Source organism: Myotis myotis, unplaced genomic scaffold (genome assembly GCF_014108235.1).
Source record: "Myotis myotis isolate mMyoMyo1 unplaced genomic scaffold, mMyoMyo1.p scaffold_m19_p_13, whole genome shotgun sequence".
Classification (NCBI taxonomy): Eukaryota; Metazoa; Chordata; class Mammalia; order Chiroptera; family Vespertilionidae; genus Myotis; species Myotis myotis.
The window spans coordinates 1,256,245-1,327,961 of record NW_023416317.1 but is presented as its reverse complement, the minus strand read 5'-3'; the positions used below and the strand labels follow the sequence as shown (position 1 = coordinate 1,327,961).

The window sequence follows — 71,717 nt, the reverse complement described above, 5'->3', positions numbered from 1 at the left end:
CTACTTCCCACTCTGTCGCTAATGAGTCGCTCTGTTTATAAAGTAAGGGCTAGATTAGATGGTTTTTGAAAATCCTCCCCTCTCTGAAGGGACTATAATTCTGTGAACATGAACATCAGTAGTTTTTGGAAACTCAGTAACTTATTTGAACAGGCTCTTATATATGGAGTTATGAGGGTGGGCTTAAGGGCCAGACGTCTGCCTCGCAATCCCGTCTCTCGTTTACTTGCGGTGAAGCCTGAACAAAGTACTCCACTACCTGCCTCACCTGCAGAGTGGAGAACACGACCACGGCCCTGACGACACTTAAATGAAGTAACACGCGAGGACCCAGCACAGTGCAGCACACAGGAAGTGCTCAGGGACGGAGAGCACCATTAGCCGCATCAGAGCGGAAAGGAACGGAGTCGGCGTTTGTGTGTGGGTATCAGAAGGCATCCCTTCATTTGGACAGAAGCACCCTGAGTGCTAAGGTGGGGGGATCGCAGGCTTGTGGCTGAGTCTCGCTTTTGTGGCAGCCACTCTCCGTGAGTGTTACGATGCAGGGCGTTAGAGGCTCAGAGGGCTGCTTGGAGGCAGGCACACTTATGCTCTCTCCTTCCTCTTCCTCATTTCTGCCTGGAATGCAGAAACAATGGCTGAGGTGCCAGCCACCTACGGATCATGTGGAAGGGCTAACGACTTTCACAGACTCAGTTCTTGACCCAATAGTTTAATGCCAGCAATCAGTGATCTCCAGACTTTTTTCATGAGAAAAAGTAAACTTAAACATTAATAAACATTTTTAGCTACTATTATCAAAATGCAATCCTATCCAAAATACCCTCCAAAATTGATTTCTCTTTTCTGTCAATAAATATTTGCAGACCTGCCCAGTCGGCCACTTGCCCCTAGCCACTTAGAGGTGCTCAGTGAGACTGCTATTGGCTGTCACTTATATTTTTGCAAAATGTCCACACTGTCCTCCAGGTCCTTGCTACTCAAAGCGTGGCCTGCGGGCCCGCGGCACTGATGTCCGAGGAGCGGGTTAGAAAGGCAGGTCTCTGCTCTGTCACAGGCCGGAGTCCGCATCTGCCTTGCAGAGTCCCCCTGCGCTCTGGGCACTGGGAAGCCTGGGGCTCAGCCACACTTCCCAGGCTCTGCTGTCATTCCTAGGGCAGCACTGCCAAGACCATCTTCCTGAGCAAAGTGCAGTCCCATAGGGGCCCCGTCCTGCCGCGGCTGAAGGTTAGGCTCTGTAAGCCTGAGCTCCAGGCCTGCAATAATAAAGTTCTATTCCTTAAGTCTGGCTTCACCGTGTCAAGCATTTGGGCTACAGTGCAAGAAACACACATGGTCCCTTGCCTTCATGGAGCTTGGAGACTAGCTGAAAGGTAAGATTTTTAAAATAAACTAAAATAAGTAATGATAAATTATAAGTGCTATGAAGGAAATGAACGGGCAGTGATACAGATTAAGACAGACTGGTCACAAGGATGGCTCGGCCCTGGCCGGTGGCTCAGTGGTTAGAAACTCGCCCACCGGCCTGGACTAGCGAGGTCAGACCCAGTGAGACTCCAACCCCAGCGCCTCGCTCGCGGGCTCCCCACTCCCTTGACCTGCAGGCTCCTGCCCGCCGAGGCGCGCAGCGGGGTGAGGCTGGAAGCAGCTGCGCCGTCCCTGGTCCCTGGGAGCATCACTGTGCACGCAGCGAGCCGCCTGTGAGCCCCGAGTCTGCCGCCCCCTCGGCGGCGCCTGGGAGCTGGCGCTTGCGTGACCGTGATGATCACAGCCCTTAATTATCATTCGCTTTCGGCAGAAGCTCATCCCAGATACTCCTGCCCCGCGCGGCCTCCCGACCCAGGCAGCCGCCCCCACCCAGCCCACCTCACCCCCGCGCACGGCCACCGTGACCCCCGCGCGGGCACCGGACGCCACCGCCGGACCCCCGTTACCTGGGGCCAAACACGGCTTGCCACCACCTCGCGTCCTGCGCGCTGCCTCCCTCCCAGCAGCTACCGGCCCCGCGGCGGCGGCGGCGGCGCCCCAGCCACCCGGCCCGGGCGGCGGCCACGCTGCGCGCACCGGCGGAGGGGAGGGGGCTCCGCGGCGGCGGCGGCGGGGGGCAGAGCCAGGAGGCGCGGCGGCGGCGGCGGCGGCGGCGGCGGAGGCGGCTGCGGGGAGCGGCGGGCGGCGGGCGGCCTGTCCGCAGTGGAGCCCGCGGCGCCCTAGGCGCAGGGAGTGGCCGTCGCCTCCCGCGCGCAGCGCTCCCGAGATGGCGGCGGCGGCGGGGCGGCGGCGCGGGGAGCCCGGGAGGCGCCAGCCCGGCGCAGGCTGAGCCCACCGGCCCGGCAGCTCGCGCAGGGCCCGCGCCGCGGCGGAAACGGGGCCGGCGGCCGGCGGAGAGGCGAGGCCGGGGCGGCCCCGGAGCGGAGCGTCGGCGGGAGGCCGCGATGGCGAACGCCAGCGAGCCGGGCGGCGGGGGCGGCGAGGCGGCCGCCCTGGGCATCAAGCTGGCCGCGCTGAGCCTGCTGCTGTGCGTGAGCCTGGCGGGCAACGTGCTGTTCGCGCTGCTCATCGTGCGGGAGCGCAGCCTGCACCGCGCCCCGTACTACCTGCTGCTCGACCTGTGCCTGGCGGACGGGCTGCGCGCGCTCGCCTGCCTCCCGGCCGTGATGCTGGCGGCGCGGCGCGCGGCGGCCGCGGGGGCCCCGCCGGGCGCGCTGGGCTGCAAGCTGCTCGCCTTCCTGGCCGCGCTCTTCTGCTTCCACGCCGCCTTCCTGCTGCTCGGCGTGGGCGTCACCCGCTACCTGGCCATCGCGCACCACCGCTTCTACGCCGAGCGCCTGGCCGGCTGGCCATGCGCCGCCATGCTGGTGTGCGCCGCCTGGGCGCTGGCGCTGGCCGCCGCCTTTCCGCCCGTGCTGGACGGCGGGCCCGAGGACGAGGACGCGCCCTGCGCCCTGGAGCAGCGGCCCGACGGCGCCCCCGGCGCGCTCGGCTTCCTGCTGCTGCTGGCCGCGGTGGTGGGCGCCACGCACCTCGTCTACCTCCGCCTGCTCTTCTTCATCCACGACCGCCGCAAGATGCGGCCCGCGCGCCTGGTGCCCGCCGTCAGCCACGACTGGACCTTCCACGGCCCCGGCGCCACCGGCCAGGCGGCCGCCAACTGGACGGCTGGCTTCGGCCGCGGCCCCACGCCGCCCGCGCTCGTGGGCATCCGGCCCGCGGGGCCCGGCCGTGGCGCGCGCCGCCTCCTCGTGCTCGAGGAGTTCAAGACGGAGAAGCGGCTGTGCAAGATGTTCTACGCCGTCACGCTGCTCTTCCTGCTGCTCTGGGGGCCCTACGTCGTGGCCAGCTACCTGCGGGTCTTGGTGCGGCCGGGCGCCGTGCCGCAGGCCTACCTGACGGCCTCCGTGTGGCTGACGTTCGCGCAGGCCGGCATCAACCCCGTCGTGTGCTTCCTCTTCAACCGGGAGCTCCGGGACTGCTTCCGGGCCCAGTTCCCCTGCTGCCAGGGCCCCCGGGCCGCCCAGGCCGCCCTCCCCTGCGACTGGAAAGGCGTCGGGTTGTAAGGGCTCTCCCGCCTCCCGCCCCGCCTTGCCCTTCGGCTTGGACGCTGACGCCGTTCTTCCTCTCTGCTCCCCTTTAATTGTCCAAACTGCCTTCGAAATGACTCCAAGTGCGTTAGCGCGTGGCCTGTACAGACTCCTTTTAGGGGGAAAGGGGTTTCCATTTCCAGCCCCACCCCTGCTCAGCTCGTTGTTCTCCTAAATATATATTTTCATCCTGAAAATAGGCCCCGCGGTCTTTGTATTGGTACTGATGTCTTCTATTCCATGTTATTACTTTTGAAAATAAAGGCTAAACTAATTTTCTTCATGCAACGTTTCCTACAGACCATGGCCAGTTTTCTACAGAAGCTATTTTTGACAACCTCAATGGCATTACACTTTGCAGTGGAGTAAAGGAGCCCGCAGGACTTTGCAAGTTCCATTTCTTGAGGGTCTTCTGTTGGAAGCCGGAGGAGGGGCGGGTGGGGTGGGGTGAGGGGGCGGGGGGTTGTCCAGTTCCCTCTGAATTGCCAGCTGTGGAGTGGGTCAGCTGTGCTGCTCTGGTTCTTGGAAAGTGTTGAAAACTGTTCGGTATTGAAAATGAATTTAAAGAGCAGCAGCGGGAGTGAGAGCCAGGCAGCTGCATGTCAGGCAGGGAGGAGGGGTGGTTTCCGGGTGCTGTCTACTGGAAAATGCAGGCCCGTGGCAGCTGCTCTCTGCATGGTACCAATCTTGACTGGAAATATTTCTGTGAAACTGTAGCTTTCAAAAGTTAAAAGGTGTTTTGGTTAGTGATGGTGGAGAAAATACAGTATTGCATGTTTCTGAATGTACTGCTGTGGTTCACTGATGGGGGCAGGGGCTCCAAGAAGCAGAGTACAAAATCAAAATTGTTTAGCTATTTTTTTGCCAATAAAAATTAAAACAATTTTATGGAAACAGCTTGTGCTTTGAGGAGTCCAGTTTTATTCTGGCTTATGAATTTCCACTTTGAAAATTGTTCTTTTGTTCATGGTATAAATGAATGGCATATAATGATACTCTACTTCTAGGAGACAAATGTTTCCTTAAAATGTTTGCTGGGTTAAGCTGTGCTGTTCTACTGACAGTTATTTTAAAGTACTAATGAGAACTATAATTTTAAATAGTATTTCTTTGTTAGACACATTGTAATCTTACATTGAAAGACTAAATTCTGCAAGTACTACATAATTTTGCTTATAATGCTACCTTTTTTTAATGTTCCTTCTGTGTTGAGGATTTATATCTGTATTTCTCTTTGCATTATACAAATATATGAGTATTTTCACTCTGGAGTATTTTGTTGTTGTGTGAGGCTGTAACTGGTACTAATAGACATCTAAGAATGGTACTCATGTTTGATGAGCCTTTTAGTGAGTGTCCTAGTTGACCATCACCATCTATGGCATCTGGAGGCTTGTCACTTAAAATGCATGATAATCTGCAGATCTCTCTAAGGGGAAGAAGCAGTAGACATACTTATAAAACATGAGCAAAGTAATAGTTTAAAACTGCATGTAGTAAATATGTTGAAATTTATTTTAGTTGAGCATCATATAAACTATTAAATATTCCAAAAGGGATATCATAAAAGGGTATAGCCACTTTAATTTATCTCTGGTAAATGGTCAGCATTGTGTTATTTTGTAAAAGTCAATTAGTCTGTGCAGACAGTCTCATATTTGGAAAATATGGAAAACTGTTACCCTATTCCTCCCCAGGCCCTGAGACCAGGTGATGTTAACTACGCAAGGCAGCCATCAGAAATCTCGCTCACCTAAAGACAGTGGCAGGGGAAGCCACTCTCCCCGCCTCTACCCCACCCACCCACGTGATCCAAGTTCAAACACTGGAAGTCAGTGAGCCCGCATGATATTTGGAATATCGAGACCAGGCATGGCACAGGGCACAGGCCTGCCTTGGCAGCAGCCGATGGCAGCAGCCTGCTGGCTCTCTGTGGCCTCAAGCTCATGGGTATTTTTATAGGAGAGTCTGTATGATGGTGATTCTCACATTTGAACAATGAGCATCAGCGCTCGTGCTTGTGGGCTGAGAGGTTCTGTTAGGAAGGATTGGGGTGGAACCAGGAGAGCATTTCTGTCAAGTTCCCCGGAGGTTGGAGGCATCCCTCCAGCCCTCGTTCAGACATAACTTACCTTAGACAGCCTGTGGACACGCCTGGTTGTCTGGTTTGGTTTTATTCGGATTAGATGGGCAATATCTAGTGAGAGGTGAGGGGAAGAGAGACACAGCAGCCGACTGCAGGGCACGAGAGAACAGGAGGCCGAGGGGATGCGCTCTCCAGGGCAAGGGCCTCGCACCTCAGCAGCTTCTTGGGTCAATGAATCTGTTCACACGACCTCGATTGTTAATCATAATAAGAATCATCAGGAAGAGGTCAGTGTGTTAGAATACTCCTCATTGCACCAGAGCAGGTATGGCATACTTGGAAAGGCCTCCCTTAAAACAGTTTCTGTGATTTGGGAAGTCGATGTAGCGCCCCCACCGCCCGCCAGGTGAGGAGTGGTCACTGCACTTGAGGCGATGAAAATAGATGTCTTATACATCAATCCAGGCATGTCCTGGAATGGAATTATTGAGTCAAAAATGATCATTTTGGGTCTTTTGATCACTTAAACATCTTTTCAAAAAGATCATGTCTATTTACATTTCCACCTATGTTCATTTTTCTTTTAGAAAATGAAATATCTCAAGCAAAATGGGGAATCATACAACAAATCAGTAACCATGGTGACGAGTAGGATCTCTGAAGCCACTCTCCAGCCTTTCCCAGTCTGTCACCACATTTGTTTTTAATTTTCTCCTGCTCATTTTTTCTTTCCTTTATATTTTTCTTTCCTCCCTTTCTTATTCCCCCTCGCCTTCCTTCCCTTCTTCCTTTCTTTATTTCCTCTCTCATTTATTTTTTTTCTCTTTTTAAAAAATTAAATAAAACACCAACAGTTACTTCTGCCAGGTCTTTGGTCTCACCATCAGGCTTCTACATTCTCAGTGTCCTGCCCTTAAGAAGTGCCTGGGTCTGTGCGAGGGCTGAACAGGGGTTTAGTTTTGCAGGTGCATCTCTGAGTGGAGGGGTTGGCTCCTCCCTTTGTGGCCTGCAGGATGACTGTAAACACCTTGCCTGCCGCAAAAGGCCCGTCATGCTCTAGCCTCATCCCCACTTGTGTTTCCATCTCTCTCTTCTCTGGTGGCCTTTGTATTACCTCTCCCTGGAAAGCCCATGTGCCTTCTTTGCCAGGGAATCCGTCTAGAGCAGAGGCAACATTCACAGTATTCCATGACAGAGATGGCATGGGCATAACTCGCCTGCACAACCCTGTCCCTGGGCCCTGGCTGAACACCAGGTCTGTGCTGGACTCAGATCGAAGACTTCAGAAGCCCTTCTCGGCCTGTCACCCTCCTCTGGGCTCTCATGGCACATTGTGTTTACCCCTATCAATCTTGGTGCATGCCATTGGCCCCTGGATCCCTCTCAGGCTTACGTTCTCCCACTCCCTCCTCAGGCCTGTACTCCAGCCCCTGCAGGTCACTGCGATGCCCTGAACAGATTATACTGTGTTGCACCAACATACCTTTGCATATTGTTTCTTGTGATCAGTCTTCACTCCCTTTTTCCCAGCCCACCTGCTGTTCAGCTTCCAAGGGTTGAACTTCTAGCCAAGAGAGTGAGCTGGCCCCACAGACAGGGGAGATATTCCCATGCAGACCCTGCAAACATCCCAAGGCTTCAAATCTAGTCATTAGAGGCAAGTGCATGGAGGATGGGTCGCACACTGTTGTTCGGGTGGCTTTTTAAGTGTTTGTACACTGAAGCGGCTGGTGTTACCAAACGCAGTGGATGCAGAATAGTGTTCTAGCTTGACACAACACTACGGGGCCTGTCTCAGCGTGAGTGACCTGCAGGACTCCCGCTGTGAGGGGGAGGCACACACCGCATTTTAGAGCAGTGATGGAGAACCTTTTGAGCTCGGCGTGTCAGCATTTTGAAAAACCCCAACTTAACTCTGCTGCCGTGTCACATAGAGAAATTTTTTGATATTTGCAACCATAGTAAAACAAAGACATATTTTTGATATTTATTTTATATATTTGCCACTTAACAAAGAAAAATCAACCCAAAAAAATGAGTTCACGTGTCACCTCTGACACGCATGTCATAGGTTTGCCATCACTGTTTTAGACCCAAAGCAGCAGCCTTTGTATGGTTTATTAGCCGCTTCTGGAGTAAATCGAAGGAAAAACAAACTTGATCTGAGTTCAAGGGGTTCTTTATGCTTTTTCTCCAACTTGGGCAAGACTTTTGGGGTCTAATCCAGACCATGAAGAGAGCTCTTTTGTCCTCCCTCTTCTTTCCTTTTCGGATGTTTTTGGTGAGGATGTGGTGCGGGTCCACAGTAGCTGTCCTGCAACTATGAGAAGAGGTACTGTCAACGCAGTAAAGATAACAGACCAGAACGACAAGAGAGCAGGCACCTGCTTTAACACTGCTGAGTTGCTTAACAACTCATATCCTAGACTGTTGGTTTTGTTTGTTTGTTTTGTTCTGTTTTAAATATTTTATTGATTTTTTTACAGAGAGGAAGGGAGAGGGATAGAGAGTTAGAAACATCGATGAGAGAGAAACATCCATCAGCTGCCTCCTGCACAGCCCCCCACTGGGGATGTGCCCGCAACCAGGGTACATGCCCTTGACTGGAATCGAACCCGGGACCCTTCAGTCCGCAGGCCGACGCTCTATCCACTGAGCCACACCGGTCAGGGCTACACTGTTGGTTTTGAAATAATATCTACTATTGCTTCCAAAGCTGACACTCAGGGGACCTGCCATTTAAAGCAACAATTAGCCACAGCTTTACTTAAAACTACTTCATCCCTTCCACTCTTTGATAGGCATGCTTGATACTCTGGAACTGGATTCACAAATTTTTATGTTTTATTTATTTATTTTTTAATCTTTATTGTTCAGATTATTACAGCTGTTCCTCTTCCCCCTCCCCTCCGTAGCTCCCCTCCACTCAGTTCCCACCCCACTCCAGGCCTCCCCCCGCCCAACTCATCCATAGGTGTAAGCTCTTTGTCCAGTCTCCTTCCACACCCCCACAACCCTTTCCCCCCAAGAATTGTCAGTCTGCTCCCTTTCTGTGCCCCTGATTCTATTACATTCACCAGTCTGTTCTGCTCATCAGGTTTTTATTCATTTGATTTTTAGGTTCACTTGTGGATAGATATATATTTGTTGGCACTTTGTTGTTCATAATTTGTATCTTTACCTTTTTCTTCTTCTCCTTCTTCTTAGAAAATACCCTTCAGCATTTCATGTAATACTGGTTTGGTGGTGATGGACTCCTTTAGCTTTTCCTTATCTGTGAAGCTCTTTGTCTGACCTTCAATTCTGAATGATAGCTTTGCTGGTAGAGTAACCTTGGTTGTAGGTTCTTGCTATTTATCACTTTGAATATTTCTTGCCACTCCCTTCTGGCCTGCATAGTTTCTGTTGAGAAATCAGCTGACAGTCATATGGGAATTCCCTTATAGGTAACTGACTGTTTTTCTCTTGCTGCTTTTAAGATTCTCTCTTTGTCTTTTGCCCTTGGCATTTTAATTATGATGTGTCTTGGTGTGGTCCTCTTTGGATTCCTTTTGTTTGGGGTTCTCTGTGCTTCCTAGACTTGTAAGTCTATTTCTTTCATCAGGTAGGGGAAGTTTTCTGTCATTATTTCTTCACTAGAGGCCAGGTGCACAAAAATATGTGCACTGGCGGGGGAGGGTAGGCTGGAGGGGGTGTCCCTCAGCCCAACTTGTGCCCTCTTACAGTCTGGAACCCCTCGGGAGATAACCACCTGCTGGCTTAGGCCTGCTCCCCGAGTGGCAGATGGCAGGCCCGATCCCTCGGTGTCTGCCCTGCCTCCCTGGGTCACGCACACAGCAGGGCTGATCTTGGGGTTGGGGCGCTGCCCTGGGTCGGGTCGCACACAGGACTCCTGGGAGGGCTGGTTAATCACTGCTGCCCCGCCCGGCCGCCCTGGGTCGGGTCGCACATGGAATGCCCGGATGGAGGCCAGGCGAGCTGGCCCATCACTGCTGCACTGCCCAGCCGCCCCAGGTCAGGTCGCACATGGACGCCCGCCACCCCAGGTCACAGATAGCAGGCCCGGGTGGCGGCAGGGCAGGTGGGATGGCGCTGTCCCGCCCCACCACCCTGGGTCACAAATAGCAGGCCCAGATGGCAGTGGGGAAGGCAGGATGGCACTTTCCTGCCCTACCTTCAGCATGCAAATTAGCCACCATATTTGTTGGCGGGTAATTTGCATATTGCGCTGATTAGCCACTGGGAAGCGTAGCAAAGGTACGGTCAATTACCATGTTTGTCTATTATTAGATAGGATAATAGGTTTTCAATATCTTGCTCTCTCTCTTCTTCTGGCACCCCCATAATTCGGATGTTGGTATGCTTGAAGTTGTCCCAGAGGCTTCTTATACTATCTTTATATTTTTGGATTCTTTTTCTTTTTCGGTTGGGTGTATTTTGCTTCTTCATATTTCAGATCGTTGACTTGATTCTTGGGATCCTCTAGTCTGCTGTTGAATCTCTGGATATTATTCTTTATTTCAGTCAGTGTATGCTTAATTTCTTATTGGTCCTTTTTCATATCCTTGAGGGTCTCACTAAATTTCTTGGAGGTTTCTAGAAGATTCTTGAGTAACCTTATAACTGTGGTTTTTAACTCTATATCCAGTATTTTGCTTTCATCCATTTCTTTCATTTGTGACTTGTTTCTTTGTCTCCACGTTTTGGCTGCTTAACTGTGTTTGTTTCTATGTACTGGGTAGCTGCTAGCTAATTCTCCTTGAGTTAATAGAGTGGCCTTGTGTCATAGGTGTCCTATAGGGCCCAGTGGCTCAGCCTCCCCAGTCACCTGAGGTGGACGCTCTTGGTGCACCTCTTTGTGGGCTGTTTGCACAGTGTTGTAGTTAAGCCTTGATTGCTATTGGTATCAGAAGGAGGAATTGACCTCCAGGCCAATTGGCTGTGATACCAGCTGTGTCTACACTGGGAGATCTGTTGTGCAGGAGACACCCTTATGGGGCAGGACTTGCTTCAGTGGGGCTTTGGTGCTCACTGAATCTGCCCCTTGAGTGTGTCTCTTATGTGAAGAGTTGTAATCCGGTATGGTCTCACTCTGACCACTGGGTACACTGGCTCTTGGATCTCCAAGGAGGTGCAAGGTCAGCCACTGTCTGGGGCCACCCAGCAGGAGCTAAGGAGACATCTGCCGATTCCTCCTCTTTGTTTGGGGTTTGGAAGTGCCCAGACAAGGCCCAACTGTGAAGCAAGGCAGGCTGCTGCTGCCGGCCTTGGGCCTTCTTTTGGAAACTCTGGGGCTCTCTGACCCAGTGGCAGTTTGACAGGTTTATGGCGGAGAAAGGACAGGCCATTTATTTGCAAAAGCTGATGCACACAGCTTGGGTGGGGTTGTAAATTGGGTGGGACAGGATCTCTGGGAATCACCAGGGTGGAGTAAACAGCAGTGGCTGCCAGTCAGCCCTGCAATGGAGGAGTCCCCGGGTCTCTGCATCCTGCGCACACGCGCAGAAACAGTGATCGCTGCGAGCACCTCTGAGAGAAAGCTGCCTTCGCGTTCCTGTCCCGATGCCAGACAGTCCAGTTTCTCCCCATATGTGTCTGGGTCCCCCAGAGTCTCGCCCGGAACTGGAGTTTAGAGCAAGCGGAGCTTCTGTCTCCCTCCCAATGAAAAGAGCAGCACATCCAGGTGCCAGCACTTTCTGCGCCTCCACACCTCTTACCAGTCGCAATGCACTTTCTTCACCTCTGGTTGTGGAACTTCCACTCAGCCAGCCTTCCCGCGGTTCTGGGTGGTCATTGTCCTGCATTTTAGCTGTTATTTTGATGTGGTTGTGAGAGGCAGCAAGTATAGGTGTTTACCTGTGCTGCCATCTTGGTTCCCTCCTCCTGTATTCACAAATTTTTAAAAATTAGACTTACTTCATTTACTTTCTCCAGCTCTCAGGTCATTCAGTCTGCTATTAACCATTGCATTAACCTGACTCTGGAAGCATCAGACAGCTATGACTTGATTTCTAGATTGAACTAAATCTGAATGATTAAAAATTGCACTTTGTAAACTTTTTGATATCATAAATCCAGTTACACTGATTTGGAAAGCTATCTGAATGGATCCATGTGATCAATAGGCAGTACAAGCCCGGAAGCAGCCAGCATCTCTGTGGGCAGTGCAGGGGCGCAGGGCAAGGAAGGCTCAGTTGCCTTGCTAACGAGTTACAAGCTCATGGGAGGAAGTCGGCAAATGGGCCCCAAACCATAAAGCAAGGCAGAACGTGACAGATGCCAAAAGAGGGGTTAGGTGAAGAGCTGGGGTGACGAGACCAGACACTGCAGTAGATGAAAAGGGCCCCAGCATTCTCCCTGCTTCCCCAGCTGAGAGAAGCAGGAGAAACCAGAGGCATCTCTTCCTGACTCCCCTATTCTCTTCATGCCGGATCCATTTTTAACATGAATTCCTCTAAATGAAATAAAAGCACATAATTTTCTCTTCAAAGTGTCCTGGTCCACTTCTATTTGGGTGTTTAGTGCTGGCAAGAAAAGTGTTCATTCTAATGGAGGAAGTTTTTACATAAAGTTTTGGTTGGGAAGAGCCAGCATAGACGCGATTGGTTAGAAATGTTAGAACAGCCCAGAAATCAAACAGGAGCCAGCCCTCTGGGCGAAGCTGCCTCCCTCCCTCCTGAGGATGGAGGGGCGGGGGAGGGTGGGGGTGGGGGGGGGGCGGGCGGGCGGAGCAGCTAGTTTCTAGGACAGACAATGGCATTTTGTGCTTTAGGTAAAGGGAAAGAGTGGGGAGAGGCATAGTAGGTATTCAACCCACCCTGTCTCCTTCCTGATTGCAGGCATTTAAGATAAATAAACAGCTTGAAATTTCTATCTGAACGCCTGAAGTTTTGAAGTTACTTCCAATTACACAGAGAAAACATACAAGAACAGTTTCAATTGCCATGTCAAGGCGCAGATGTAATGCTCTTTTTTCTCAGCAGCATTCAGGAGACAGGTAAATGGAAGCTCTTACTACTGGCTCCTAGGAGGAATAATTTAGTAGCTTCTAAACTAAGTTCTAAGTGGCCAGCCTACTACTTTCTGTGGAGCTCTTGTAGCCTGTTGGATATATTTGTTTTCCCCAGTTCATTTATGTTATCTGAATTACGCCAGCCTGCATAATGTTCTAGGGTGGAACTCTTCCCCCAGGATGTGGCATCTGCGCAGCACACATTGTCTTGGGTTAGAGCGGACTGGAATATTGGAACCTGGAGAGTGCAACGCGTGGCTTCGTTTTCTGCAGGATACAGGCACGCTGTCATTTCAAAAGGCTTTGAAAAGTTATTGAAGTTTCAATTCGGGCTCAATACATGCCTTACCAAAATAGTCCCTAGAGATCACAATTTAAAATGCACAAGATGAAACTTTTCCTTGTTTTTTTCATTTAACATATTTTTCCTTTTATTTCTCCACATATTTTCTCCTTACATTTCCCAAGTATTGACCTGTTTGTGTGGCCGTGTGCTTGTTAGAAGAAGGAGAAGGAGGGTGAGGAGGCGTTCATTCCGCAGTGACACGGAGAGCATCGCTGTACAGTGGGTAACTCTTTCCACCCACAGGCAGGATCAGTGCAATTTGCATATCTATCTTGAGGAATTATGGGAAACACTGAGCTATTTCTAGAATTTGATTTGCATAATTATTCTAATCCTTTGTGAGTATGGTGACATGTGGTCTGACAAAAATTTTTTAATTTGTAAGTTACCTTGTAAGTTTGATAAAAATATTAGACTTAAACACCTATCGATACATACTTCCCAGTGTGCCTCTCTCTTTTTTTTTTTTAAAAAATATATTTTATTGATTTTTCACAGAGAGGAAGGGAGAGAGATAGAAAGTTAGAAACATCGATGAGAGAGAAACATCGATCAGCTGCCCCCTGCACATCTCCCACTGGGGATGTGCCCGCAACCCAGGTACATGCCCTTGACCGGAATCGAACCTGGGACCCTTCAGTCCGCAGGCCGACGCTCTATCCACTGAGCCAAACCGGTTTCGGCCCAGTGTGCCTCTCTTAAAGGGCCATGTTGCACAGAGGCGAGCCGAGTCCGCTGGGAGTGGCATGGTACGTTATTTCCCGCTAGTTTGAAAAGCACCTTTGTTCACTGAAAGTTGGCCATTGGAAGTTTGTTCCTTTTTCTTTTTTTCTACCTTCTCTTGGTGAGATTAAAATGCATTTAAACATCAAAAATATCATAAGAAAATGTTACCATTGTTGCGGGTCTCAGTGACCTTTCTGTCTCCCAAACTTCTTACCCTGTGGATGGATGACATTTTTCAGACTTTGAGACAGTGGCAGCAAGAAATGGATTTACACATTTTCTAAGTGTCTGGAATGCTCATGCTCTCCTGATCCCCACTTTGTTATCAGCTTCCATTAAGGCAGCGGTTCTCAACCTGTGGGTCGCGACCCCTTTGGCGGTCAAACAACCCTTTCACAGGGGTCACCTAAGACCATCCTGCATATCAGATATTTACATTATGATTCATAACAGTAGCAACATTACAGTTATGAAGTAGCAACGAACATAATTTTATGGTTGGGTCACAACATGAGGAACTGTATTTAAAGGCCAGAAGGTTGAGAACCACTGCATTAAGGTATTATGTCAGGACTCGGATAAAGGGGAAACTCCCCTTGGGTATTGGACCACTGACAGCTCTCACGCCTCCCCTCTCCTTTCCTTCTTGCCCGCCCTGGGTCAGCCAGCCCCAGCAGGTAGGAACTCCCACTGCAGGCCCTGCCTCTACGCACAACACAGCTGAAACCAACCAAACGGCCTCCAATGCCACTTGGACTGGCTGGCACCTGCTCTGTTCTTGCTGGAAACCCTGGGTGTGAGTGACGATTTTGTCACATCCTCTTGTGTGTGCGGTGCTGGCAGTCCCCACATGCAGACCAGTTTGGGGTTGGGGTTGACTGCACTCTCTGCAGGGTAACCACTAAACAAGAACATAAAAACAATGTTTTGAAGATGTAAGAATGAAGTACAAAGTAGTGCGCTTTTGAAAAGAAGGGTCTCCTTTGCATCCGCTCAGGGAGAGGTGGGCCAGAGACCGCACAGGAGAGGGCTGCTCTCTGGGGTGCTGGGTGACGCCTCGGGGCCACCAAGCACCTCACTGGTGGGTCAGTTCACTATCGTCCCCAGGTGCCATTCGCTCTGGATGTGAAGGAGCCAGAGTCATTGTTGCCTCTCTGCCCTGAGAGGAAGAGGAGTGCAGTTTTCTTTCAGGTTGTTCCTGATCACATTCCATTGCTAAGAAGTCAGCCACCAGGCTTCTAAGGGCTGCTGGCAAATGCGGTCTCTAGATGTCTGATGTCTACATAGGTGGCCATGTGCCCAGCTAAAACTACTAAGACTGAGGAGAAGGGGAGGGGGTGAGAGACAGGGAGGGAGGGAAAGGAGAGAGAGAGAGAGAGAGAGAGAGAGAGAGAGAGAGAGAGAGAGAGAGAGAAACAATTGGAGTCTACCAGCCATCACTTCCATTCCATAATTTTCTCTCTCCTAACCTAATCCAGCAAAATTAATAGAGAATATTAATATTTGCTACCCAAAGGTCTGATGATCACAGACAACATTCAACTCTCTAGAAACCAGTCACAATGCCATAGTTACCAATATTCTTCTGTATTTTACTTTGAGTAGGAAATATTTTCTTTTAAACATTTATACAGCAGCAAACTTTCAGTCAAGTGAACATTCTGGGCCTGAAATATTTTACTTCTCCACTCAAACCCAACGTGAGATTTCCAAACTATCAAGAGTAAATGTCTAAGAGTTCAGGTTGAGAGAGAAAGGGGCGGGTGACACCTGCGCAGAGAGCCACCAAGGAGAGAAGTGGGTCGGTGTCCCTGCTCACCCATGAGACTGTGGGTTCTTTCTGAGTGGAGCGTGGTCAGTGGAGCCTACCGAAGCAGCAAATGGATTTGCTTCAAGACAGTAGCACACTGTACTGATGAGGGAGTATTGAACTCTACACCTGAAACCTAAGAAATTTTATTAACCAGTGTCACCCTCATAAATTCAATAAAAGATTTTTACAGAGACAATAAGGAGAGGGGAGGTTAAGGGGGGAGTGGCGTGGTAGATCTGCAACAAGACTGGCTTTGAATTTAAAACTATCAATAAGATACTGGATGCTGGGTATATGAGGTTTCTTACACAACTTTATTTAAAAAAATATGTATTTTTATTGATTTCAAAGAGGAAGGGAGAGGGAGAGAGATAGAAACATCACTGATGAGAGAGAATCATTGATGGGCTGCCTCCTGCACTCCCCCTAGTGGGGATGGAGCCTGCAACCTGGGAATGTGCCCTTGACCTGAAGAGACCTGGGACTCTTCAGTATGCAGGCTGATGCTCAATCTACTGAGCCAAACCGGCTAGGGCAGTAGTCAGCAAACTGCGGCTCGCGAGCCACCTGCGGCTCTTTGGCCCCTTGAGTGTGGCTCTTCCACAAAATACCACGTGCGGGCGCGCACGTACAGTGCGATTGAAACTTCGTGGCCCATGCGCAGAAGTCGGTATTTTGTGGAAGAGCCACACTCAAGGGGCCAAAGAGCCGCATGTGGCTCGCGAGCCGCAGTTTGCCGACCACTGGGCTAGGGCACAACTTTACTTTTATGTTTAAAATTTTCCATAATAAATAACTGTAATTGTTTTGCTTGTTAACTTTAAAGAATGAACCAAATATACTCATGCCAGTATTAATCTTGTTCATAGGGAAGAGGTATGTTCTCAGACACAGTGAGAAAACCCAAATTGTAAAACTTCTCAACAGTTACTCAAATTACAATCTTCTCCAATTTTTCTTGTAATACACTTGAGTTTCTGTAACAGAGTATTTTTCATAAATTATATCATTTTAATCAAGATGATGAAAATTTGGATTTAAACAGTGTGAATATTTGCTTAGAAGTTCACTCTAAAGATGTGAAATCTTTCATTTATAATTGAAGTTATTTTATCTGAGCTCTTTGCCTCAACTTTTTATGTTTATTTATTTATTTAATATTGATTTTAGAAAGAGAGGGAAGGAGAGAGAGAGAGAGAGAGGAAGAGAGAGAGAGAGAGAGAGAGAGAGAGAGAGAGAGAGAGAAAAAAAACTGTTGTTCCACTTATTTTTTCCTAGGTTTACCTGTTTATTTATTTTTTATTACAATTTTTTAAAAATATATTGATTTTTTACAGAGAAGAAGGGAGAGGGATAGAGAGTCAGAAACATCAATGAGAGAGATCGATCAGCTGCCTCCTGCACGCCCCCCAGTGGGGATGTGCCCCCAACCAAGATACATGCCCTTGACCGGAATCAAACCTGGGACCCTTCAGTCCGCAGGCCGATGCTCTATCCACTGAGCCAAACCGGTTTGGCCAATTTTTAAAATGTTGACATTATTGCAGACTTTCCACATGTCCCCCCACCTTTGCCCCCTCCCCTACTCTCCCACTTTTGGCCTTCAACTCACTATTGTCCATGTCCATGGGGTGTGCATATATGTTCTTAGCTAATCCCTGCATCCTCTTTATCCCCTCCCCTCTGTCTCCCACTGGTCTAGTCCATGTATCCATGATTCTGGTTCCATTTTGTCAGTTTATTTTGTTCATTAGATTCTACATATTAGTGAGATCATATGGTATTTGTCTTTCTCTGACTGGCTTGTTTCACTTGGCATAATACTCTCCAGGTCCATCCCTGACGTGGCAAAAGGTAAGAGATCCTTCTTTATACCGTCATGTACTATTCCATTGTGTAGATGTACCACAGCTTTTTATTCACTGATGGGCACTTGGGCTCATCCCAGATCTTAGCTATTGTAAATAGTGCTGCTATGAACATAGGGGTACATAGGTTCTTTCTGATTGGTGTTTCAGGATTCTCAGAATATATTCCTAGAAGTGGGATCACTGGGTCAAATGGCAGTTCCATTTATAATTTTTTGAGGAAACTCCGTACTGTCCTCCACAGTGGCTGCATCAGTCTGCATTTCCACCAGCAGTGCACTAGAGTTCTCTTTTCTCCACATCCTCACCAGCACTTATTGTTTATCGATATATTGATAGTAGCGATTCTGACAGGTGTGAGGTAGTACCTCATTGTAGTTTTAATTTGTATCTCTCTGATGATTAGTTACCTTGAGCGTTTTTTCACAGGTCTATTGGCCTTCTTTATGACCTCTCTGGAGAAGTGTCTATCCAGGTCCTTTGCCCATTTTTAAATTGGATTGTTTGTCTTCCTGATATTGAATTGTACAAGTTCTTTATATATTTTGGAAATGAACCCCTTATTGGATGCATCATTGGTGAATGTGTTCTCCTAAACAGTGGCTCCCGTTTTGTGCTGTTGGTGGTTCCTGTTGCTGGGCAGAGTGCTTTATTTTGACGCAGTCCCATTCGTTTATTTTCTCCTTAGTTTCTTTTGCCCTAGGAGCTGTATCAGCAAAACTGTTGCTGCGAGAGATGTCTGAGATTTTACTGCCCAGGGTTCCTTCCAGGATTTTTATGAAACGTGACTTACATTTAAGTCCTTTATCCGTTTTGAGTTTATTCCTGTGTGTGGTGTATGTTGGTGGCCTAGTTTCATTTATGTGCATGTACCTGTTCTATTTTCCCAGCACCATGTATTGAGGAGACTGGTTCTTCTCCCCATTATATGGTCTTGACTCCTTTGTCAAATGTTAATTGACCATAAAGGCCTGGGTTGATATTTGGGCTCTGTGTTCTGTTCCATTGGTCCATATGCCTATCCTTGTGCCAGTACCAAGCATTTTTTTTATTACAGTGGCTTTGTAGTACAGTTTGATCCTTCCCACTTTGGTCTTCTTTCTCAAGGTTGCTGTGGTTATTTGTTTTTGTTTTGTTTTTCTGTTTTTTTGGTTCCATATATATTTTTGGAATATTTTTTCTAGTTCTGTAAGACATGCCATTGGTATTTTAATAGAAGTTGCATTGAATCTATAGATTGCTTTGGGTAGTATGGACATTTTAGTGACGTTAATTCTTCCAATCCATGAACATGGTATGGTTCCACTTGTTTGTATCTTCCTTAATTTTTTTTTTGCTGTCCTATAGTTTTCTGAGTACAGGTATTTTACCACCTTGGTTAAATTTATTCCTAGGTACCTTATTTTTGTTGTTGTTGCAATAGTAAGTGGGATTGTTTTCTTAATTTCTCTTTCTGATTCTTTATTATTGTATTCCGCAACTTTGCTGAATTCTTTTATTAGATCTAGCAGTGTTTTTGGTGGGGTCTTTAGGGTTTTCTATGTTCAATACCATAGCATATGTAAATAATGACAATTTTACTTCCTCTTTTCCAATTTGGATGCCTTTGTCCAATTGCGGTAGCTAGAACTTCCTGTACTATGTTGAATAAGAGTGGGCATCCTTGTCTTGTTCCTGATATATATCCTATATAATAAAAGGGTAATATGCAAATTGACCCTAATGGTAGAATGACCAGAATAACTGCTCAACCAGTCACTATGAGGTGCACTGACTCAGTTCCTTTCCCTGGCTGGCAGACTCCGATTGCCTGATGGCGAACAGGGAACTGGGGGTGAGTGGCGGCAAGGGGCAGGGCCAGCTGCTGGCAGCCAGGGAAGATGGCCCTGATTGCAAGCCAGGCCTAGGGATGGTACCCGCTCACGAATTTCATGCGCTGGACCTCTAGTCTATATATATAAAAACCAAGCAACTAAAATGACTGGAATGACTGGAACAACAAGAACGACCAGTCTCTATGATGCACACTGCAGCCGGCCAACCGGACCAATGTGGGGCGGAGCCAGCTGGCCAACCTCCATGGCACCTCCCCTCAGCCAGCCTGGCCATGATCAGGCCCCTTCCACACACCCCCCCCCCCCCCCGCCCCGACCCTGATCAGGAGCAGGGCTGGCTGGCCAACCTCCCACATCCACACGTATCATCATGTGATTTTTATCTTTCATTTTGTGTATGTGAATGTATCACATTTATTGATTTATAGATATTGTACTAACTTTGCATCCCTGGATTAAATCCCACCTGATCATGGTGTATGATTTTTTTTAATGTACTGCTGGATCTAATTTGCTAATAATTTGTTGAGAATTTTAACATTTTCTTTCTTTGTTGTGTGTTTATCTGGTTTTGATATTAGGATAATGTTTCCCTCGTAAAAATAGTTTGGATGTCTTCCCTCCTCTTGAATTCTTTGGAATGGTTCGAGGAAGACAGTGTTCTTCTTTGAATGTTTGGTAAAATTTGCCTGTGAAGCCACCCGGACTAGGCCTTTTGTTTGCTGGGAGTTTTCCCATTCCTGCTTCACTTTTATTAGTTGTTATCAGTCTACTCAGGTTTCTGATTCTTCCTGAGTGAGTTTTGGAAGATTGCATGTTTCTAGGAGCGTGTTCAAGTTGCCCAGCCTGTCATGTTTGTTGGCATATAGTTGTTTATAGTATTTTCTTACAATCCTTTGTATTTCTGGGATGTCAGTTGTGCCTTCTCCTCTTTCATTTCTGATTCTATGTATTTGGGTCCTCTCTCTTTGTTTCTTGATGAGTCTGGCTTAAGGTTCATCAGTTTCACTTATCCATTCAAAGAACCAGCTCTTGGTTTCATTGATCTTTTATATTTTCTTTTAAGTCTCTATGTCATTTATTTCCACTTGGACCCCTATTATTTCCTTCCTTCTACTTACTCTGGGCTTTTCCTGCTGTTCTTTTTCCAGTTCTTTTAGGTGTACAATAAATTTTTTACTAGATATTTTTCTTGCTTCTTGAGGTAGGCTTGTAGTGCTATGAATTCCCTCTCAGGACTGCTTTCACTGTGACTAATAGGTTTGGGTTGTTGTGTGTTCATTTGCATTTGTTTTCAGGTAATTTTTGAATTCTTCATTGATTTCATTGATAACCCACTCATTGTTTAATAACATGCTATTTAGCCTCCATGTGTTTGAATATTTTTGAGCCTTCTTACCCTGGTAGATTTCTGGTTTCATGCCATTGTGATATGAAAAGATGCTTGATATGTTACCAATCTTCTTGAATTTATGAAGACTTATTTAGTGTCCTAACATGTGATCTATCTTTGAGAATGTGCCATGTGCACTTGAAAAGAATGTATGTTCTGCTGCTTTGGGATGAAATGTTCTATAAATACCAATTAAATCCCTTTGATCTAGTGCGTTGTTAAGATCTCTGTTTCCTTGTGATTTTTTGCTGGAAGATCTATCCATTGATGACATTGGAGTGTTCAAGTCCCCTACTATGATGCTATTGAAGTCGATCAAAAGTTTTTAAAAATATATTTAGATGCTCCTATATTAGACGCATTTATGTTAACCAGGGTTATATCTTCTTGTTGGATCAACCCCTTTGTTATTATGTAATGACCTTCATTGTCTCTTTTATGGCCTTTATTTTGACATCTATTTTGTCAGATATAAATACTGCTACTGCTACTGCTACCTAAGCTATGTTTTTGGTTCCCATTTGCCTGGGATATTTTTTCCATCCCTTCACATACAGTCTGTGTGTATCTTTTGTTCTGTGGTGGGTATCATACAGACAGCATATATATGGGTCATGTTTTCTTATCCATGCTGCTACTCTATCCACTACTCTATGTCTTTTGATTGGAGCATTTAATTCATATACATTTAAGGTTATTATTGATGTGAGGCCCAATACAAGAAATTCATGAAAGAGCAAGCCTTCGCAGTGGTGGTGGCTGCCTGGATCCCTCCCTTGCAGCTGCGAGGATTCCTTGATCCCCCAGCTTCACTCTAAATGTCATCACCACTGCACAGGGGAGCCCATAGGGACAGAGGATGCCTACTTGGGATACACACCATAGAGGCTGGCCCAGGCATTTCACCTCAGAAACCATGCTCGCACCATGGTATTCCTCTTTCTTGCTTGCAAATCTTTTGTGACAAAATAGAACAAAATCCTGAGATGAGGGGAAAGGGGCTGGAGAGGGGAGCATCTGCTTGGGTGTTTGGAAGTAAGGTGCTTGGGAGGAGGCACCTGGAGGAAGTGAGAGATCCTGGAACCAGGGGGGCAGCAGGAAAACCAGGGACCAGCGACGCTGAGCACAGGCCCAATCATCTTTGAATAGGCCCCTCACATGAGCTGTGTAGCTGCCACTAAAAGTCTCAAGTGGGACCTTCTGTGAGCTTCCCTCTAGGAGTGGTGGTGGGACTAAGAGGAAGCATTCATTTGTATTTGAGGGTCTTAGGAACTTTGGAAAGTGGCAAGAATAGACAGACATTTAGCTACACTCTTGACTTCTAACTTAACCAGAAAAGTGTCTCCTAAAGTAGTGTCACAGGGAAACAGTAGCCTGTCAGTGGCTCTCAGCCATGAGTGCCCCTTACAACTAAATGAGCAGCTTTCTAAAAGCCCCATACCCAGACCTTACCCCAGACAAGTCAAATCAGAGTCTCCGAGGGCAGAAGATGGTGGAAAAAATGGGAACAGTACTTCAAGATCAGCATATCAATGGCACCGGTAATTTTGGGAAGTGTGTGCTCTGAAAGTACCCTGATTTTCTTTTCTGGGGAAGGAGGGAGTAGGGTAATGGGGGTTATGTTGTGAAGGATTGTCATCTCTGGGATACATTAAAAAATACTAGAATATAGTTCTCTTTAATGCAGAATGGAGGACTGAGGATTAACAAGTTAAGGAGGAGATATCAGAACACGAAAGAAATATTTATTCTGAGGTTACCTGAAATGCACGGCAGCATGTTGAAACAGAAGATTATAAAAGGTTGCCAGTGACTTTTACACAGTGACCCTAATTGAATACCCAAAATGTCCTGTTTTAAAATAAAAGTGTTCCCAACTTTAATCTTTTAATAAGTGAAGTTATGACCAAGTGGGACAAGATTTCTGATATTGAAACCAATGAAGAAAATTGGGTTATATGTTGCTCTATCACTTACTGGCTATGTCACACTCCAACAAGACCACAATGAGATGTTGGGAAGTTACATAGGAGAGGCTGTAAGACAATTGTTTTTGGTACAAACTTTTCTATGGTTAAAAAAGTAAACTTAACCAAGTAGGTGAAAGACCTGTACTCAGAAAACTACAGGGTATTGAAAAAAAGAGATAGAGGAAGATAACAAGTGGAAGAATATACCATGTTCATGAACTGGTAGAATCAACATCATTGAAATGTCCATACTACCCAAAGCAATGTATAGATTCAATGCAATCCCCATTAAAATACCAACGGCATATTTCACAGATCTAGAACAAACGTTCTAACAATGTATATGAAACCAAAAAATAGCCACAGCAATCTTGAGAAAGAAGAACAAAGTTGGAGGAATCACAATACCAGATATCAGGTTATACTATAAAGCCACTGTAATCAAAACAGCCTGGTACTGGCACAAGAACAGGCATATAGATCAATGGAACAGAACAGAGAATCCAGAAACTGACCCAAGCCATTACGCTCAATTAATATTTGACAAAGGAGGCAAGAGCATAAATGGAGTAAAAATAGTCTCTTCAATAAATGGTGCTGGGAAAATTGGACAGGTACATGCAAGAAAATGAAACTAGACCACCAACTTACACCATACACAAGAATAAACTCAAAATGGATAAAGGACTTAAATGTAAGTCCAGAAACCATAAAAACCCTAGAAGAAACCATAGGCAGCAAAATCTCAGACATCTCTCCTAGCAATATGTTTATGGATACATCTTCTAGGGCAGGGGTCCTCAAACTATGGCCCACGGGCCACATGCAAATACAAATATTGTATTTGTTCCCGTTTTTTTTTTTTTTTTACTTCAAAATAAGATATGTGCAGTGTGCATAGGAATTTGTTCATATTTGTTTTTTTTTTTTTAAACTATAGTCCGGTCCTCCAATGGTATGAGGGACAATGAACTGGCCCCCTGTTTAAAAAGTTTGAGGACCCCTGTTCTAGAGGAAAGGAAACTACAGAGAAAATAAATGAATGGGACTACATCAAAAGAAAAAGCTTCTGCACAGCAAAAGAAACCATCAACAAAATGAAAAGAGAACCCACTGTATGGGAGAACATATTTGGCAATGATACAAAGGGAGACAAACAATCCAATTTAAAAATGGGCAAAGGACCTAAATAGACACTTCTCTAACATGGACATAAGAAGGCCAAGAAACATATAAAAAATTCTGGGAGTCACTAATTATCCAAGAGATGTAAATTAAAATGATAATGAGGTACCATCTCACACCTGTCAAAATAGCTACCATCTAATCTAATAAAAGACAAACATGCAAATTGACCATACCTTTGCTACACCTTAAGCCACACCCACCACCCAATCAGAGTGACTATATTCAAATTAACCCAACCAAGATGGTGGCCGGCAGCCATGGAGCTGGAGTGAGCAGGAGGCTTGGTTGGTCCAGTGATGGAGGAAGCCAAGCTTCCCGCCTGCTGCGGCTGGCTCTGAGCTCCACTGAAGGCAACAAAGTTTCAATTATAGAAGGTAAATAAATCTCAGAATAAAACAAAAAAGAAAAAAAGAAGAGGCTGGGAGCTTCCATTGCCGGGGGGCTTGGCCAGCCTGAAAACGGTATTAGCCCCTCACCGAGACTGGCCAGGCACCCCAGTTGGGACCCCCCACCCTAAAGGGGGTGTGGCCAGCCTGAAAACAGCCATCAGCTGCTCACCCAGGCTGCCCCAACCTCCATGGGCTGAGGATCCCCACTGGGTGGGGCTTGACCAGCCTGCAAACAGCCATCAGCCCTTCACCCAGGCTGGCCAGGCACCCCAGTGGGGACCTCCACCCTGAAAGGGTTGTGACCAGCCTGCATACAGCCATCAGCCCCTCACCCAGGCTGGCCAGGAACCCCAGCAGGACCCTCACCCTGATTCAGGACACCCTTCAGGGCAAACCAGCTGGCCCCCACCTGTGCGCCAGGCCTCTATCCTATATAATAAAAGGGTAATAAGCAAATTGACCCTAACAGCAGAACGACTGGGAATGACTGGTCACTATGACATACACTGACCACCAGGGGGCATATGCTCAATGCAGGAGCTGCCCCCTGGTGGTCAGTGTGCCCCTACAGGGGGAGCTCTGCTCAGCCACAAGCCAGGCTGACAGCTGCCAGTACAGAGGTGGTGGTGGGAGCCTCTCCCGCCTCCTCAGCAGCACTAAGGATGTCAGACTGCAGCTTAGGCCTGCTCCCCGCTGGCAAGTGGACATCCCCCGAGGGCTCCCAGGCTGCCAGAGGGATGTCTGATTGCCAGCTTAGGCCCAATCCCCTGGGGAGCAGGCCTAAGCCAGCAGGTGGTCATTCCCCGAAGGGTCCCAGACTGCGAGAGGGCACAGGCCGGGCTGAGGGACTACCCCCTCCAAGTGCACAAAAATTTGTGCACTGGGCCTCTAGTGAGCAAATAAACAAGTGCTGTCGAGGATGTGGAGAAAAGAGAACCCTTGTACACTGCTGGTGGGAATGCAGACTGGTGCAGCCACTGTGGAAAGCAGTATGGAGTTTCCTCAAAAAATTAAACATGGAACTGCTATTTGACCCAGTGATCCCATTTCTAAGAATATATCCAGAGAATCCTGAAACACCAATCAGAAAGAATGTATGCACCCCTATGTTCATAGCAGCACAATTTACAATAGCTAAGACCTGGAAACAGCCCAAGTGCCCATCAGTAGATGAGTGGATAAAAAAGCTGTGGTACATTTACACCATGGAATACTATGCAAGCTATAAAAAAGAAGAATCTCTTATCCTTTGAGACAGCATGGAGGGACCTGGAAAGTATTATATTAAGTGAAATAAGAGAAAGACAAGGATCACATGATCTCATTCATATGTGGAATCTAATAAACACAATAAACTGATAAAATAGATGCAGCGACATAGAAGCATGGAACAGACTGACAAAAATCAGAGGGAAGGTGGGTGGGAAGAGATTAATCAGGGAATTTATATGCATACTAGGGTTCCAGTGCATGAATTTGTGCACCTTGAAAGAAACTGTGGGCCACGAAGCTGTGGTGGGTACAGGGGTGGGTCTCGGCCCATCCTCTGCGCCCATGCCTCACCCCTCCTGCTGTGGCCCCCAGTCCCCTGTCTGCTGTCGGCCCCACTCCTGCCACCACCATTCCCATTCGCTGATGGTGCCAGCCCCGCTGGCAACCTCTGACGGTGTGGAGTGATTGGGGCCAGCGCCAGCAGTTGGTGCAAATGGGGCCTTTGCCATTAGTGGGTGCAATTGACAACTGCTGCCTCGATAGCTCCTCAGGAGCCGGGGGAGGGAGGTGGAGAAGCCCTGAGGGGCAATTGAGGCCGGCAGCTGCCTCTTGAACTTGCTGATGGCGTTGAGTGATTGGGGCTGGCTCTGGGCGCCGGCAGTGGGTGTGAGTGCTGGGTGGGACTGTGGCGCAAGGGAGCAAAGAATTTTCAGTAACCACCAGAGGCTCACCCCAGTGACAGCAACCAGAGCCCCGCCTTGGTCTGGCGCCCCTGCTCACCTGCTCCACCATCCCGCTGCAGCCAATGCCTGCCATGTTCCATGCTCTGCTGCCCGCTGTCGACCCCCACCATGTTTTGCGCACACCCCCCTGGCGGTCAGTGCACATCATAGCGACCAGTTGTTCGGTTGTTCGGTTGTTCTGCTGTTCGGTGTATTTGCATATTAGGATTTTATATAGAGATCTGCGTAATCCATGGATACAGACATTAGTGTGGGGTAGGCCTGGGAGGACCAGGAGGAGGGTGGAGGGGGTCAATGGAAAAAACAAAAACAAAGGGGACATCTGTAATACTATCACAATAAAGATAAATTAAAATAAAATAAAAAGAAAAACAATTGAAAATTAATGTTTAGATCATATTAATCATATTTCATTAACAAATTTAATAAAGCCAACTGGTTAATATTGCAAAAAAAGTGTTGCTTTTAAAATAAGGTTGTTGAAGTCAGAAATGAGTTTTCATGGAAGTCTATGTTTTCAGTGAAATCCAAAGGTGCACTTGAGTTTGGTCAGTAGCTTCAGGCATAAGACTCATTTCTACCTCATAACGGATCCCATCCATTCACACTTACTACAGAGCACGTCGCTGTCCCTTATCTTGTAGAAATTCTGGCCTATGAAGTCCCAATTTTAGTGAGAGGCCATGCTGGGCCTGGCAGAAACCATGCCACAGTCTTCATAAAGCAACACTTTGTGTTCTTCGCATAGAATTATTATAAAAAAGAGTCTCCATGAGGTCTGATTACAAGTATTTTTGAAATATTTGAAAGGTGCTAGCTAACTTTGGTAATACGTCAAAACAATAACTAAACAGAACTATACACTAAACAAGGAAGCACTGTCCTGGACGGTCTGTTCCGTGGCTAGAGTGGCGGCCTGTGCACCGAAGGGTCCTGGGTTACTTGGGTTTCAGGTTCACTCCCAGCCTTCGGCTGGGCCATGTGTGGGAGACAACCAGTTGATGTGTCTCTCACATCAATGTTTCTCTCTCTCTGTCTCTCACTCTCTCTCACTCCCTGCCACTCTCTCTGAAAAGCAATAGAAAAAATACCCTCAAGTGAGATTTAACAAAAACAAAAAAGGGAGTATTATTCCTCCATAAAAATAACCCAGGGCAGAGTATCAAAGGACAAAGCTGGTTTTCTGGGTGGCCGTGAGTCCGTAGGTACAGCTCTAGGCCACCTCGCTCTCGGCTGCGTTCAGTCCTCCATGTTAAAAACTGAGTTGGTATTTGCAAAAGTATTTTTTTTTAAAGTTGATTATATGACTTTTAACATGGGAAAATGGATGATTGAGCCCCAGCCGGTTTGGTTCAGTAGATAGAGCGTCAGCCTGCGGACTGAAGGGCCCTGGTTTGATTCTGGTTAAGGGCACATGCCCGGGTTGCAGGCTCAATCCCCAGTAAGGGGTGTGCAGGAGGCAGCCGATCAATGATTCTCTCTCATAATTGATATTTCTCTCTCTCTCTACCTCTCCCTTCCTCTCTGAAATCAATTAAAAAAATAAAAACTGGATGATTGATCCAATTGTTTTCACCACTTATGTGAAAACAACATTTAGCAAAATTGCTGAACTGCCTGTTTTTTTTACCCATGATTCCACTTGCTGAAGTCTAAATTTTTTTCTCAATGAACTCACTAAGGAATGTTCCTTGAACACAGACTAAACTGAACCCGAACCACTACTTCCGTGACCAAGGACGGTAATTAGCACAGCACAACCCCCACGTTTCTGAGCGGCTCGCCGGGGAGCCAAAGGCCTGGCGGAGTAAACAGCTCCCACGGGACCTTCTAGTAGGTTGGCACGACGAGCTTTAGTCAGTGAGACACATTTCATAAGCCATTTATTTGTGACATTGACTCCATTTACAACACTTGCTGGGTTTCAAGGCCAGGCCACGCTGGCATCGCTGTCTGGGGAGCACCGGCACCTGCCCCAGCACCGGGGCGGACACGCCGTCACCACCTGCTGAATCGGCAGTGACACCCCATGAGTCGTTCTGGTTGCAGTCGGTTCTCTATGTCATAATTTTCCTTCATTCTCCAAAACCTCGCTGACTTACATGGTTTTTGTACTTCCTTAACATTCATGCAAACAGACTTTTCCTGTATGTAAAGTGAAAATGCGCAGACAATAGTGTTATTTGACCAACTGAAGAGTCTTTGCCAAGTTTGGGATGTGGGCTATATAAAAATCAGCTTGTGATAAAAACTGAAGACAACTGTGACAAAAATAAGGATATAATATTAAAATAAATCAAGGGGTATACAGTACTGATACAGGATTTTTGATACAGAAATTCTGATACAGAATTTTTACACAGCAATAGTGATCCAGGTACAAATGGCAGGATGGCAGGCAATCCATTACAATAGAACTTTTGGTTACACATGAAGTTTAAATTACAAGTTAATACTGCTTTTAAAGGGTAACTAGTTTTATGCCAGAATAAAACCAGTACTTCCTCTTCTAGTGACATTTTTGGGAACATCTCTAACTACAAGAGTTTTCTAATAAAATTAGCTTCATAAAAAAAGAAATTATGTAATACTGTACTGTAGCGACTTGCACATAAACTAATTACTGAACCTCTGCAGCACACCGAAAAGAATATTTTGCCAGTCTGACAAAAAAAAAAGTATAAATTTGAGTCGTTCACACCAGATGGATATTGTGTGTTAGCTGTTGTCATTTTTAATTTGACAATCTAAGGGAAAGAGGCAGGTGCTGCAGGTGTCAAAAATTCTCGTGGCTCACCAGTGTGCAGGGGCACACCAGCTGAAACACTGCTGTATCAGGAATTCTTTAAAAACCCACCTATCAATCTGGACTAAATTAATTGGACCCTCCATTCCTTTGTCCTCCCACGGTCCCAGCAGACCCGAGGCCTGCGCAGACGGGCTCCATGGGCGTCTAGCAGCTCCCAGCCTCACTCCATGTCAGAGATGCTGAGGGGTCTGGTGTAGCTCTCCACTCGTCACTGCTTAGGAATCATCAAGAAGCTTGATTTTCATCAGTGACTCCACCAGCAAACTGGACGATATGGACACGCCTCCCCCACCACACACATAGTTTAAAATGCCACAAGGACAGGGAGGTAAATGGCAAAGAACAAAGTGAGGCCCTTAAAATTCTCTGAGGAGTGAGAGACCAAAGGGTGAGCAAGGATGTGTGTGGGGCAGGGATGGGAGACAAGGGTTTAAGAAAAAAGAAGTGTCTGTAACAAAATATCAAATTCTTATTGTCCTCATTTTTGTGAAAATGGGTGTTATTGGCATTAAAAAAAGCCAAACCAAATCCTAACCCAAACAGGGAAATGAGAACCAGTTCCATAATGCCTTGAACATTACATTTCTACCCCAAACTAAGTGTTTTTCAGTAAAAAGAGGTCTTTTAAAAATCAAAGCTAGAAATGTCACTTGGAAGGTTGCGGAAGCACTAGCTTTTCTGTCTGGCACACTATATGTCTGGCACAATAGCAAGGAATAGATCTTACAGGCATCATGTGGCTGCTCACATTCAAGTTTCTGCTCTAAAGTGATTACTTTCGGGCTAAACAAACAAACCGGTTGACTGCAGCTCGTGAGCAGGCTAAGCCAGGCATGCATGGACACGTGTGAAGCATCCTCCGCCCAAAAAATGGAACCTAAAATAAAAAAGAAAACTGAGTCAGAGCAGGAAACGTAAAAAACAAACAAAAACAAAACCCCACCAAACCCTTCTTGGGAAACCTCTTTGACTAATAGCTGGTGTTTGGGGGTTGACAATTCGCCCAACTGCCCAGCAGTGTGGTCAGCACTTCTCTGCGTTACCCTTTTCCATCCTCCCGCCACTGAGCGTGGCAGCTACTTTCATTAGACCCGTTCCCAGGTGAGAGACGAGGCAGTGAGACTAGTGACTTGCCCAGGGTCACACCCAGAACTTGAAGCTCGGCTGGCAGTGGACCAGAGACTAGGCTTTGAACCACCAAGCTCTACTGCCTTCCCTCTTTCTCACTGTAATTCTTTCTCCTGCTCCTGGAGCCCCTTAAGAAGAGCAGACACAGTGGGCATGACCACAGCCATCTAACAAGCAAATGTAAATTCACAGACAGTAAGCAATACATAGCTTCACACCTTGGCACACAGATGTCAGAGGAATCAAAATCTCGGGGGTGGGAGGAAGGGGGAGAAACAAGAGGGAAATTTGGGAAGGAGCAAGCTTGGTCTGCTGACATAGAAGTAAGCGAACTCCCCAAGGTAGAGCCCCCGGCCGAGGCCGGCTCATTCTGAGAGTCCTGGAACCCTGCCCGTGCCACCAACGGGGCTGGTTGAGGAGGACCAACCAGCAACTGGGCCGGTGGTTCCGTGCAGGGGCCGGTGGCGGGCACTCCACATGCACGTGCCTTCTGCAGGCAGAGAGCCAGTCAGCCCCCCTCCCCAGCAATGGTGCCTCACGAGAAGCTGCCCGTTGTTCTGCAGGATACTCGGGGGAAGCTCCCCAGCTTAGAGGTGGTGACAGTCGGTGAACTGGGAGGGCAAGTTCCCCAGAATCAGGTAAGTGAGAGGCCAGTGAGCAGACTCCCACCTCAGGGCTGTGCCACAGCTGACACGTTCCTGTTTCCAACCCACATGCTTTCGTCAGCGCCATTCCGGCGCATTTCTGACTCTATTCCACCCAAAGAGGCCACCGGTCCCATGGCCTGTCCTGGTGAGGAATCTGAGATGCATCTTCAGTGACTTCTAGATACTTTTTATGAAGAAGAGGACTGTGCAGACAGTGGCAGAACCATCCTAACCTTTGTTTGGTTTGAGCTGATGGGACAGGCCTGACTCTGGCTGCCCAAGGACCAAGGCTACTTATTCTGGGTGGTAATTTTGGGTGGGGCCACACCATGTTCTTCTTACCTCCTTTTTCCTCTTTCTTCTCTTCCTCTTTCTTCGTTCCTGCCTTCCATTTCCAAAATGGTTCTGGAAGGGCCAGGGAGACGGTTGAGAACAATGTTTATAAAGGGAGGCAGGAGGGGGTGGGGGCTGTGTGTGGTGGGCAGGCGGAGCCATCCGTTCCTTTGTCTTTTTGAAAGGGCAACGCTTTCAAGGCTCTAAGGACCGTGTCTCCACGGGCGCATGGCGCCAGCACGGTGCAGACTTGCGCTCGGAATGGTTCTGTCACTGTGTGTGTCAAAGGTGCATGGGTGCTGGGCTCACCTGCTGACGGAGAAGGTGGGTGCCGCTGGACAAGCTGGGTGACTATAGACAGTAGGAGAAGTTACACTCCATGAACTTCCGGTCCCTTCTGGGACTGTGAGAGCTTCCTTTTTGTCCAGCCTAAAACGACTGTGAGGACCAGTGTTCCTCATTTTGGGGTGATGCTCCCCGCCACTCCCCCACAGGCAACATCTAGAGACATTTTTGTTCATTACAACCAAGAGGGCAGTACCACTGACATTTAGTGGGTTGGGGCCAAGGATGTCATTAACCACCCTACAATGCACAGGACAGTCCTTACAGCAAAGAAATGTCTGGCCCCAAATGTGAACAGCACAGGCAGCAACCGCCAAGGAAAAGGAGCTGGAAGGAAGTGAAGTGAAACTAAAAATAAATACCAAGCATGTCCCTTTTATTCATTCATCCAGCGGCCATTTACTGAGTGTCACCAGCATGTTTTAGGTGCTGCGGATACAGCAATAAACAAAACAAGGGAGGCCCCTGTCCAACATGGAACTCACACTTTAATTATGAAAGAGAGATAAGCCAGTGAAATACACTGTCACTAATGCTGCCCTCGCCGTGCTCCCTGTCCTGCGCATTACGCTGTGGTCACTCTGGCTTGTCACATGGGCTGTCGGCGCCAAAAGCCGACAGGAGGAAAAACAGGCCAAATCTTGTACAGCATCTTAACCCGCCCCTTTCATATGACAGCTCTGATGACAAAGACCACAGTTTCTGACATGACACGCTGAGAGCCTTGCTGATTTCTTCACTGGCCCATTCACTTCCAGATCTACATACACAGGGTGTCAAGCTAATAGGTGTTTGACAGTCACCAATGTGAGCAAGTGCTGACAGACAACGCATACCAGAGGAGCAAGCAGAGCCCAGGAGCTAACTGTTCAGTCCAGACTTTAGAATCAACTATACATCAACCCAATGTTCCCACTAGCCCAGCACTCCAAGCGCATGCCCTGGGAGACATGGAGCAGAGTGCCAGCGCGTAGTGAAGGCATGAGCCTCACCCATTGGCAACAGGTTTTAGAAGAGGAAACAGCGTTTCTCTCCAGTCATGTTAAAGAAGAAACTATATGGGAGATGGGAAGAAAAGCCTAGTCATGTGTCATTTTATCTATCTATCTATCTATCTATCTATCTATCTATCTATCTATCATCTATCTATCATCTATCTATCTATCATCTATCTATCATCTATCTATCTATCTATCTATCTATCTATCTATCTATCTATCTATCTATCTATCTATCTATCATCTATCTATCTATCTATCTATCATCTATCTATCTATCTATCTATCATCTATCTATCTATCTATCTATCTATCTATCTATCTATCTATCTATCTATCTATCTATCTATCTATCTATCTATCTATCTATCTATCTATCTATCTATCTATCTATCTATCTATCTATCTATCTATCTATCTATCTATCTATCTATCTATCTATCTATCTATCTATCTATCTATCTATCTATCATCTATCTATCTATCTATCTATCTATCATCTATCTATCTATTATCTATCTATCTATCTATCTATCTATCTATCTATCTATCTATCTATCTAAAAGGCTAAGTGACCGACCGTATGTACATCCGACCGTCCGACCGACTGGCACATATGACGCGCACTGGCAATTTAAAAATAAACACTGATTCGCGCATGCACGAGGCATAAAAAGCTCTCACGGGCGCCAATCGCATGCAACGCCAGAATGTATCGGAAGACCAACTATTAGCACAACGTACTTCTGAAGCCGAAAAAAAGTGATGTTGTCAACAGAATATTGTTTATTTATTCATCAATTTATATATTATTTTCATATACATTTTACTAATTTTCTTTCATCTCTGACACTTCTATGATAGAAAAAGGGTGAATAGCGATATTAAAATATTTTGTATTTTAATTTTATACTATTATACTAGAAGCCCGGTGCACAAAAATTTGTGCACTCGGGAGGGTCCCTCAGCCTGGCCTGTGCCCTCTTGCAGTCTGGGACCCCTCGGGGAATGACCACCTGCTGGCTTAGGCTCACTCCCCAGGTGATTGGGCCTAAGCTGGCAGTCAGACATCCCTCTGGCAGCCCGGCAGCCCTCGGGGGATGTCCACTTGCAAGTGGGGAGCAGGCCTAGCTGCAGTCGGACATCCTTAGTGCTGCTGAGGAAGCGGGAGAGGCTCCCACCACCACCTCTGTACTGGCAGCTGTCAGCCTGGCTTGTGGCTGAGCAGAGCTCCCCCTGTGGGAGCCACTGACCACCAAGGGGCAGCTCCTGCATTGAGCGTCTGCCCCCTGGTGGTCAGTATGTGTCATAGTGACCAGTGGTTCCCAGTCGCTCTGCTGTTAGGGTCAATTTGCATATTACCCTTTTATTATATAGGATAGAGGCCTGGTGCATGGGTGGGGGCCGACTGGTTTGCCTTGAAGGGTGTCCCGGATCAGAGTGGGGGTCCCACTGGGGTTCCTGGCCAGCCTGGGTGAGGGGCTGAGGGTCATTTTCAAACTGGCCACACCCCCTTCAGGGTGGGGGTCCCCACTGGGGTGCCTGGCCAGCCTGGGTGAGGGGCTGAAGGCCGTTTTCAGGCTGGCCACAGCCCCTTCAGGGTGGGGGGTCCCTGCTGGGGTGCCTGGCCAGTCTGGGTGAGGGGCTGATGGCTGTTTTCAGACTGGCCAAGGCCCCCAGTGGGGACCCTCACCCCATGAGGGTATGGCCATCCTAGGTGAGGGGCTGATGGCTGTTTGCAGGCTGGACACAGCCCCTTCAGAGTAGTGGTCCCTGCTGGGGTACCCAGCCAGCCTGGGTGAGGGGCTAATGGCTGTTTGCAGGCTGACCAAGCCCCCCAGCAGGGACCCTCACCCCATGAGGGTGTGGCCATCCTGGATGAAGGGCTGATGGCTTTTTGCAGGCTGGCCACAGCCTCTTCAGAGTAGGGGTCCCCACTGGGGTGCCAGGCCATCCTGGTTGAGGGGCTGATGGCTGTTTGCAGGCTGGCCACGACCCCCAGCCACCCAAGCTCCCAGTGGAGGCTGGCTGGAAGCAGGTATCTGGGATTTGTTTAGCTTCTATAATTGAAACTTTGTTGCCCTTTGTGGAGGCCATAGCCAGCCAGAGCAGGCGGGAAGCTTGGCTTCCTCCATTGCCGGGGCAACCAAGCCTCCTGCTTGCTCCAGCTCCGTGGCTGCCGGCCACCATCTTGGTTGGGTTATTTGCATATAGTCGCTCTGATTGGCTGGTGGGCGTGGCTTTGGCATAGCAAAGGTATGGTCAGTTAGCATCGTTGTCTTTTATTAGTGTAGATATACTATTTTGACATGTAATTTTTTTGCAGTAATGTAATTACCACACGAATCTTTCTTCTAATTAATTTTCTTTCAATGTGAATGAATCCATGCACCAGGCCACTGGTTTGTAACAAAACTGTTTTGCAACAACTTTTTTGGTACATAGTTCTTTAAAAAGATCAAATGGTAGAATAATGCATAAAATAAAACTGAGAGTCCAAAACTCCCAGTTTCTGGTTTTATTAATTAAGAATATTGCTATGTATCTTAATTTGGTTACATTTTAAATTGTTTCTTCAAGTTTTTTTGAAATACATATACATTAATATAACCCTAAATAATGCAATCATCAACCTGGCTTCCTCTTGTGAGGAGAGGATTGACCTGAGCTGGGATGCTGGGCCTTCCCACTGACCTTGGCCTTTGGCTGCACTGTGCCCTCGAGAAGACTGGCTGAACACGGGAGCAGCGGGTTGGCCTCACTGGCTGTGTGAACATTGGTTAGGGGAGCTGTTGGCATGCAGGCCTCGGGCCTCTGGGGCTAGGGAGTCACAACAGATTTGCAAAACACAAGGGTGGTAGCTTCTGTGGATCAAGGGGAGCCCCATACTTTGGCCCTTGAATTTGGTAGCACCCATAGAGTTGAGAGACCAAAAGAAGCTGTGTGCCTGGGTAGCTGCTGAAGCTCCCAATGAGCAGTGGGTGCTGATCTCCATATTGTGTCTTGTAGGCTAGATTGATGTAGCATGAGGCTAATGGTGCTCAATCAGGGCGATTCCAGAACACAACCCCCTCTGAATGCCCCCCAAACCTGCCAGGGGACACATGTCACAGTCTGGAGACATTTTTGTTGTCACAACTAGATAGCAGATCAAGGCCAGAGATGCTGCTAAACTTCACATAATGCACAGGACAGCCCCTACAACACAGTTTCTTGACTTCGAGGCTGGTGGTGGCCAGGTTGAGAAGCTCTGCTTAGACTGAGCTGTATGTATTTCCTCAGCATCTCTCCGCCAATGGCCAATGGCCCTGCAATCACAGCTGCAATCCTGCCCCCAGGAGGTCAAAAGTAGACAGAGGTTCCTGACATCATGTGATGAAAGATGAGGCAATTAACACATTATGCTTTCCTCTACCATCTTTCACTACATTCTGTAGTGATAGAAGTTATATTTTAGTAGGCATTTTCAAAAATTTTATACTCCATCCTGAAATTACAGCTGTTTACAATGTTCTGTCACAGGTTCAGTCTATAACAGAAAGTTAATCATTTAAAATCCTCCATTTTCTTTTTACATAAACAAAAGACGCATGTTCTAATTTGAATTTTTTTTCCTTAAAAAAGTAATAATTTGTCATTTAAAAATGCAGCTAAAGAAAGTAAAACTAGTGCTTAAAATTTTGATATAAAAAGTGGAACAAAATAAATATTCAGATTAATTTTTTTGGAGGAAATAGTTAAATTAAAAAATTTCATAAAATAATCCTATATTATTAATCCTCTATATAATAAAAAGGTAATATGCAAATTGACCCTCACACCCTCACAAGATGGCTGCCTATGACAAGGCCGGCAGGGGGGTTAGTGAGAGATGACCAAACGACTGAACAAGCAGGCTGCGTGGGGAGACCAGGCCAGGAGGGGGGGGGGGCAGCTGGGGACAACCAGGCCAGCAGGGGGGGCAGTTGGGGGTGACCAGGGCAGCAGGAAGGGGCAGTTAGGGGCAACCAGGCCAGCAGGGGGGCAGTAAGGGGTGACCAGGCAGGCAGGCAGGTGAGCAATTAGGAGCCAGCAGTCCAGGATTGTGAGAGGGATGTCCAACTGCCAGTTTAGGCCCAACCCAGGCCTAAACTGGCAGTTGGACATCCCCCAAGGGGTCTCAGATTGGAGAGGGTGCAGGCTGGGCAGAGGGGAACCCTCCTCCCCTGCACAAATTTCATGCACTGGGCCTCTAGTAAGTAATAAAAATTAAAAGTATTAAACAACCTATCTAATAATAGACAAACATGGTAATTGATTGTACCTTCGTTATGCTTCCCATTGGCTAATCAGGGTGATTTGCAAATTAATTGCCAACAAAGATGGCGGTTAATTTGCATACATAGGCACAATGCTGGGAGGCGAAAGGGGAAGGACAGAAGAAGCTGCCTGCCGCTGATGGTGATTGGAAACCCAGGCGGCAGGCAAGAGCTGGGTGATCAGAGAACCGGGGCTGCCTTTGCCCCTCCCCAGCCAGTGATCAGTGATCAGCGAAGCCGGGCGGTGTTCGGGGAAGTACCTGTATTTTTTTTTCAAAGTACTTGTATTTTTAATAATTTCTTGACATGGTAAAAGAATTTTACATTATGATTCAAGGGTGGTGGGGTGAGGAGCAGCAGAACAATCCAACAAACAAAAAGGGAAACAGAAATGCATGGTGGAAGGGATTTGAAGGGTAGGTAGGGGCATTGCCCAACTAAAATGCAATGGGTTTGTTACTGAGTACTATTCATGGGAAGACAGCATCCTGACTCCTTCTCTATACAGCATATTGGGAGTAAAAATGATGCATCCAGATGGAAATATGATTAGTGGTTGGAAGGTAGACAGGGAAAGAAGAAGTCAGAAAAAGACACTGAGAGGGTCACTGGCTGGCTGGCTGCAAATACTGACTCTCCAGTAGTGATAGAATAAAAAAGTGGGGGATATCTCTGGAGGATTCAAGAGATAGGGGGCAACTCTTCTATGGTTTTGACTTGCCCAGCAGATTTCCACATACACACGTGTACATGCCTATGTTTGCATGCACACACATATACACATAACTGACTGCCCTCCCTGGAAGCATAGAAGAAGAAGAAGCCGCCAGAAGAAGAAGCCACCCACCTTTGGTCCAGACGCCAGTGCCTGACAAGCCACCCGCTGCAGCCACCCGGAGAAGCTGCCAGCCCTGTGGTCCACGGTGCCAGCGCCTGTGGCCAGGGAAATAGGTTCCCTCTTCTCCTACTGCAGTCATTACTTCAATATTCCCCTTCTGAATTTCTCTCCTGTGCTGCAACCCAACTCCACTTTTCATCAGAAGGATACGGAACAGAGAGAGCAGTGTTAAAAGCTTACATTTTTAAGCCGGTAAGGTTGGTACTTTAACATATAAATGGAAAACTAGAGTCCTTAAGGTAACAAAGGCTACAAAGGACAGGGACAGCACGTGACCTATTATATCCAGCAATCCATATGGGGACTGAAAACTTTGCAATAATGACAATTAGTGAAGATATGAATCAACTAAAATAGTTGACAGGGACAATTCTTCCATCTTTGAAAATATCTACATCAAATCTGTTTAAATAGATTTTCATCTGCATAATATAACACATTCTGACAAGACCACCACCACCACCAATGTGGTCAGTGTTGTGCCGATAAATGTTTAATAACTGAGGGACCCCCCACCCCCGAGTGCACAAATTTTTGTGCACCAGGCTACTAGTGTAATTATAAATTTCCAAAGCCAACAGATAAGCAGAATGGGATGGAACTGGCTGGTCTTTGTAAACTTTGGAAAGTATAGGTATTAGTAAACTTTAAAATAGGCATCTTTTTTATTATGTATTTTTTTATTGATTAAGGTATTACAAATGTGTCCTTATCCCCCCATTGTCACCTCATCCCCCGAGTCCTGCCCTCATAAAATAGGCATCTTTTAAAAACAGCAAAGTATTCCTTGTAGACATATGATTCAGTAACTTATTCTTAATTGTTTAAAAACTTGTTAAAAATAAAGCCATGCTAAAACTATTATTTGCCTAAAAATGTGGTTAGAAAACATGTTCTCCTTTAATGGACTTATATTTTACTCTATTTTTGAATTATCAAATATAAAGTTAAAAACCAATAAGTATAGCCCTGGCCAGTATTCTCAGTGGTTAGAGCTTTGGCTTGCCCACCAGAGGGTCTCTGGTTCGATTCCAGGTCAAGGTCTGGTACTTAGGTTGCTGTTTTGATGCACCCCAACCAAGGTCACATCGATGTTTTTTTCTCACTCTCCCCATCCTCCTTTCCACTCTTTTAAAAAATTAATGGGAAAAAATATCCTTACTTCTCAGGTGAGGGTTAAAAAACAAACAAACAAAAATCCCTATAATTATAACAGTACAGCCTAGTCAGATCTGAATAGGGTGAAAGTTTAGATCTGCACACTCCACAAGTGAACTGAATCATATGAAATACCACAGTAAGCTGAGCTCAGGACTATCAATTCCTACCCATCCTTATCAAGTTCATTCATTAAATATAAGTTCACTTCATAAAAATTAACAGACATTTGTGGCTAATAATTAAGTCAAACCAGAATGGAAAGTTTAAAATTTAAATAGGTGTAGTCTTCACCTATTCATAGCCTTATGTTTTTAGAACACCAATTCCTGTGGCCATGCCTAGTTAATCCATTTTTTTCTTTAAAAAAGCAGGGGGCCACCATCAACAAATCCACAAATGACAAGTGCTGGAGAGGATGTGGAGAAAAGGGAACCCTAGTGCACTGCTGGTGGGAATGCAGGCTGGTGCAGCCACTGTGGAAAACAGTATGGAGCTTCCTCAAAAAATTTAATATGGAACTCCCATTTGACCCAGTGATCCCACTTCTAGGAATGTTTCCTAAGAATCCAGAAACACCAATCAGAAAGACTGTATGCACCCCTGTGTTCATAGCAGCACAATTTACAATAGCTAAGACCTGGAAACAGCCCAAGTGCCCATCAGTGGACGAGTGGATAAAAGCTGTGCTACATTTACACCATGGAATACTATGCAGCTGTAAAAAAGAAGGAACTCTTACCCTTTGAGACAGCATGGAGGGACCTGGAAAGTATCATGCTAAGCAAAATAAGGCAGTCAGAGAAAGACAAGTACCACATGGTCTCACTCATATTTGGAATCTCATGAACAATATAGATCCAGAGACAGAGAACAGACTGTGGAGTCCCAGAGGGAAGATGGAGGGGGGTGGGAAGAGATCAACCAAAGAATTTATATGCATACTAGAGGCCCAGGGCATGAAAGTAGTGTATTTGGGGGGGAGGTTCCTCTGTCCGGCCTGTGCCCTCTCACATCCCTCGGGGGATGTCCGCCTGTCAGCTTAGGCCCAATCCTCTCAGGCACCCACAAAACATCTGGCTGTGAAAACATCTGGGGTTTCTGTCCACCAGGGAGAGAGAGCTTGCAATACAGGCACCCTCTTAAAGGGCCACACACAAGATTTTATTCGCAGCCACTCACCCTGGGTTTCAGCAGAGGGCAGAGCAGCCTACAGCCACATGAGAAATCAAAAGATACCTTGAAACAAATGAAAATGAGAACAAAACAACCCCAAGTCTGTGAGATACAGGGAAAGCAGGCCTAAAGGAAAATTTATACCATTACAGGCCTATCTCAAGAAACAAGAAAAAGTTCAAATAAACAATATAACTTTACACTTAAAGGAACTTGAAAAAGAACAACACAAAGAGCTCAGAGTGAGCAGAAGGAAGAAAATAATAAAGATCAGAGCAGAAAGAAATGAAACAGAATCTAAAAAACAATACGAAAAAAAGTAAATAAATAAAATACAATACGAAGTATAAATGAAACCAAGAGCTAGTTCTCTGAAAAGATAAACAAGATTGACAAACCTTTAACCAGACTCATCAAGAAAAAAGAGAGAGGACCCAAATAAACAAAATCAAAAATGAAAGAGAAGTAACAACTGACACAAAAAAATTACAAAGGATTGTAAGAAATATGAATAACTATATGTCAACAAATTGGACAACCTGAAAGAAATGGGTAAATTCCTACAAACATGCAATCTTCCAAAACTATATCAGGAAGAATCAGAGAATCTGAATAGACTGGTTAATTAAAGCAATAATAATAGCCCTAACTGGTTTGGCTCAGTGGATAGAGCATCGGCCCATGGACTGAAAGGTCCCAGGTTCGATTCTGGTCAAGGGCATGTACCTTGGTTGTGGGCACATCCCCAGTGGGGGGTGTGCCGGAGGCAGCTGATCGATGTTTCTCTCTCATCGATGTTTCTGACTCTCTATCCCTCTCCCTTCCTCTCTGTAAATATATATATATATATATATATAAAATAAAACAGTAATAATAATAATAAAAACACTCCCAACAAAGATCCCTGGACTGGATGTGTTTACAGGTGAATTTTACCAAACATTCAAAGAAGAACTAACACCCATCCTTCTCAAACTACTCCAAAATATTGAAAACCAGATAATGACAAAGAAAGAAAAGTATAGGTCAATATCCCTGATGAGCATAAATGCTAAAATCTCAACAAAATATCGGCAAACCTAGTCCAGCAATACATTAAAAGGATCAAGTGGAATTTATTCTGGGAGTGCAAAGTTGGTATAATATCTGCAAATCAATAAGCATGGTACACCACATAAACAAAATTAAGGATAAAAACCACATGATCATGTAAATAGATGCATAAGAAAGCATTTGATAAGACCCAGCACCCATTATTGATCAAAATTCTCAGCAAAGAGAGAATGAGGGAATATACCTTAATGTAATGAAGGCCCTGTAGGACAAACCCACAGCCAACATCATACTCAATGGACAAAACCTACAAGCGTTCCCCTTAAGAGGAGGAACAAGAAAAGATGTCCACATTCACCACTCTTATTCAACATAGTACTGGAAGTCCTAGCCACAGCAACCAGAGAAGAAGAAGAAATAAAAGGCATCGAAATTGGAAAAGAAGTAGTAAACCTGACATTATTTGCAGATGGCATTATATTGTATAGAGAGAACCCTAAAGATTCCACCAAAAATCTACTAGAACTGATAAATGAATTCAGTAAAGTAGCAAAATACAAAATAAATATCCAGAAATAAGTTGCATTTTTAAACACAATGATGAATGATCAGAAATGGAAACTAAAAAAACAATTCCCTTCACAATTGCTTTAAAAGAATAAAATACCTAGGGATAAATTTAACCGAGGGTGCAGAAGGCCTGTGTTTGAAAGAAACTGAAGAAGACACAGCAAGTGGGAGCACATAGTGTGTTCCTGGGCAGGAAGAAGTAATATTAACGTGCCCGTATACCCAAAGCAATCTGCAGATTCAACGCAAGATACCAATGGCGTAGTCACAGAACTGGGACAAACATTCCAAAAATTTATATGAAAACACAAAAGACCCAAATAGCAACAACAATCTTGAGAAAGAAGAACAAAATTGGAGGAATAATACTACCTGATATCAAACTATACCCAAGGCATAGTAATTAAAATAGCATGGTACTGGCACAAAAACAGACACACAGATCAATGGAACAGAATAGAGAGCTCAGAAATAAACCCACACCTTTATAGTCATTTAATATTTGACAGAGGGGGCAAAAACATACAATGGGCTATAGCTATTCTATTCAATAAATGGTGTTGGGCAAGTTGAACTGATACGTGCAAAAGAAAAATGAATCTAAACCACCTCCTTACTCCTCACATAAGAATAAACCAAAATCGGCTTACAAACTTAAATGTTAGACTTGAAGTCATAAAAATCTAGAAGAAAACACAGGCAGTAAAATCTTGGACATTTCTTGTAGCAATATTTTTTTTCTGATATATCTCCTTGGGCAAAGGAAAAAAAGAAAAAGCAAGCAAATGCGACTAAATCAAACTAAAAAGTTTTTGTGCAGCAAAGGAAACCATTGAGGAAATGAAAAGACAACCATGTAATGGGAGAACATATTCACCAATGAGACATCTAATAAGGGGTTATTATCTGAAATTTATAAAGAACTTATAAAACTCCCCCCCCCAAAAAAACCCCCCACAAACAATCCAATTTAAAAGTGGGCAAAGAACCTTAATAGACACTCTCCAAAGAGAATGTATTGATGGCTAAAACACATGAAAAGAGGCTCAATGTCACTAGTCATGAGAGAAATGTAAGTTAAAATGACAATGAGGTATCACCTCACACCTGTCAGAGTGGCTACTATCAATTAATCAATAGACAACAAGTGCTGGTGAAGATGTGGAGAAGAGGGACCCTCCTGCACTGCTGGTGAGAGTGCAGACTGGTGCAGCCACTGTGGAAAGCAGTACCGAGTTACCTCAAAAAATTGAATCTGGAACTGCCCCTGAACCACCAATTTCACTTCTGGGAATTTATCTGTAGAAACCAGAAACAGTAAATAGAAAGAATATATGCACCTCTATGTTCCTTGCAGCATTATTTAGAATAGCCAAAATTTGGAAGCAGCCCAAGTGCCCATCCGTAAATGAGTACATAAAACAGCTGTGGTACATTTACAAAATGGAATACTACTTGCCCTTAAAAAGGAAGAAAATGTTATCCTTTGCAACAGCATGGATGGACCGGAAGAACAGGATACTAAGTGAAATAAGGTAGTCAGAGAAAGACAACTGCCATGTAATTTCACTCAGATATAGATCTAATGAATAAACTGAACTAGTAAGCAAAATGGAGACAGACTCAGAGAGAGCAGGCTGACAGCTCCCGAGGTGGAGGCTGGGCAGAGTGGAGGGACTGAACAAGGAAAGAGAAAGAACTCATGATGTGGACAGCACTGTGGTAATTATGGGGGGTGGACGGGAGTGGAAGAAGGTATAGAGTAGTGGTTCTCAACCTTCCTAATGCTGCGACCCTTTAATACAGTTCCTCATGTTGTGGTGACCCCCAATTTCATTGTTACAAATTGAACATAATTAAAGCATAGTGATTAATCACAAAAACAATATGTAATTATATATGTGTTTTCCCATGGTCTTAGGCGACCCCTGTGAAAGGGTCTTTCGACCCCCAAAGGGGTCGTGACCCACAGGTTGAGAACTGCTGGTATAGAGGAATACATGGTGTTGGGGAAAACAAAATAAATAAAAATATCTCTGATTTGGAAAACTCATTGGAACTATAAGATGAGACAAATTCCCACTTTGGACTGTTAATCCTCATCCACACAAGCCAGTTCCAGTCCATTGGCCTCAATGCTGTTCCATAAACACAGCAGCTTTTGTGGAGAAAGAAGTGGTTAGACGTTAAGACCACAGACAAGAAGAGACGCCTGGTGTCTGCCATCTGACTGGCACTGTGACTCAGCAGTCCCCGAAGCCCCGTCTGAACATAGGTGTGTGGAGACAGGGACAAAAGCAGCCATTCTTTCTAGCGCCCTGAGCACCGGACACGCAGCACTGACAGGTCCAGCAGGCGCAGCTCCTGCTATGAGTGCAAGACCTGTCTCTTCACCTGGCTTAGCCGCAGGCGGCAACCCTCCCGGGGTGAGTGAGGCTACGGTGCAGAGCAGCACGTCCCAAGGACAGGCTGAGCGGAGGCTAAGCTCTCAGCAGCGGACTCACACGTACCACGACCGACATTCAGAAAGGAACGTGCCCATGGAGACCAGTGCCCAGAGAGACCGGTGCCCAGGGGAGACCGGTGCCCGCAGAGACCATTGCCTACAGAGACCGGTGCCCAGGGAGACCGGTGCCCAGAGAGACCGGTGTCCAGGGGAGACCAGTGCCCACAGAGACCATTGCCTACAGAGACCGGTGCCCACGGAGACTGGTGCCCAGGGAGACCGGTGCCCAGGAGAGACCAGTGCCCAGGGAGACAGGTGCCCAGGCAAGACCGATGCCCAGGGGAGACCGGTGCCCAGGGAGACCAATGCCCGGGGGAGACCGATGCCCAGGGGAGACCGGTGCCCAGGGAGACCAATGCCCAGGGGAGACCGATGCCCAGGGGAGACTGGTGCCCATGGAGACCGGTGCCCAGGGAGACCAGTGCCCCAGGGGGATGAGTGCCCAGGGAGACCGGTGCCCAGGGAGACCAGTGACCAGAGAGACTGGTGCCCATGGAGACCGGTGCCCAGGGAGACCGGTGCCCAGAGAGACCGGTGCCCAGAGAGACTGGTGCCCATGGAGACCGGTGCCCAGAGAGACCGGTGCCTAGAGAGACAGGTGCCCAGGGAGACTGGTGCCCAGGGGAGACTGGTCCCCAGGGAGACCGGTGCCCAGGGGAGACTGGTGCCCAGGGGAGACTGGTCCCCAGGGAGACCGGTGCCCAGGCGAGACCGATGCCCAGGGGAGACCGGTGCCCAGGGAGACCAATGCCCAGGAGAGACCGATGCCCAGGGAGACCGGTGCCCACGGAGACCGGTGCCCAGAGAGACTGGTTCCCAGGCAGCTGGGCCAACGGCACCTTCCCGAGGTTTGGAACCAAGACAGATGACTGTGGTTTAAGACCTTCCCAGTTCTAAATAGCCAAGACTAAAGGTGCATGTCACGTTTAAAAATGACAGTCCAGTCGCGAGCGATAAAACCCAAGGGGAAGAATGGTTTAAACATAACAGGAAGTGTTTCTCAAGGAAACCACAGGAGAGCTACACTCAGCTTCAGATGTGTCCCAACAACCAGAGTCCCTACTGCAGACAAGCCACGGAGCTCAGCCACGCCAAGGTAATCATTAAGCTTCTTCCGAGAAAGTGGCACCAGGAACCTCGCCTGCGCCTGTGCAGTACCGGGAAGATGCTTGATTCAGCTGCAGCTTTACCCTCTCTGCACCCGCGGTAAAAGCGGAGTGGAATCCACTTTGCTTCAGTAACGTGGAGAGGGGGCACTGCAGAGACAGCTCTGCCTGCAACAAGCTACCAGGCCCGGGCGCATCCCTCTGCCCTGGACTTCACTTTACTGCTCGGTAAATGCGGTCTTTGGACTAGAAAGCAAGGCACTGCGTCGTCCCTGGAGGAGTTTGCATTTCAAAAGTTTTGAATCTTTTGGGCAAGGACTGTCCAGGCTCCCCACACTTCTCTGCTCCCTCCCATCTCCCACCCACCCCTGCTAGAGGCCTGTAAACCTGCTGGGGCCGCAGGCAGGGGCCTGCAGCACAACCCATAGCCCCACTCACCCTGCCCTCCTATGCTCATACCAATTCTTGCCAATGACGCTTCAAAGGTATGGCTTAGGCCACTCTGATAGTAACCTGTTAGATAATATACAGTGGAAAATTAACTATCATTAACCTCTAGGACTGTGAACAACCTATCCTATAGTCAGTCAATTACTTTTATATCTTAAATTAAGATAGAAGACTAGTTGTATTATCAATGATTTTTGGACACAAGCAGACAAACACAAAACAACAGATGGCAGCTGCCTCCACTTTGCTCATAGGTATGTAAATTCTTATGTTCTGAACGCAGACACTAACAGCACAGCACACACCTCTACCACAAGACACAACTGATGTACTTCTGCCTTAGCAGTAGGTCTGATATAAAAAATCTTTTCAAGAACTTCTATACTCTTATTTCTGCAAAGAAGCATACGATGGTATATGATGGGATATATGTCTATATACATACACACACACAATGAGTGGCCAGATTATGACCACCTGACGTTTGTAGGCACATTAGCTGTACACTGCATCATATGGGATATGGAAGCCGAAGGCCTGTTCGAACATCTTTGCTGTCTGAAGTTACCAAGATAAAACGTCTCCAATTCGCACCGGAACACAAGGATTGGACAGTTGAGCATTGGAAAAAAGTCACGTGGCCCGATGAATCACGTTTCCAGTTGCATCATGCAGATGGCAGAGTGAGAATTTGGGGGAAACAACATGAAAGCATGCACCCCACATGCATGAGTACAAACCTTCAAGCTGGTGGGGGCAGTGTTATGGTTTGGGGCATGTTTTCCTGTCATGATTTGGGCCCTTTAATTCATGTGGAACAACGTCTGAATAGCACAACATCCCTAAGTATCAGTGCTGATCAGGTTCATCCTACCATGTTGATGGCGTATCCCAATGGAGATGGCTTCTTCCAACAAGACAATGCGCCATGCCACGGTGCTCGTATTGTGCAGGAGTGGTTTCAAGAGCATGAGGGAGGCTTTACCTTGCTGAGGTGGCCCCCACAATCACCAGATCGCAATCCAATTGAGCATTTGTGTGACGAAGTTAAAAGAGCCATCAGGCAGCTGGTTCCACAGCCATCAAATCTCACAGAACTGGACGGTGCTATTCATCAGGCATGGTGCCAGATTCCTCGCATCACCTTTCAACATCTCGTGGAGTCAATGCCAAGAAGAATTGCCGCAGTATTGGAGGCAAAAGGTGGCCCAACGAAGTACTGGTGGGTGGTCATAATAATCTGGCCACTCATGTTCAAATATAACCCACGTTCAAAGGCTGTTAAATCGTGTTGTTTACCCACATCTTCAGAAAAACATCACTTCTACTGTCGTGGTAAACAACCTGCTTCCCTATTTATAATGGTCTGGCCCTCTAGCAACTTAAGCATGAAATTATAGCTAATTTGCCTACAAACGTCAGGTGGTCATAATAATCTGGCCACTCAGTGTGTGTGTGTGTGTGTGTGTGTGTGTGTGTGTGTGTGTGCTCCTAAATGATTTTAAACAAATTCATGTGTTTGAAATTATTTTTATGAAGTATCTCTAATGTCAAACTATGACAGGAAACTGATCGCCAGACTGAGTTAGAGGACACAATTCTTTCCAACGGAAGGGGAGCGGGCAGAGCAGGTGGTTTCCACTGTCATCTTCTCTAACTTCCATGCCCCGGGCTGCATGTCACACAGGCTTGCTCAAGGTGAGGGCACTGCAACAGGAGAGAACCACTGTGAATACAAGTACACATACTCACTTTACGGGACCGTGGGTGGCAGCTGTCTCCTGCTCTGCCCATGGGTGTGCAAAGCCTTAGGCCCCGAATCCAAATGCTAACAGCACAGCACGTGTTCCCAACACACTGGAAGTCATCATTGCAAGCCTGGAATGACACCAGCAAGCTTAAATAGAGATAGTGGGAGAGACTCAGGGGGGGCATCTAAAAATAGCAATAAAAAAGCGCTTTAACTATCCAACTGCTCTGTGATAATAATCCCATATATAAAAAACTGCAATCTTCATTTACTTGTCCATGTTTGACATAAAATATAATCAGAAGAGATTTTCCTAGTTTTTAAAAAAATGGCCTAAAAATGACTCACACATTATGAAAACCTTAAACACAATTTTTTAAAAACCAGTTATCTTTTTCTAGTGCTTTATTGAATTTGCTTTGAACTTGAAAAAAAAAATGAGTCTATATTAATCTTATACCGTACACAGCCACTAAACACTACACAAGTCAAATCACGAGACTATATGATTATTAACTGAATACATTGGGCCCAGTTTTTCCAAAGGGATTTACATGGTCTCTAAGTCTGGCATGAACTGCTTCAGACCCATCAAGGCACTGATGTAAATTTTAGAAAGACTCATTTTCCTTTTTAAATATTTGCATTTTGGTTCATGACACTTGATGTTTCTCACACCACTGACTTGATTTTCACCATTTCCTCTTTAAAGAAAGAAATCTCATAGGGTGAGAATGGGCAGACCAAGGCTTTCCCTTATGTTACTCTTTTATCGCCAGTGAGTAACCTGCAAAAAGAAAATTGTTGGCTTAGCATATACACATGTGCACATTATAAAACCAATGGAGCTTCTGTCGGAGCCATCAGAGGAGAAAATGCAATTGTTAACAGTGATGACTCAGGGCACCTGCTCCCAATACAAACACTGTAAATACACACAATTAAAGAATCAACTATGGCCCTCATGGTTTGGCTCAGTGGATAGAGCGTCGGCCTGTGGACTGAACGGTGCTGGGTTCAATTCCAGACAAGGCATGTACCTTGGTTGCGGGCACATCCCCAGTAGGGGGTGTGCAGGAGGCAGCTGACTGATGCTTCGCTCTCATCCATGTTTCTAACTCTCTACCCCTCTCCCTTCCTCTCTGTAAAAAATCAATAAAAATATTTTTTTAAAAAGAATCAACTATGAAGGAATTCCATACTGTGATAAATAGAAATAAACAATGAAGTCTAAATTTATATGCTTAAAAATCGATCTGAAGGTCTATTGTTCTTTCCTAGAATCAACCAAAAATAGGATGCTTTGTTTGAATGGGGTGTAGTAATCTATTTTGCCAACATTAAGGTAAAAACATCCTGTCTTATAAAATATGTAAGAAATAAAAAAACTTATAATTTAGGCACAAGTTTAAATGTACATTTATTGGAAACAACTAAAGCATTTCTTCAAAATTCTAGTTTTGGGGACAGCCATAACTTCTTAAATATAAACACATGGACACACTTTATTACTTTTAATTGATTTATTTCCCCTGCTAACACTTTTTTCTCAACCTATTTAAAACAAGTATCTGGACTAAGACTACAATTTCCACCTTGGGGTGTTTGGACATTTATCGGAAAATATTTAATCATTTCCATCTTCCAGCTCTTATCTGTATGCCAGGTATCATGCCCATGTGGCTCTCCCAACCATCAGTGAAATGTTCAGTACATGATGTTTCCCAATGTGGTTTTAACAAAACGATGATATGTATATATATATACTTATTGATTTCAGAGACGAAAGGAGAGGGAGAGAGAGAGAGACATCAATGATGAGAGAGAATCATGGATCGGCTGCCTCCTGCTCGCCCCCTGCTGGGGATCCAGCCTGCAACCCAGGCATGCGCCCTTGACCGGAATCGAACTTGGGACTTTTCAGTCTGCAGGCTGATGCTCTATCCACTGAGCCACACCAGCCAGGGCTCAATGACTTTAAATGACTACATATATTCGCCCAAACAGTAAGTGTTTAAGGTGGAGGTTTCAGGCCATATTTTATTCCAACAGATGCTCAAGACCCCGCATTCTGAAGCCCCACCAACTCTATTAGGCAATCAAAATCCAGCCAAAAATCTTTTAAAATTCAACCCATCGCTTGCATGTTTAATATCCTATGGACAATATATCCAGATAAGTTATTTAGTTTTTCATTTGACTCCAGATGGTTCCTGTCATGGAGACATAACTGCATTTCTTCATTGCCGTGCAGCTTTAGAGACTCGTAAAAGAATTCTCCTTTTGTAACACAGAGTTAAAATCACAACAAACAGCACACATACTATATAACAAGCCCGTCTAAATCTCTCTATAGATAAACATCCAATGTGATAAAGATTTCATTTTGTAACAAGAAGCTTTAGTTTCTGGAAATATTTACAAAGAATTGCATAGGGTTATATATTTTTAATTAGACAGCTGCTTCCTAACGCCCTTCAGCCTTAAGCCATTGCAGATCTAGCCAAACTGTGTTGTCCTGTGAATGGAACAAAAAGATACTTATATTGCAAAAGAATTTTGGGCTCAGAGGATTAGCAGAAATTTTAAATGAGCCAGCGGGAGAAGAGGGGGGAAATCATGTTTCAATTCTCATGTATTAGAAAGACCTATAAAAACATTTTTCAACCACACCAGCTGGCTACTTTCAAAGGTATTCAAATACATTTTGTAAAAAATCTCTAAATGACTCTAATAAATATCACAACTCTTACAGTTGCGTATCTCCTGGGCGGAACCACATACTGCTGAGGTCCCAGGGCTCACAATGTGCTCTGAGACTGCTAATTAGCATGGAGACAACAGAGCTTTATTTTCTCAAGACAATGACATTTCCCTTCGATTTAAATGTTATTTCATTATCATTTCAAATATGGAAGTTTTATTTAAATCCTAGAACGTGGACTTGGATATTTGGAGCAATTTAATGGAGGTGTAAAGTAATTTCAGACTTGGAAGGAAGGAATAAGGACATGACAGCGGGTTTGCATTGTTGATGTAAAGTGGACTGGACCTGTGGGTTCTGTACTAGGAATTCACCCTCAGACCCACACAAAGACCTCTGGGCGGGAGAAGGGTGAGTTAGCGCCCTCCCGATGCAGATTTCTCTCTACGCTGAAGCCTTTGCATGGCCTCCTTTTCCATCATTTGCAGGAGCAGGAGGTGCTTCATCGGGAACTGGAAATGGGAAACTTTCATAGGGAGACTCTCAAGACGCGGGGAAAAACACCCCCCACCCCCCAAACAAACAGAAAACCCTGGGACCCAGAAAGAAGCACCCACACTGCTTTTCAGAGCGCACACATGGCCTGGGACCAAGGTCTTTCCAAGCGATTCTGTGGGGGACGCGTGGGGAGCAAGTCCCCGCTACAGAGGAGGGGGCCGGGTGGAGTATGCGCCAGGCCCCGGCAGTTCAGCAAGGGCCTCGGGGTTCCGGTTCAGGCGGCACGTTCCGGGATAGAGCTTGAGGGGACTGAAGAGCATCTTCCCGCGGACAGAGAAGGACCAGACCCCAGGAGGGTGCGGGGAGACAGGAGAGGCAGGTGGGGAAGTGCGACGAAGGTGCCGAGGGCGGCACTTGGTCACTTTTCTTGCGGGGCGCGCCCAGGGTCCGTGCTGTCGGGCACCCTCCTAAGTGCGCCACGGGGCGGCCCAGGCGGGTCCCGGCGCCGGGACCCCCTCCCCGCGGCCCTCGCCGCCCTCGCGGTGCCTTCCCCAGCCTCGCGGGCGCCGCCGCCGACAGGTGCGGGGCTGCTTACCCCGGTGATGACGGCGGCGTCCCCGGCGCGGGGAGCGAGCAGCAGCGGCGGCAGCAGCAGCAGCAGCAGCAGCATCTGGGCGCCGCGCGGGTGCCTCATGGCGCCCTCGGGGCTGGCGGCCGTGGGGGCGGTCGGGGCGGTCGGGGCGGTCGCTCGCTGGGGCGCAGAGCTTCGGGCTGGCGGCGCCGCGAGCCTCGGGCGGTTATAAAGGCGAGCGCGGCCGTGACTCAGCCGCGGGCGCTGCGGGCACCCCCGCCCCCGCTCCCACGCCAGCCCGCGCCCCGCCTCGGGCGCCACGCAGGCAGCCCCGGGAGCCCCGCGCCCCGCGCCTGACTCGCCCGCGTGGCTGCGGGGCTGAGACTCGCTGCCGGGCTGAGACTCGCTGCCGTCCTCGTTGCCAAAGCGACACGTGCTCAGCGCGACTCCTCGCAGCGCGTTTGCTCTCCAGATGCCGGGGAGCGCCTACTACGCGCCGCGCGCTGGGGACACGCGTGTGTGTATGTGTGTGTGTGTGTGTATGTGTGTGTGTATGTGTATATGTGTGTGTATATGTATGTGTGTGTATGTGTGTATGTGTGTATGTGTGTGTATGTGTGTGTGTGTGTATGTATGTGTGTGTGTGTATGTATGTGTGTGTGTGTGTACGCGCGCGCGCGCGCGCGGGGGGAGCGGGAGGGGGCGCGGAGCCCCTGAACGCGCCGCTGGTCCGCAGGTCTGCACAGCGCGCCGCCCAGGTGCTGCCGGGTCTGTCCTGCTGTCCTGCGGTCCAACCGCCGGAGAGGGGGCCCCACACCTAAGCAGGCAACGGGGAAGGGGGGCGGGGGCGGGGGGTGGGGCAAAGGGAGAGCGAAAGGCCTCCCCCCACCCCCCTCAGCCTCTCCCCCCCTGCCCCCCCGGAGTCAGTGCGGCTCTGTCGCCGCAGGCGCCTCCCTGTGCGCCCGCGTCTGCTGCGACCTCGCTCTCGGGGTCCCACGGAGCCTGCCCTCCTCGGGGGCCGCGCCAGCGCCGGCCCGCAGTTCTGGAAGCCGCGAGGGGAGAGGGAGGCCCGGCGTCCAGGCCCCAAGCCGCTCGCCGCGCCTTGGCCCCTTCCCAGCCCGGACTCACCGCCTCGGCTGGGGCGGCCACAGCGTCCCGTGAGGGAGTCGCTCTGGGCCCCGCGCTCCCGGCCACGAGGGCAGACGTGCCCTCCCTCTCAGAGCCGAGCCTGCGTTTCCTCAACGAGTGCGATGGCCGGAGGACTTGGCTGTGACCACGCCAAGCCTGCCAGCGCCACAACTTTGGGAAGCGGACTCTCCCTAAATGTTCAGAATCGCGGGCTTTCCCTGCCCCTGAGGACCACGGAGTTTGGAGAAGCAGCTGCGCCTTCCAGCATCTTTAATGGATACGCGCAGAGAGCCGGCAGTCACTTCCAGACCTCGGGGCTCCCTGCTGCCAAGCATTTAGACCAAATGTGGAGAGAGGGGAAAGCAGGCAATTATCCGAATGTTAAACAGCTGAATATTTGGAAAACCAAATCTCTGACTGATTTAAAAAACCTTTTCACCCGTTTTCATGTTTCAGAATGTGCTCAAACAACAAAAGAATCAAACTTAAAAAATGTTATAATTGGGCTCAGTAAAGTAAGTGGAAACAGTAGCAAGTGACAGATTGGTGGAAAGTTTCCTTTTCCAGTCTCTATGCCAACGCTAAGGCTGGGAATGCCACTGGGTAAATGGGAAAACCAGTCAACATGGATTTTAACATTCCTACAACTTTTTAAAAAAATGCTCTATTTCGTATTTGCTACTATTGAATGCCAGCTTGGGTAGTGCCTCCGAGCACAGAAAACAGGAAACATCGACACAGCTGTCCTTCCTACATGGCTGTTTGGAAAACAATCCTCACAGGCTGTTTTGAAACAAGGTTAGAAACACTTAAAAACAGGGTTGGTTTGGTCTCATATGTCTTTTGATCATGTTGTTTCTGTTGATTGGTTTAATGCTCTAGGGGAGACATGAAGGCCCCTGGTATGACAAATCTTTGCATCTATGTCCAAGTTAGAAAACTGCAGTCTGAAAGTTAGTTCCATTTTATAAATGGAAAAATGAAAGGTTGAATTTGGATTAATTCATAAAAGTAAGTGAGGTGGGAAGGCCAGCTACCCACACTGCAATAGAAATGGGCGAGTACCAGCCGCTGGCCTGTCCTGTTCTGTTTCTTCCTGCAGCCTGTTATCTGGCCACAGGAGCCATCCACGTGTGTGTAGTCAGAGTGGAGACTGCGTGTGGCAGCAGACCATCGAGGCCTGGCGGAATCGATGGGCAGCACAGGAGAGCCCACGGGGTCCCACACTTGTGAATCTGACTGAGCTGGTTTGGAATCCCGAGTGGCCATTGGACAAGTTACTTACTAGTAACCTTTTAAACCTCTATTTCCTCACCTATAAAATGGATAGAAAATACCAACCTCATGGGTTACAACCATGGGTATAAAGAGCGCAATGCCTGTGAGGTGGTCAGCACAGCGCCTAGGACAGACGGGAGCCTCGTTGGAGTGACCCCTCACCAAGTCTTGTTACGTGGTGTCCTCTACATTTCAGTCAACACTGATATCGTCATTTTTGTCTTTCCACCAGATTAGATTACAGCCCCTTTGGGATCCTTGTGTGTGATTTCCCAAACAACCTGCTGGCACAGAGCACAGTGCGAGGCATGTTAGCAGGCCTCTCAGTAAGTGACTGATGAGGCCGGTCACAAGCCTGTGACACACAGTGTAGACGCATTTAATTTACATGAGTTGGTTAAATGTAGTCACCAAAGGCTAGAGGTGTAGATTCTTTCCCTTGTGCACGTGATTCAGCCACCATTCTACTCAATGGACAAGTGACTGAAATGAGGTACACTGGGAGACACAGCATGTCTTGTTGCCACAGTAATGAGACTGTCTTTGCCCCAGGCTGGTGAAGGATCCATCTCAGCATGTGCTTCATGATGCCAGTGGAGGGTTGTGCAGTGGGTTACATTGCATCCCCCCAAAAGCCATTTTCCCAATCCCAAATACTGTACCTGTGAATATGACCTTATTTAGTGCTTGGGTCTTTAAAAATGTAATCCAAGCATGTCAAACTCGAGGCCTGTGGGCCACAAGCCTCATTCATTTAAAACCCGCTGGCCACGAGTTGGATATGCTTGATGTAATCAATTAAGATGAGGTCATACCAGATTAGGGTGGGCCCTTAAACTAATGACTGGCATTGTTATAAGAGAAAGTGAGGGAGATGGACATAGATACAAAGAAGATACATACACAGAAGCACACTTGTGCAGATGGAGGCAGAGACTGGAGAGATGTGTCTACAAGCCACGGAACGCCAAGGATCGCCAGCAGCACCAGAGTTGGAAGAGGAAAGGAAGGGTCCTCCCTTCCTACAGCCTTCAGAAATACCACACCCTTGACCTCAGACTTCTAGCCTCGAGAACCATGGGAGAACACTTGTCTGTTTTAAGCTACCTGTTGCAGTAATTTTTTATGGCAGCCATAGCACGCTAACACCAGCCACAGCATGCTAACACAGGTGGGTGGAGCTGGAGGGTGGCTCAGCAGCCTTCAATGCCTCTGCCTGGAATTGAAGCAATCACTTCTGCTCAGGTTTTAGTAGCTAAAAAAGTCACATAACTCTCTTTAAGTGGGTGGACAATGCAAGTCTACAAGGCACTCTAATTTCTGAGAACCAGAAATGTAATGACTAGTACCACATTTTATAGAAAAGGGATCAATCATGGCTTAGATTCCTTAATGAGGGTAATAAACATTTTATGATATTAATTCTAATATATAAAAGCCCAGGGTCATAACGACCAATCACAACCGAAGGCTGACCAACCCTGAAGTCCTTCAGTCAGTGTTGGGTTGCTGTGGCAATCCAGCACTGACTGCCCCACTGCAGCCTGGGAACCCAGCACTGACTGCTCAGGGGGCTAAGACCCAGAGAGAGAGGCAGGGTCTGATCCGCAGCCTCAGTGGCAGCTGTTGATCAGCACTTTCCTCTTTCTTTCTCTCCCTCTTTCTTTCTGGGCTTCGCCAGCAGCCAGGCCTTTCTTTCTCTCCCAGCCTCTGAGGGGCAGCTGTTCAGCCCCGCCTCTCTGATCAGGCCCGGAGATAGGCCCGGAGATGCTGACTGGTGTAGGAACCAACCAATCAGAACCAAATGTGGGTGCTCTAAAGAACCAATGGCTATCTAGGAGGCGGAGCTTTTGACACTGACTGGCATAGAAACTGACCAATCAGAACCAAATCTGGGTGCTGTGGGGAGCCAATGGTTGCCTAGGAGGCAGAGCTTTTGAAGCTGACTGGCATAGAAACCGACCAATCAGAACCAAATTGGCCAGCAGGGGAGGGTAGTTGGGGGCAACCAGGCCAGGAGAGGAGGGCAGTTAGGGGCAATCAGGCTGGCAGGCAGGTGAGCAGTTAGGAGCCAGCAGTCCCAGATTGTGAGAGGGTCCCAGCGGTCCCTGTGGGATCGGGCCTAAACCAGCAGTCAGACATACCCCAAGGCGTCCCCAGTTGGAGAGGGTGCAGGCTGGGCTGAGGGAACCCACCCCTCCGTGCATGAATTTTGTGCACCAGGCCTCTAGACTACACTAATAAAAGACAAACATGCAAATTGACCATACCTTCATTATGCCTTAAGCCACGCCCACCAGCCAATCAGAGCGACTATATGCAAATTAACCCAACCAAGATGGTGGCCGGCAGCCACAGAGCTGGAGCAAGCAGGAGGCTTTGTTACCCTTGTGATGGAGGAAGCCAAGCTTCCCGCCTGCTGCGGCCAGCTCTGAGCTCCACTCAAGTCAACAAAGTTTCAATTATAGAAGATAAATAAACCCCAGATACCTGCTTTCAACCGGCCGTGGCCACAGAGCTGGAGTGAGCAGGAGGCTTGGGTTGTCCCTAGCAATGGAGGAAGCCAAGTTTCCGGCCCACCCTGGTCGACTCTGAATTCCACTCAAGGCTACAAAGTTTCAATTATAGAAGATAAATAAATCCCAGAATTAAAAAAGAAAAAGAAAAAAAGGAGAGGCTGGGAGCTTCCATCGCTGGGGGGCTTAGCCAGCCTGAACACAGCCCTCAGCCCCTCACCCAGACTTGCCAGGCAGCCCAGTGGACCCCCCACCCTAAATGGGGTGTGGCCAGCCTGAAAACAGCCATTAGCCCCTCACCCAGGCTGGCCAAACCTCCATGTGGTGAGGGTCCCCACTGCGGGGGGGGCTTGACCAGCCTGCAAACAGCCATCAGCCCCTCACCCAGGCTGGCCAGGCACCCCAGCGGGACCCCCACCCTGATCCAGGACAGCCTTCTGGGCAAACCAGCCAGCCCCCACCCATGCACCAGGCCTCTGTCCTATGTAATAAAAGGGTAATATGCAAATTGACCATAACAGAAGAATGACTGGGAATGACTAGTCACTATGACACACACTGACCACCAGGGGGCAGATGCTCAATGCAGGAGCTGTCCCTTGGTGGTCAGTGTGCTCCCACATGGGGAGCTCTGCTCAGCCACAAGCCAGGATAATGGCTGCTAGCACAGTGATGGTGGCGGGAGCCTCTCCTGCCTCCTCAGCAGCACTAAGGATGTCCGACTGCAGCTTAGGTCTGCTCCCTGCTGGTAAGTGGACATCCCCCGAGGGCTGCCGGGCTGCCAGAGGGATGTCTGACTGCCAGCTTGGGCCCGATACCCCAGGGGGCGGGCCTAAGCCAGCAGGTGGACATCCTCCAAGGGGTCCCAGACTGCAAGAGGGCATAGGCTGGGCTGAGGGAGCCCCCCCCCGCCCACCCGCAAAGTGCACAAGTTTTTGTGTACCGGGCCTCTAGTAATTATTATAAATGCCAACAAAGTGTTTCCTTTGTGTTGTTTTTAGTTTATTATTCTTTACACTAGAATTATACAAAGACTCTGAAAGAGTACATGTTTAAACTGATATTTTCTTTTAGGTGGGTAGTAGACCATCATTTGTTCATTCATTTAACTAAGTACTTACTATGACCAGATGTTGTAGGTGGTACTGGGGGTACAATGATGAGCAAATGGACATGAAGCCAGCCCCTGAAAGTGGACATGAGTCAAATAATCATCTATAATAATAAAAGTTGAATATGCTAATTAGACCAGACGTCCTTCCGGATGACCTTCTAGACGAAGCTGGGGCTGCGAGGGAAGCCCGAGTCGTGGGTGCCAGAGAGAAGCTGGTGCTGGCAGCCAGGGAGAGGAAGGCCTACTCTTGCACAAATTTCATGCATCTGGCCTCTAGTTGATTCTATAATTGCAGGACTCCCACTTGCTTTAGATGACAAAGAAGCGGAGTCTGGAGTTTCTCTACTCCTCCTCAGGTCAAATGTGTTTCCACCACATATATTATGGGCTGTCCTCTCATTCATCATTCATTCGCCTGCATCCTGATGAGCCCCTAGCATGTTCACTTTGTTATATGTACTTTCATGTCAACTGTCTGTTACATGGTAGTGGCTAAAAAATATACCGCCTGCCAGTAGGATTTGAGGAATAAGGGCAATGCATGGATGTTTGGTCTGTCATCTTGAACTGGAAGCCTGAAACATTTTCTCAACCATATAAATGAAGAGAGCTTTTATTGTTCTTATATGTGAAGCTCTTGTTTTAAAAGTGATTCCAGCTTGCTTGAAGACTGACGTTTTTTGAGTGTCTTCATATGACTTCTGATTATTATTGCATAATAATTTTATACCTGATCCCATTTGTCTTTGTGTAAATAATTTTCATTTAGATGGATTCAAAAAATTAAAATAGGTATGCTTTTATTTCTTTACCTCAGTTTTTTTTTTATCACTATACTATCACACAGTGGCTTTTCTTATTAACAAATCCATCATATTAGTCTGCTATATAGATATATTTTAAATAATAATCATGCTTTAACTGTGACATATGAAAAATGGGATTGCTTTTGTAATTCTAAATAAGACATCTATTTTAATCTATTTCAATGCTGATGATTTCTCTTTATTTTTAAATATATTTTTATTGATTTTCAGAGAGGGAGAGGGGGAGAGAGAGAGAGAGAGATACATCAATGATGAAAGATAATCATTGATCGGCTGCTGCCTGCATGACCCTACTAGGGGTCGAGCCCACAGCTGGGGCATGTGCCCTTGACCAGAATCAAACCTGGGACCCTTCAGTCCACAGGCTGATGCTCTATCCACTGAGCCAAACCAGCTAGGGCTTCTCTTTATTTTTAAACTGATAAGAACAGATACTACACTTGATCTTAGCCAAAAGGCCGAGAAGCGATTCTCTCTTTATTTTTAAAAGTAAATCATCATGCTTCAGTTTGAAAGCCAATTACTTATAAAGACACTAAAATTATTTGATCTATTCAAGTGATGATATACAATAAAGATTACCTAGTTCTAATAGTTGAAATATTCAGAAGAAAGAGTTTCCTTAAAATAATTAGTATAAAATACACTTGAAATAATGAGGGGTTAGGATGAACATTGGGTTCTAAAACATTTAGGTTTTATTCATTATGATGCTAAATGTATTTAATATTTATTTTTGGCATTGCAGATAAGCCTCATGGCTAAGACTTGTATATCATGTACTTCACTAAAAGGGAGAGCCTGTGATGCAAACCTGTGGCAGGCATACTTAATAAATTCCAGAGAGAATCTCATGTAGTAAAGAATTTCTTAGCATAAAAACTGGGGGTAGGCATTTTTATTCTTTTAGATCAACATTTATTACATATCCCATACAAATAAATTTTATTTAGCAATTTGTTTCTTTCCCAGAAATTCGGATCATATTTGTTTTTCTACAGAGGAAAAGAACTTGAAATAATAAGGCCTCTGGGTATAGAAATTTACAGACACAAGCCAGTGAACAGAACCTCAATTTCTAAATGTGAAGGCTGGCTCTGTTTATGCTTTACACATGGTAGGTGCTCAATAAACCCCAACAATTGTTGTATAATACCCCCAGTTACCCTATGGGGTCGCTACTGTCATAATCCCATTTTACAGACGAGGAAAGTGCGATCTGGAGAGACTAACTATCTTATTCAATGTAAGTGGTGCAACTGTGGATCACAATAGCATCTGTGTAGCAGAGCTGGCTTCAACCTGCTTCAGTCTGATGCCAAATACTTAAATGTGGAGCTTCTCCTCCCATCTATATGCTTTACTTAAATATTGCCACAAAAATTTAGGTAACCAATAACCAGAAGCAGGAAATAATGACTGGTGTGGATTTCTCTCAAAAACATCTTAAAACCTGCGTGGATTTCCCTCAAACGCATCTTCAAACATTTGTTTTACTGTATGTCCCTCCTTCCCTTTCTCTCTTTCTCTCTTTTTCTCTGATTCATCTTCATAAAAAAGAAACAGCATGTGGCCAGGCCAATACTGAATTCCCCTGGAGCAAACAGGATGTGGGGTGAGAGCTGTGCAGGTGGTCCATAGCACATTCTCAGGAAGATTCCCCCCCACCCCCGTGGTCCGCAAACTGCGGCTCACGAGCCACATGCAGCTCTTTGGCCCCTTGAGTGTGGCTCTTCCTAAGCCTTAGGAGTACCCTAATTAAGTTAATAACAATGTACCTACCTATATAGTTTTAAGTTTAAAAAATTTGGCTCTCAAAAGAAATTTCAATCGTACTGTTAATATTTGGCTCTGTTGACTAATGAGTTTGCCGACCACTGCGGCCTAAACAAATGGAGGTGGAGACAGCTAGAAAGGTCTCAGCCCAGTATTTTAATGGCCCAATGGGAGAGAGCAAGACCTAGGCAATGTATGAGGAAACTGGTGATCTCATAGTACTCAGCCAATGCGGAATTGGAGGCGGGACTAAACAAATAGGCTGTGTTCCAGGCCCCACTTACCAGTATGCTGTACAATGGGCACCTGCTCCCGAGAGTGTCATTAAAAGTCTCATTTTCACCATGCTTCTGGTTCCCGTCATTTGAAATTCAGACAGGTAAGCCACTTCTCACCATCTCTATCTCTATCTCTATCTCTATCTCTATCTCTATCTCTATCTCTATCTCTATCTCTATCTCTATCTATCTCTCTCTATATCTCTATCTCAGCAACTTAGAGATCAAGACTTAAAAACAGAGAAACCAAGATGGCGGCATAGGTTAACATCGGAGATTGTTGCCTCGAACAACCACTTCAAAAAACAACTAAAAGATGGAACAGACATCATCCAGAACCACAGGAAGGCTGGCTGAGTGGAAATTCTACAACTAGGAGGAAAGAGAATATCATACCCAGACTCAGAGGAGGCGCAGTGCTGAAGTGAAATACTAAGGTGCAGAGTGCACACGGAGCAGGCTGGAGGCGGAGGGTGTGGTTGTTGTTTTCAATTGGGAGGGAGGCTCAGGCCCTGAGATCCAGTTCTGGGCGAGTCTCTAGGGACCCAGACTCAAACGGGAGAAGCGGGACTGTCTGGCTTCGGTCGGAACTCGAAGGCAGCTTTCTCTCCGAGGTTTGCAGCGGTTGCTGGGACTCTGTGAGGCAGAGCCCCTAGGGACGGAAGTGAGAGCAGCCATAACTGCTCACTCCGGCCCGCTCTGTAGATCCCCGGGGACCCGCCCTGCCCAAGCCCTGCGCAGAGCCATTTGCCGGATAGCCTCAGGCAAAGGCTAGATTAGCACCACCCTAGAGATCCAGCACAGAAGCTCTCCCACTGCAGACACAGCGAACTCTCATAGCCAGTTAGCCTGGAGGTCAAATCACCCCCGGTATTGCCGACAACAATCAAGGCTTAACTACAACAAGACTGCGCACAAAGACCACTAGGAGGTGCACCAAGAAAGCATAAAAAATGCGGAGACAAAGAAACAGGACAAAACTGTCAATGGAGGATATTGAGTTCAGAACCACACTTTTAAGGTCTCTTAAAAACTGTCTAGAAGCCGTCGATAAATGTAGTGAGATCCTCAAGAAATCTAATGAGACCCTCGATGTTATGATAAAGAACCAACTAGAAATTAAGCATACACGGACTGAAATAACGAATACTATACAGACTCCCAATAGCAGACCAGAGGAGTGCAAGAATCAAGGCAAAGATTTGAAATGCGAAGAAGCAAAAAACACCCAACTAGAAAAGCAAAATGAAAAAAGAATCCGAAAATATGAAGATAGTGTAAGGAGCCTCTGGGACAGCTTCAAGTGTACCAACATCCGAATTATAGGGGTGCCAGAAGATGAGAGAGAGCAAGATATTGAAAACCTATTATGAAGAAATAATGACAGAAAACTTCCCCCACCTGGTGAAAGAAATAGACTTACAGCTCCAGGAAGCACAGAGAACCCCAAACAAAAGGAATCCAAAGAGGACCACATCAAGACACATCATAATTAAAATGCCAAGAGCAAAAGACAAAGAGAGAATCTTAAAAGCAGCAAGAGAAAGAAACTCAGTTACCTACAAGGGAATACCCATACGACTGTCAGCTGATTTCTCAACAGAAACTTTGCAGGCTAGAAGGGAATGGCAAGAAATATTCAAAGTGATGAATACCAAGAACCTACAACCAAGATTACTTTATTCAGCAAAGCTATCATTCAGAACTGAAGGTCAGATAAAGAGCTTCACAGATAAGAAAAAGCTAAAGGAGTTCATCACCACCAAACCAGTATTATATGAAATGCTGAAAGGTATTCTTTAAGAAGAGGAAGAAGAAGAAAAAGGTAAAGATACAAATTATGAACAACAAACATGCATCTATCAACAAGTGAATCTAAGAATCAAGTGAATAAATAATCTGGTGATCATAATAGAATCAGGGACATAGAAAGGGAATGGACTGACTATTCTTGGGGGGGAAAGGGGTGTGGGAGATACGGGAAGAGACTGGACAAATATCGTGCACCTATGGATGAGGACAGTGGGTGGGGAGTGAGGGCGGAGGGTGGGGCGGGAACTGGGAGGAGGGGAGTTATGGGGGGAAAAAAGAGGAACAAATGTAATAATCTGAACAATAAAGATTTAATTAAAAAAAAGACTTAAAAACAAAATAGCAGAAAACAAGTACAATTCTACACATGTGCCTTTTTGTTTGGGGGGGACTTCCCCCCCCCCCCCCCCAGAGATAGCCTCTGAAGAACAGGTTCAAAGAGCTGCCATATTTTTTTGTAAGGGAAACAGGCAATCAACATTTCTGTTCTGTGGTTCTGTTTCTGTTTCTGTCAGAGCTCTAAGAGAAGACAGTGCCTGTCTTAACAAGATAAGTAGCCTGTCAAAGGCACTCTGCTTGCCCCTATAGGAGAGTCAGCGGGAGACTAAGGGTTCTAGCACAGCATCTGCTAATGAATGTTTCTCCTTAGAAAAATATTGAGTTTTATGATCAAATAATTTTGAAGACCTTTTAAGGAAACATAATTTGTATCAACACGTCAGAGGCCCAGAGAAGTCCTGTAGGAAGAAACCAGCCCAACTTGGTGCATCCACGATTTTCTGAAATATTTGGCTACAGAGCGCTTTTTGCACGTGTCAGGAATAAAACTTTAGGGAAACTGAAATCCCTTATCTTGACCACATGCAAACCTTAACAAATTCCTACTAAATTCAGATGGTGTTTTTGAATATGTAGCCAGTTTTGGAGGAGCTCATCAATCAAATACAAGGAATGTTCGGATATTCTAATTCATCAAACTTGCTTTACCGACGAGAAAACTAAGAATCAAAATATTTCATCTCATAGGAACAAGGAGACATAGCTGGGATGGAGTCGTGGTTCTCCTGTCTCCTAGTTCAAGTTTGTTTTGTGTGTGTTTTTTGTTTGTTTGCTGTTTTGTTTTGTTTTACTATATGTGCACTTCTTTGAGGTATGGTACCATCTACAAAACAGTTATAAACACATTTTCCAGAAACAGGAGACTAGTTTGTGGAGACTCCTGCCCTCTAGGTTGAGTCATTGCAATTGCTGTTTCCACTGTCCCTACAGTGAGAGATGCCCCCAAATGGTGCGGGCGATGTTAGAGCCCTGGGTCTCTACCCACTGGTGGCATTTGCCCTTCACATAGTTTGGCAGAGTTTGGGTTTGCCGAATGCATACAGGAGTATTATATCAACCTTTGACCCATGATGTAGCAAAAAGAATAGCATAGGCCAGTGATGGCAAACCTTTTGAGCTCGGCGTGTCAGCATTTTGAAGAACCCTAACTTAACTCTGGTGCCATGTCACATATAGAAATTTTTTGATATTTGCAACCATAGTAAAACAAAGACTTATTTTTTTGATATTTATTTTATATATTTAAATGCCATTTAACAAAGAAAAATCAACCAAAAAAATGAGTTCGAGTGTCACCTCTGACACACGTGTCATAGGTTCACCATCACTGGCATAGGCTGAAGGGGAGAGATTGGAGGGATAAACCCTCACTTTGAGACTAAGTGGTAAATTGCTAACTCCTCTTTTGTTTGCTTCTAAAATGTTTTCAACTGACAACTGCTCTTCACTGTAATGAAAAGACTCCCAAGACCTGACCACTGCTCCACAGTAACTGTGCCTTCCTGATCTTATTGCAGCATCGCCACCATTTTCCCTTGCTTGTCTGTTTAATAACAGATCCCATCATAGTAACTGGAGAAAGAGCAGGAGGAAGAGGCAGGGGGTCAGGACGCGAGCTTCCTCAAAGGCTTAAGTCCAAGTGTTTTCCTTGCACAGTGGATGGGGCTCCAGAGCCCTGCTGGCCTTGACTGAGGGAACTCACAGTCCTCCTTAAAGCTGGTGAAGACCCCATAATCCTATCCAAGTGACTTCAGTTATTCAGTTATTTTAGAATTAAATACAGTAATTGCCAATCTCCATGAAGCATTCTTTGTTGAAGTTGCTTGAGCTATTCAAGCTGGGATATGACACATGACAGTTTGTTCCAGCCAAATTTGTGTGGCAAATGATCAATGTAGAATTATTACAGATATTGCCACTGCTCTGATTCATAGGTAGCCTGTGTAATGTTTCAATCACTATTCTTCCTTTAAAATCTTTCCCAAATTTGTCTTGTCTCGAAAAAGAGTATTGATCACTCTTGTTTTGCTCCCTCTACATATCCTATCTAATAAAAGAGAAACATGGTAATTAGCGTACGTCCGCTACCCTTCCCATTGGCTAATCAGCAAGATATGCAAATTAACTGCCAGCCAAGATGGTGGCCGGCAGCCAGGCAGCTTGAAACTAACATAAGGCTTGCTTGCTTCAGTGATGGAGGAAACCAACGTTCCCTGCCTGCCTTGCCGGCCTCTGAGCTTGCAGTTTGAAACATAGTTACAAATATAGAAGCTAAACAAAACCCCAGAAACCTGCTTTCAGCCAGCCAGGATCTCAGAGCTGGAGTTGAAACAGTGTTTCGATTATAGAACACAAACAAACCAGATACCTGCTTTCAGCAGCAGAGGCCTCAGAGCTGGAGTCAGAGCTAAAGCTGGCCCAGAATAAAAAAAAAAAGAAAAAAAGGAGCAGTTGGGAGCTTCAGTCACCCGCCAGCCTGAAAACAGCCCTCAGGCCCTCACCCAGACTGGCTAGGCTCCCCAGTGGGGACACCCACCCTGAAGGGTGTGTGACCACCTGCAAACAACCATCATCCCCTCACCCAGGCTGGCCAGGCACCCCAGTGGGGACCCCCACCCTGATCCAGGACACCCTTCAGGGCAAACCAGCCAGCCCCCACCCATGCACCAGGCCTCTATCCTATATAGTAAAAAGATAATATGCCTCCCGGCACCGGGATCAGTGTGACAGGGGGCAGCGCCCAAACCCCCTGATGGCCCTGCGGCTCTGTGTGTGACAGGGGGTGGGGCCACAACCTCCCTATCCCCCCTGCTCTGTTCGTGACAGGGGAAGGCGCCCCAACCCCCTGATCAGCCCTGCTCTGTGCCTGATAGGGGGGAGCTCCCCAACCGCCTGATCGCCTTGCGGCTCTGTGTGTGACAGTGTGTGGCGCCCCAACCCCCAACCCCCCACAGGCCCTGCTCTGTGTGTGATGGGGTAGAGCCATAACCTCCCCATCAGCCCTGCCCTGAGTGTGAGAGTGGTGGTGCCCCAACCCCCTGATCCGCCCTGCTCTGTGCATGACAGGGGGGAGCTCCCCAACCCCCTGATTGACCCTGCTCTGTGCATGACAGGGTATGGAACCCCAACACCCCTGATGGGCCCTGCTCTGTGCGTGACAGAGGGTGGTGCCGCAACCTCCCCATCGACCCTGCCTTGAGTGTGACAGGGGGCGGTGCCCCAACCCCCCAATCGGCCCTACCCTGAGCGTGACTGAGGGTGGCATCCCAACCTCCCAATCCACCCTGCTCTGTGCATGACAGGGGGCAGTGCCCCAACTCCCCAATCAGCCCTGTTCTGAGCCCGACCAGGGGCTGCACCTAGGGATTGGGCTTGCCCTCTGCCACCCGGGAGCAGGCCTAAGCTGCCGGGAGCCGGTCCATCCTTGCTGTTTCAAGGGACTTGGCATATATGGCATACTGTTCTTAATATGTTTGCTCACCTTCTTGGCACTATGTGTTTTAACCAAGGTCACCTCTCTGAGAAAGGTTGTTTCCCCAGGTAGGGATTTTCCCCTGAAGTTAGGGAGGGAATAAAACCCCTTAACTAAGTGCCAGGCAGGTAATTAATCACTTTAACTATGAACAATCATGCTTAAGCTACATAATCTTTACTCCCTGGAATGGAGATAAGAAACGCCCTAACCTTTGGAATAGAGATTGATAGGATTGGAATCAACTGGTATAAATACAGATGTAACAAGACAACAGGACACAGAACCTAGACACAGAACCTAGACACAGAACCTACACAGAACCTAGAGACAGAAGAACTTCGCTGGAGAGAACATGGCAAACGATCCTGGACAGAAACTGGCCACACAACCTAGAGACAGAACCTAGCGAGAGAACATGGCAAAAGATCCTGGACAGAACCTGGCTACAGAACCTGGATACAGAACCTGGCTGGAGAACCTACAGAACCTGGCAAGAGAACCCAACCATGCTGATCAACTGAATGCTGCCTCTGTCATTCCTTCTTCGCCGACTCCGTCCACACCTTTGGGGACCCCTGGACCCGCTGGGGTTGGACCCCAGCACTAAGCCAGCAGGGCATTATCTCCCGAGGGGTCCCAGACTGGGAGAGGGCACAGGCCAGGCTGAGGGACGCCCCCCTCCCCCCTGAGTGCACAAATTTTTGTGCACCGGGCCTCTAGTCTATAATAATAAAAGTGTAATATGCTAATTAGACTGGACATCCTTGCAAATGTCCTTCCAGACGAAGCTGGGACTGCGAGGGAAGCCCGGGTCCCGGGTGGCAGAGGGAAGCCGGTGCTGGCAGCCAGGGGAAGGAAGGCCTACTCTTGCATGAATTTTGTGCATCAGGTCTCTAGTCTTACCTAATAATAGACAAACATGTAATTGACCATCCCTCTGCTATGCTCTCCAGCCAATCAGGAGAGTATGCAAATTAACCCAACAAAGATGGCAGTTAATTTGTATACATAGGCGCCAAGCACCAGAGTGAAGACCGAAGGCTCAGGCCGGAGTGAAGGTCTGGGTCCCGGCTGCTGGAGGAAAACCGGTGCCGGCAGCCAGGGGAAGGGAAAGCCTATTGCACGAATCTCTTTGTGCAACGGGCCTCTAGTGTTTAATAAAAACCATATCTTTGGCTCTAAAAAAAGAAAAAAAATGCCAATCTGATTTATAAGTATACTGTTTGTGTAAACCAGTAGGTTTCAGGCAGTTTTTTTTAGTGGAACACCCAAGTTTTGATAATCCTTCGGATAAAGTTCTTCCTGACTTTTTCTGATTCTTTAATATGCAGGCAGGACGGAGGGCTGTGCAGGGAGAGCTGGGCGTCCATTCCCGGCCCCAGGCTGGCTGCATGCCTGTGGGAAAGTGCTGTCCACACCGCAGGTTGCTACCAGATGGTTCTTTCCAGAGCAACAGTTTCTTTTCTTTCCCTTTTTTTTTTTTTTTTTTTAGTTACCAGAAATTTATTAAAACTATGAACAGATACAAGTTTGGCAAAGAACAATACAATACAGTCTCAGAGGATCCCAAATTACTGGCCTTTTTTTTTTCTTTCTTTCTTTTGTTTTTTTTTATTTTGTTAATCCTCACCCAAGGACATTTTTTTCCATTGATTTTTAGAGAGAGTAAAAGGGAGAGAGGGTCGGGGGGGGTGGGGGAGAGAAAGAGAGAGAAACATTAATGTATGAGAGACACATTGATTGGTTGTCTACTACATGTGCCCTGACCTGGGCTGAGGATCAAACCCGAGAGCCTGGGTCCTTGAGCCGAGCCAAACCTGCCAGGGCCTTTCTTAGTGTTTTCTCTTTAGTGACTTTAGCAGCTTTCTTAAAAATATTTATCATTTTTTCATATGATGCTTACAATTTAATCAGGTTATAAAAATTACACATGCTCTCTGTGATAGTTTGGAAAATACAGAAAAGAAGTAAGAATAAAACTACTGTCATTCCATTATCCAGGAATACTCTACATATATCTAATACACCACTGAATTTTATTTTTTTCATACAAATCTATGTGTATGTCTACATAATATATTTGACTTTATTTGTATAAAGTTTGAGTTATACTATACATATAGTTTTAATAATCTGCTTTTTCCCCCTTAAGAATATCATGCAATTTATCTCTATGTCAACAAATTCGGATCTGCACTATTTGCAGCCATCCGTGGACTATTATGATGTAAAAAAAAACCAAGCCCTATTTGTTGGACATTAAAATTATCTCCCAATTTTCTGCCCTTAAAAATAACACTGAGTGTTTATGATGTATTGCTCCAAATTGATTAAAATAAGCATTTGTAAAACTATTAACATTAATGTGTAATGCTCAGATGTATTTTTAGATAGAAAACCTGAGATGTAATTTTTTAAACAGTTGCTTTCTGAACTCTCTAATGATAACACTTTATGAGAAGGTGAGAATAACGGAGACATTGTGTGCCCTTCCATCCAAATGGGACGCACAAACATAAGAAAGTGGAGTGTGAGGGCAGCAATAGCCTCCAGTGTGCGGTAGGAAGTGTCACCAACGCTGTCTCTCTAGTTAGAGAGGAGGAGGCGGAGAACGTGCTGCTTCACTCTCTTTCCCACAGTCCGAGCGCACTGGAGGACCCTCTCGCGAGGCACTCTGGATCGGAGCCAGGTTCCTTCCCTTGCGACCTGTTACTGCATGTCCCAGAGCCTCCGACCTCTTCTCTGCAAAGCGGAGGTAATGATGGCTCCGTGCTTGAAGGGCTGTTGTGAGAACTAAGTGAAATAATATGCATGAAGATTACATGAAACAACGCATAAGTGTAATCCATGAACTGTATCATTATAAGAGCTCAATAAATGTGCACGTTATAAATACTATTATTTGCTTTTCTTAAACATCACAATACAGTTACTAAAAGTTGGAGCATGTTTTGGGTTTCGCAGTGTGTTGTCAGAATTGGGGGTGGGGGCAATCGTCCACTGCTGCCCCCCTCCCTGTGGGCAGGTGAGGATCTAGCAGACAGGGACTCCTCACAGACGCGCTGCTCTGGACTGGGCGTGGAGTCGGCCCGCTCTGCCCGGCCTTGGCGAAGAATTTAGTTCTCAGAGCTTCAGGCCTGTGAGCCATAGCATGGAGCTCATGCGAGTGCCTGCAGCACGGGGCTGTTGGCAGCACTCAGCGGCATTGCGTGATGCAGTGTGAGGACCCAGTGAGGCCCCGGCGGTTGTCAAAGGAAAGGGCATTGTGCCCGCCCAGGCCCTGGTGCGACAGTGCACTCTGCGTGTGCAAGATGCTGTCCTTGGGGCAAGTCAGTGATGGGTGCTTGGAAACTCTGTTTTGTTTTTGAACTGTCTTGTGAGTCTAAAATTACTTCAAAAACTTAACATTTAAGAGGAACAAAAAAGAAAGAATTAAAAGGGGAGTGCTGATGTACAAATCAGCAATGCCAGAGGCTCCAGCCCCAGATGTGCCTGTCTGGCACCGGTGACAGCCCCTTGAACTGAGGAAGAGCCCATTCAGACCCCACGACCCTGCCCTTGCTCTGCCTGGCTCAGGGCAGCCTCCGCTTACACAGGGCTCCCATGGGCTTGCCTGCAGGTGGGGCCTGGGAGCCCAAGGGCCTTGGGCATGAAGGTTTTCATCATAAATCAACAGGTTGGCATCCGGATGTCATGACCCAAACCTGGTTATCACAGTGCCCCGCTCTGCTTCTGGAGGGGCGGGCAGGTGAGGCTGTGGGTTTGCCAGGCTTCGGGAAAGCTGGCCGAGCATCACTGGATCCAGGTAAGGTCACCTTGTGACCCCTTTTGGGACACAGTCAGGAAGCCTCCCCAGACAGCAATCCCCGCCCAGTGGCACAAATGGAAGGTTCTTTGCTTTTCCAGTTCTGGCTTGCATAGCTCCCAGTGCATCGCAGGCCTTCCAGTGGAACTTTCCACAGCAGGGCCGTGCAGCCAGTCCCACGCGCCCAGGAGCACTTCCACGTGGCGGGTGCAACTGAGGAACAAAATTTGTAATTACATTTAAATTCAAATAGTCACGCATGGCTGCTCGCTACTGTATCTGGTAGTCCACGTGCAAATGAAAAGTCTCTGCACTGCTGCGGAGATTCTTGAAACACAGGCTGGAAAGGTATACAAAAGATGTCTCAGTGTACACCCATATCCCTTCTCGGTAACATGTCTTCCGCTCTGAGAGCCTGAATGCAGGAAAGAAACGGTCTGGTATGGAAGACAGTGTTGGCCAGGGAAGCCCAGTAGCCGGTTCTGATAAAAATATCAACAGCAAACATTTAAACAAGCACTTACTAGATGCCAGATGTTATGCTAAATGTTGAATATGCATTCTTTTCTGTAATGCTCCCAACATCCCAAGATGTCGTCATAATTAGAACAGCATCCAACACTTACTGCGCCCTCCCGTCTGACAGGATGCTGAAACCTGACATGCTTCGCCTGTTTAACCCTCACCCCCTGCGGGGAGAGCACCAATGTTACCCCACGATAAGCCCTGTGATTTTGGGCAAGTTTCCTAACATCAGCTATAGGTAACAGTAGGACAGACATGCGTAAGTTAAAAAACACGAAAATAAGTGCCTGTGAGTCCAAGAGCAGCTTCTGAACGCCATGCTCTGGAGGCCTCGGGCTTGGGCGAGCGTTTCCCGCGTGTCTGGAGTCTGCCGCTGCGCACGGTCCGGTCCTGCAGTTGGGGATGATCCTCCAGTCCCCACCGAGCCCCGAGCCCCGTCCTCAGGGCCCTTCGCTTGCCAAGCGCTGAAACCCGAACTGCTCGAGGCAGAGACGGAATTCTGTCCTCGGGAAACTCAGAGGCCTGTGCTGGGCGAGGCTCTGCCGCCGGGTCTGGCCGCCCTCCTGTCGGGCCCTCCTGAGCAAGGTGGCCCCGCAGCTCCAGGCTCGGGCCTGTGTCTCATTTACTGAAGGGGGAGCGCGCAGGTCCCCCGCAATTCCTGCAGGAACCCCAGGACTGAGCCTGGGTGGGCCACCGTGGGGCACGTGCTCACCGCGGAGCCAGTCGCTGTGGCCACGGGCCGGGCCGTGCTGCTGGACAGGCACGTGGCATGGGCTGGGCGATGAGATGCGCGCCAGGCCATCCTTCTCCGGCCCTGGCGCCGGCCTGGGAGGCGCGTTCTCCTAAGGGGAGGGGAGGCCCGGCGTTAAGCGCCCAGCCTGTTCTGTCCTCCAGACGAAGAGTAGAGTCAGTCCCGACCCGGCGGCTGACATGGCGCTTAGCGTGTGAACAAAGGAAGGGGGCGCACAGGGGGCGCACAGGGGGCGCACAGGTCCCGGCGCAGCCACGCACAGGAGCAGACTTGCCGCAGCCGGACCCTCGCAATTGCTTTAGAAACTAACGGCACCTTGGCAGCGCCCTGTGCGGCTCCCGCAGGAAGGCACGGCCTGCGCGCTGGGTTGTAGCTGCGCACCATGTGCTCTGACTCCAAAAATGCACTTTATATGTTTAAATTGGGTGGTGATTTCTTTATACCAGAATGAGGTAAATGAGAAAGAAATTAGTGGGTGCTATTTCAGAGATGAGCAGCACAGAGATCAGCAGAAAAAGTTAGAAACAAACAAAGCAACCCGTGATTACCCATAATAAAGATAACCCCCAACAATGAGGCCTTAGGGGCTAGCGTGATGAAGTATTTATAGACCCGCTCATTTGTTTGCCACTGAAACTAGTCTCCATTCTTCACATTTCTCCCTTTGCTTCTATCAGAAGCCATGGAAACAGCCCCCCTCCCCCCTCCCCGCGAATGGATTCGCCTCAGAATTTACTGACCTTTTCTTGGCATATTCTCTTTGACTGTGGCCATGTCGGTTGTGAAAGAATGTGAAGAACCTGATAACACTGCTTTCAGAAGACAGCAATGTAAAACCTGGCCTTTAACCAATGATGCAGTTACTCTGTAGAGTGTGTGTGTGTGTGCATATGCATATATGGCAATTTTCCTATCTTAAAATAATTATATTTCTCA

General features: G+C 47.0%; 2 protein-coding genes and 1 pseudogene across 2 annotated transcripts; 1 reads left to right on the top strand and 2 right to left on the bottom strand.

The window, feature by feature from the left end:
• The first annotated feature begins 2,140 nt into the window (after positions 1–2,140).
• Positions 2,141–3,861, top strand: GPR27 (G protein-coupled receptor 27). Its single transcript, XM_036331556.1, has one exon. It carries the CDS (start codon positions 2,433–2,435, stop codon positions 3,552–3,554), a length of 1,122 nt encoding a protein of 373 aa, XP_036187449.1. The 5' UTR covers positions 2,141–2,432; the 3' UTR covers positions 3,555–3,861.
• A 24,177-nt stretch (positions 3,862–28,038) lies between these two features.
• Positions 28,039–51,334, bottom strand: PROK2 (prokineticin 2). Its single transcript, XM_036331555.1, has 3 exons — positions 51,182–51,334; positions 47,387–47,512; positions 28,039–29,845 (listed from the first exon to the last, which is right to left on the bottom strand). Exons 1-3 carry the CDS (start codon positions 51,278–51,280, stop codon positions 29,741–29,743), a joined length of 330 nt encoding a protein of 109 aa, XP_036187448.1. The 5' UTR covers positions 51,281–51,334; the 3' UTR covers positions 28,039–29,740.
• Positions 51,335–58,380: 7,046 nt separating this feature from the next.
• On the bottom strand, positions 58,381–58,490 carry LOC118668703 (annotated as a pseudogene).
• Positions 58,491–71,717: the final 13,227 nt, after the last annotated feature.

What these genes read in the sequence shown, in the direction of transcription:
- PROK2 (XM_036331555.1), bottom strand. Translation starts at nt 51,280, where the DNA reads ATGAGGCACCCGCGCGGCGCCCAGATGCTGCTGCTGCTGCTGCTGCTG. An exon ending in ACGCCGCCGTCATCACCGGG is followed by an intron (nt 47,513 to 51,181) that starts GTAAGCAGCCCC and finishes GTGTCATTCCAG; the next exon opens with GCTTGCAATGATGACTTCCA. An exon ending in GCCACCCACGGTCCCGTAAA is followed by an intron (nt 29,846 to 47,386) that starts GTGAGTATGTGT and finishes TTTTTATTTTAG; the next exon opens with GTTCCATTTTTTGGGCGGAG.
- GPR27 (XM_036331556.1), top strand. Translation starts at nt 2,433, where the DNA reads ATGGCGAACGCCAGCGAGCCGGGCGGCGGGGGCGGCGAGGCGGCCGCC.